Source organism: Paramisgurnus dabryanus, chromosome 5 (assembly GCF_030506205.2).
Source record: "Paramisgurnus dabryanus chromosome 5, PD_genome_1.1, whole genome shotgun sequence".
NCBI classification, from domain to species: Eukaryota; Metazoa; Chordata; class Actinopteri; order Cypriniformes; family Cobitidae; genus Paramisgurnus; species Paramisgurnus dabryanus.
Genome location: NC_133341.1, coordinates 39,714,709 through 39,774,259, shown reverse-complemented (window position 1 = coordinate 39,774,259; position 59,551 = coordinate 39,714,709). Strand labels below are relative to the sequence as shown.

Genomic DNA, 59,551 nt, shown 5'->3' with positions numbered 1-59,551 from the left:
CCCAAACCATCACTGCCTGTGGAAACTTTAAACCGGACCTCAAGCAAAGTGGATTGTGTGCCTCTCCTCTCTTCCTCCAGACTCTGGGACCCTGATTTCCAAATGAAATGCAAAATTTACTTTCATCAGAGAACATAACTTTGGACCACTCAGAAGTAAAACGTTCAAGAGTTGCTTGACACACAGCTGAAACCCAGGTCTTGCATACGTGTGTGTGCGTTGTGGTTCTTGAAGCACTGACTCCAGCTGCAGTCCACTCTTTGTGAATCTCTTCCACATTTTTGAATGGGTTTTGTTTCACAATCCTCTCCAGGGTGCGGTTATCCCTATATTGCTTGTACACTTTTTTCTACCACGTCTTTTCCTTCCCTTCGCCTCTCTATAAATGTGCTTCGACACAGAGCTCTGTGAACAGCCAGCCTCTTTTGTGTCTTGCTCTCCTTGTGCCAGGTGTCAATGGTCGTCTTTTTGGACAACAGTCAAGTCTTCCCCATGATTGTGTAGCCTAGAGCACCAGACTGAGAGACCATTTTGAGTTATTTAGCTGATTAGAGTATGGCACCAGGGGTCTTCAATACTCACAATTTTTACAATATTCTAATTTTCTGAGACACTGAATTTGGGATTTTCCTTAATTGTCAGTTATAATCATCTAAATTAAAAGAAATAAACCTTTAAATATGTTAAATAAACAAAAAATATAGAAATTGTTTCTTTAAAAAACTAAATTCAAGAAAAATGTACTTACCCCATTGGCAGATTTTTTTGCTTGTTTTATGCACAAAATCACTTAAATTTGATATTTTTGGTCTAAAAATTAGACTTCTTTTCTTGGGTCATTTTGTCCATCAATTAAAAGCATCTTAATTTAAGAATTTTTTTAGATATTTTTAATAAAAACAAAACAAAAATACTAAGAAAAATACTTTTCTTTTTGCAGTCTATAGCACTTAAAATGGTTCTCCTATGAATATGAGCTAGGGAATATTTAGCACCATGTTTTATATATATATATGTGAAACAGTCCTCTGCTGGAGGTTTGCATGAGCGAGTAGTGCGTTGTACTGATGCCGCCAGGAGCCAAAGCTGTGAAAGAGTTTGTGCAAGCTGGCAGTAGATCCTCCAGCTCTGTGCATGCACACACACATCAGCAGCAGGGTTGCGTAAAGCTCTGATCACATCAGTGTGTTTCTCCATACACTTTTATTGCCCTGGAAGGAAGATAATAACAGCAGATCTTATTGATCATGTCAAGACTTGAGTTAGGATTCTGTTCCTGAATACCTGGAATTCAGTGTGTCGCAGTATAATGCAGCATTCGGCTCAATGTTAAAGCTTCGGCATTTTGTTTATAGCAAAGATTTCTCTTCAGATGCCTCATGAACTCACTATTACTGTCACACATTGATGTCAGGCACAATATAAGTTTGAAAATGTGGTTAGATTTTTTGATAACCTTCATGCATTATTCAGCTAAGAGAGTGAAATCATAATTTTTCAACACAATTCACCAACCTCCAAGCTTTCTTTTGCTTATAAATAGCAGTCTTTAGGACCCCATCTAATGATTTTTTCTACGTTGACATATTTATACTAAGGTGTTTAACAGTTTTTTTTTATTTAACCAATACACTGCAAGAAAAGATTTTCAAGAAAACATTTTCTTAGTATTTTTGTCTTGTTTTCAGGAAAAATATCTAAACATTCTTAAATTAAGATGTATTTTCTTGATGAGAAAAATGACCCAAGAAAATAAGTCTAGTTTTTAAACCAAAAATATCAAATGTAAGTGATTTTGTGCATAAAACAAGCAAACAAATAATAATCTGCCAATGGGGTAAGCTAATTTTTATTGAATTTTTCTTTAATTTAGTGATTTTTTTTTGCTTGTTTTATGCACAAAATCACTTAAATTTGATATTTTTGGTGTACACTGCAAAAATGATTTTCAAGAAAAGAAATTATTTTTATTTTTGTCTTGTTTTAGTAAAAATATCTACAAATTCTTAAATTACGATGCTTTTTCTTGATGAGCAAAATGACCCAAGAAAATAAGTCTAGTTTTTGAAGCAAAAAAATCTAATTTAAGTGATTTTGTGCATAAACAAGCAAATAAATCTGCCAATGGGGTAAGCAAAAAAATCTTGAACAATTTTCAAGAAAAATTCAATACAAATTTGCTTACCCCATTGGCAGATTTTTTTGGCTTGTGTTACGTCCCGTATGATTTTAACAGGGTATGAGAGGGAATAACATATTAGAGTAAAATATTATTAAAAGATTGAAAACAGATGTAATAACCAGGTTCAAAATATTGTTGGAATAGTGTGATGGAATGAAATAGTCAGAGTCAGATATTATGATTTCGTTGTCTTTAGTGAAATATAAGATATATATATTCTTGAAATAGTAGTAAACACCATACAATGGTGTGAAAATTTGACATTTACAACGTTTGACAAATAAACAAAAATAATAGAACACTGGAGAGAGAGAAACGAAAGCGGAGCCAAAGCAATAAAACAATCAAAACATAACACACTCTAACTTATACTCTTAATAAATCTTATCTAACAAAATAAACCATAAATAAAAATCGAGTATTAATCTACACTGACTACCAAACATAAATACAATAATAGCATCCGCTTCTTACCTGGTGTTTCTAACAGAAATAAACTAGGTGATGCAAAATGTATGTCACGTGACAATGTAACCTTTTCCCTTCTCTCCGTGCCCAGGAAGAACCAGTCGAATCACTCTTTACACAAGTAGAAACACTTCATTACTTTTGCGATCAAAACATTCACTCAGACAATCACTAACGAGCGAGATAAACAAGATGTAGCGTAAGGGGGTGAACTCAGAGCGTGAGCTGTTGTCCTTACGCGACTTCCGGGTTTTTATAAAGGACAGGTGAGCATTGATTGGCTGTAACGGTGAAGTGATGATGATGATTGACATGATGGATAGCCAATCACAGACCTAAGAATGAGATAGAAGTGAGACATCAAGAATGGGGAGAAAAACATTTCAAAATAAAAGTCGGCCGTACTATATGACTATAAACGGCCGTAACACCCTCACCCTTAAGAACAAACATACACTTAACAAAGTTTGACACCTCACAAAATTCACAAATAACATTGATCACTTTAGACTCGAGATAAAGCATCTGCCACGACATTATCCACACCTTTCTTGTACTTAATCTCCAAGTTGTAATTCTGGATGATGAGAGCCCATCTCATCAATCTCTGGTTTTGATTGTACATTCTCATGAGAAAAGTCAATGGATTATGGTCCGTGTAGACCACTACAGGAAGAGACGAAGAACCAACATATACCTCGAAATGTTGAAGTGCCAACAATAGAGCTAGAGCCTCTTTCTCTATTGTGGAGTAGTTATATTGACTCTTACTAAATTTTTTTGAGAAGTAACAAATAGGATGTTTAATACCCTCTTTGTCCTCCTGCAAAAGTACTGCACCTGCTCCCATCTCACTGGCGTCGACTTCTAACTGAAACACAGTGGAAAAATCTGGGGCAGACAGCACTGGCTCACTACATAACAAAGTCTTGATGCTATCAAATGCAACTTGACATTCGAAAGACCATTCAAAAGCCTTCGAAGGGCTGAGTAAAGCAGTCAATGGAACAGCTACAGAAGAAAAATTACGGCAGAAACACCGGTAATACCCGGCCATACCTAGAAAACGACGCAACTCGCGCCGAGTTCTTGGAACTGGGAATTCACTTATTGCAGCAATTTTTGCTGTAACTGGTCGAACTTCTCCTTGTCCTACCCGTTTACCCAAATAGGTTACTGTAGCCTTACCAATATCACATTTCGCAAGGTTTAAGGTCAGTGATGCTCTTTCGAGACGCTTAAACACAGTTTCCAATAAAGAAATATGATCTGTCCAACTCTGAGAATACACAATCACGTCATCAAGGTAGGCCCTACAGTTAGGAACATCTGCTAGTACTATATTGACTAATCTCTGAAAAGTAGCTGCAGCATTTCTCAAGCCGAAAGCCATTACTTTGTACTGCAGAAAACAGTCTGGTGTCACGAAAGCGGAGATCTCCGAAGCCTCAGGAGTCAAAGGAACTTGCCAGTAACCTTTAAGAAGATCCAGTTTGCTGACAAATTTAGCTGAACCTATGCTGTCAACACAGTCTTCCATTCTGGGCATAGGAAAACAGTCAGGAACAGTCACTGCATTAACTCTACGATAATCAGTACAGAAACGTTTAGTGTTATCAGGTTTCTGCACTAACAAACAAGGAGAGCTCCAAGGGCTAATACTAGGCTTTGCCAACCCTTTCTCCAGTAAATATTCAGTTTCTTGTTTCATAATAGCCCGTTTTGTAGCATTCACTCTATAAGGGTGTTGTTTGATAGGCTGAGCCTTGCTTAGTTTAATATCATGACACAACACGTTGGTTAACGTAGGAGCGTCGCCTAAGATAGAAGTAAACTTCCCAAGTAGTTCAACCACATCCTGCCTTTGCTTAGCACTAAGATGAGCTAGGAAATTTTGCAAATTTGCAAGCAATTCAGAGTTCGATAACCTAGCAGATAATGGTGCAGTATCAGATTCAGCCTCCAAAAGACCATCACCCTTAGTATCTTGTTGTTCTTCTACAGTACTCACATCACACGCCACTCCTACTGGTAAAACGCCATCACCAGCCTTTTCTGCCACAAGAGAATTTGTGCTTTCCCTAGAGTAATAAGCTTTCAGCATATTAATATGGCACAAACGTCTTTGACGTTTCCTGTCTGGAGTTTTCACAATGTAATCAGTTTCACTTTTCCTTTCTAGGATCTCATAAGGTCCAGAAAATCGTGCAGATAATGTAGACCCTGGAATAGGAAGTAAGACCAATACTCGATCACCAACTGCAAAACATCTGCTCACAGCTTTCTTGTCGTAACGTAGTTTCATTTCACCCTGAACTTTAGACAACGATTCACGAGCTTGTGAACAGGCGTTGTACAGTCGTTCTCTGAACTTACTTACATAATCAAGCACATTTACTTTCCCAGAATTCTCAACTCCTAGCATCCTTTCTTTTAGGGCTTTTAAAGGACCTCTTACTGTGTGACCAAAAACCAGCTCTGTAGGGCTGAATTTCAGAGATTCCTGTACAGTTTCACGAATGGAAAATAAGAGCCATGGCACTCCTTCATCCCACTCGTTCCCTGTCTCAGTACAGTATTTCCTCAACATTGCCTTTAATGTCTGGTGAAATCTTTCTAACATTCCCTGACTCTGGGGATGATAAGCACTAGAAATTCGGTGTGTAATATTGAATGACGCAAAAACCTGTGAACACAATTTGGAGAGGAAATTGGTTCCTTGATCTGTTTGTACCACCTTAGGTAAGCCAAAAGTAGAGAAGAACTTTGTCAAAGTTTTAACAACCACTTTGGCTGTAACCTTACGCAGCGGAAAAGCTTCAGGGTATCTAGTCGCTGTACACATAACCGTTAGCAAAAATTGATTGCCAGATTTAGTCTTGGGTAAGGGACCCACGCAATCCACGATCACATGCTCGAAAGGTTCTCCCAGCACCGGGATTGGCACTAAAGGTGCCGGTGGAATACCCTGGTTAGGTTTTCCTGTGAACTGACAAATATGACAGGTTTTACAATATTGTGCTACATCCCGCTTAAGACCGTACCAAAAGAAATGCTGTAAAATGCGATTATATGTCTTAGTTATCCCTAAATGTCCTGACAGTAGGTGGTCATGAGCCAATGACAGCACCTGAGAACGAAAAACAGTGGGCACTACAATCTGAAAAACCTCATTCCACTCATTTTCACCTGAATTACTTTTACGCCACTTTCGTACAAGTAAACCATCAATAATTAAGAATTTAGCATTCTCAGATTTCTCATTACTCACTGCTCTGAAACATTTAATTAACGAGGGATCGTCTTTCTGGGCCTCTATGAGTTTTTCACGAGTAACAGTTAATGTTAACGGGTCACTCACTATGAACTCCTTTACCTTGCCTTTGTCATCAGATTTTGTCTCTACGACTTCCTCAGACACCTCATCTGCACACAAGAAAGAATCAGATAAAGAAATTTCCTCTACTTTCTTAGCTTGAGACCGTGTGACAACACAGGCAGGAAAAGCACTCGGATATTTCTCAAATAGTTCATCAGATTTAGATTGACTTAGTGGAGTGTCTACCACTTCCAGTAAGGGAATTACCCTTCCCCCAGCTAAGTCATTACCCAAAATGAAGGAAACTCCCTTCACTGGTAATATTGGTCGTACCCCTACCTCTACAAAATCAGTCACCAAGTCTGACTGGAGATGAACACGATGCAAGGGTACCTTCATGATTTCCATGTTGAAACTTTGCACTAATCTGCTTGATCCCACTGATGATTGATCTGAAAAAGATAGTACATCAGCACATACAAAAGATTGTGCAGCACCTGTGTCCCGCAACATCTGGATTTCCACCTGATCTTCCTTCTTACCCGTAAAAGAAATAAACCCTTTAAGTAGGAAAGGCAAAAAGCTAGGGTCTGGAATGTCGTCCTCCTCAGAAAGTAAATCTGAATCCACAGATTTCACAAATGCGACCTCTTTCTTCTGACCCTTCTGTTTGTGTTTCAAAGCTAGACAATCTGCTATTACATGTCCCCTTTTATGACAATAAAAACAGTCTCGAGTTTCTTTAAACTTCTCACCCTCTGGTTTAGCTATATGCGTAGTTACTGGAGATTTCAGTATGGAACTCTTTTCAGTATTAGTCACATGAAAAACATTTTTGTGCGTAAGCACGAACTCATCTGCCAACACAGAAGCCTCTGAAAGTGTTGACACCTTCTGCTCATTTAAGTATAGCACTATCCGTTCAGAAAGGCACTGTTTAAAGTCTTCAAGGAGCAAAAGTTCTCTAAGAGAAATAAAGTCATCAGCTTTACTAGAAACACACCACCGGTCAAAGAGAACTGCTTTTTCTCGTGCAAATTCTACAAACGTTTGTGTAGCATTCTTCTTGCGATTACGAAACTGTTGTCTGTAAGCTTCTGGCACTAGTTCATATGATCTAAGAATGGCTGTCTTCACTACATCATACTTAAGACCATCTTCTAAAGATAAAGAGGCATATACCTCCAATGCTTTGCCAGACAATTTACATTGAAGCAATATTGACCAAACATCTTTCGGCCACCCCAAGGATGTAGCTATCCTTTCGAAAGCATTAAAATAGCTATCCACCTCTGATTCCCTAAAATTAGGCACTAAAGCAATATGCTTTCCAACATCAAATGTGTTTGGACTCGAATTAGAAGCATTGGTATTAGCTGATGAGAAGTCTTGATACACAGTGGGTCTCGGAGCAACAGAAGCTGCTTCGATCTCCAGCCTGCGTAGCTGAACTTCTTTATCAGCTTCAATTTCTAACCTGCGGACTTCTAGACGTAGATCTATTTCAGCACGGCGAGCTTGTGCTCGATCCTCCATTTCCATACGAAGCCGTGCAATCCGTACTTTAGTCTGTGTCTCTGCTCTTGGGCTAGGAGTACCAGGTGAAAAGGGCTCAAAGGGAGGCAAAACAACCCCGACATTAGCCTCCGCCTCAGTCGTGGCCATCTCTACCCCGTCTTTCCCTATTTCGGTCACGTCCTTAGCCTTATCATAAAGATCAGTCTCTTTGTCCCCAACAGGTAAAATTTTCAAATCAATAAGCCGGTTTACTACTTCAGCTATAATATGCTTCTTCAAAGATTGTTTTGGGATAGGAATTTGGAAGTGGGTAGCTATTGACAACAATTCATCCTTTCTACACTTTTTAATTATGTCCAAGGAAGGATTAGCAATGAAGTTTTGCAAATTGAATGCCATGACTAAGGTGAGTAATACACAAATTTGTAACAAACCTCATACAAGAATTCTATCATTACCATCACACAGATTCACAATTAATAGTAACTAATTGACAAGATCAAAATTAATTACCTTTGACAATACGTATGGACGAGCCCCCAATTATGTTACGTCCCGTATGATTTTAACAGGGTATGAGAGGGAATAACATATTAGAGTAAAATATTATTAAAAGATTGAAAACAGATGTAATAACCAGGTTCAAAATATTGTTGGAATAGTGTGATGGAATGAAATAGTCAGAGTCAGATATTATGATTTCGTTGTCTTTAGTGAAATATAAGATATATATATTCTTGAAATAGTAGTAAACACCATACAATGGTGTGAAAATTTGACATTTACAACGTTTGACAAATAAACAAAAATAATAGAACACTGGAGAGAGAGAAACGAAAGCGGAGCCAAAGCAATAAAACAATCAAAACATAACACACTCTAACTTATACTCTTAATAAATCTTATCTAACAAAATAAACCATAAATAAAAATCGAGTATTAATCTACACTGACTACCAAACATAAATACAATAATAGCATCCGCTTCTTACCTGGTGTTTCTAACAGAAATAAACTAGGTGATGCAAAATGTATGTCACGTGACAATGTAACCTTTTCCCTTCTCTCCGTGCCCAGGAAGAACCAGTCGAATCACTCTTTACACAAGTAGAAACACTTCATTACTTTTGCGATCAAAACATTCACTCAGACAATCACTAACGAGCGAGATAAACAAGATGTAGCGTAAGGGGGTGAACTCAGAGCGTGAGCTGTTGTCCTTACGCGACTTCCGGGTTTTTATAAAGGACAGGTGAGCATTGATTGGCTGTAACGGTGAAGTGATGATGATGATTGACATGATGGATAGCCAATCACAGACCTAAGAATGAGATAGAAGTGAGACATCAAGAATGGGGAGAAAAACATTTCAAAATAAAAGTCGGCCGTACTATATGACTATAAACGGCCGTAACAGCTTGTTTTATGCACAAAATCACTTAAATTTTATGTTCTTGGTCTGAAAACTAGACTTATTTATTGGATTGTTTGTTTGTCAAGAAAAAGCATCTTAATTTAAGAATTTTTAGATTGTTTTACTGAAAACAAGACAAAAATACTAAGAATTTTTTCTACTAATTTTAAATACTATTAATTTTTTGCAGTGTAGCTTAAAACATTAAAGGTGACATAGAATGATTTAACGGGGTATTTATCCTTGTTCTGTGATGTGACATGCAGACAAAACATTTTTTGTTTGGGTCTCTAATGCCTTAGAAGCTTCCTAAAAACCTCTCTCAGATAGCTCTATTAGGGTGGGGGATTTTAAACAAGTGGTTTTGCACCTATTTGGCTCCCCCTACTGGCTTAACTTGCAATCTCATTACTGATTGGCTGACTTTGCTGCCACTCAAAAAATGTAGCCAATTATTTTAAAGTGGAGGAGCAGTGAGATGCCTGTGATGTCATAAGCATCAGTTTTTCAGATTGGGCCGTTTTCTGGCTGACATTTCTAAAAGAGGAATTTCTATGAGACTGAGATGTTTAGCATGTCTAGCACTTTTTGTATGTTCGTGAATGCGGGTAGACTACCATTATTCAACAAAGACAAGGTATAAATGCTTTTTCATTCTCTGTCCCCTTTAAGGGGTGTTTTCCCAGACAGGGATTAGACTAATCCTAGACTAAAATAAATGTAAGAGCTGTCCATGCTGAAAACAACTTATCTTAAAACACATCCGTGCCCTTTGTTTTGCCTTAAAATTCACACAAGTAATGTTTTTAATAAGGCATATTTGTTTAAACTAGTTATATTATCCAATTAAACTAAAGCCTATTCTGGCTTAAGCTAATCCCTGTGCAGGAAACCAACCCTAAAAGTCAGCTTGACAAAAATACTACAGGACATACTGTACACTACGTAGTATTCTTAATAGTATGTGACTTTTTGAAACAGAACACATATTGCTATGATAAATAAAAACTTTTGAAATAAATCAGATTTTTTTGAGTTTGTTTGTTTCAACATCAGGAAAACCATCCCTTGTCTAGTGCTACTCAACCAGGTTGAGCTACACAGACAGGTTTCTTTTAAAGTACATGATAAAAGATCGTTTTGCTATGACAAAAAGTATCAACTGAAAAACCTGCAAACAAATGTTGCTAGACAAAGTAAGTTTTACTGAGCTATTTTGTTGTTTCAATCAAATGGTCCCATGTCAGTTTAAGAGGATTTGCATAAAGTCAGTTTCCTTGAAGTTCCCACAGGTGTCCTAGAAGAGGAACCACAGGTGTTTCTATTGTATAGTCATGTTTCAACTACAAGAAAAATTTACACTGATCCAACAAACACGTCTGTTGTAGTCTGTTGGCAGTTGTTGGATCAAAGTAAATGAAACTTTTTAGAATGTATAGTAAAATTTAATAAAATAAATTAATTTATCCTAAATTCTGTGCAATTAAATGTCAGAAAAATAAGGCTACATTGAAAAATGGATTATGTTTTGTTTCATTCAAATTTTAAGTTTTGGAATTATTTATGTCATAAATTTTCTATGGGGGGCCTCGAAGGCAGGGCTCCAGACTAACTTTTTTCACTAGGAGCACAGTAGCCCCCAACTGAAAATTTTAGGGGCGCAACCAGAAAATTTAGGTGCACACACTGTAAATCAACATGCTAACCAAATATTCACATTTCTACTAAGTAATAAACTGTATTACTAATAAATACTTTGATGATAGATGCAGAAAGTACAATGTGCTGTTTTAAATTCAGTATTACATCACAAAAAAAGGCAAATTTACTGGTCGCACATATCAACTGGATGTATAATTTAGTGGCACACTCTAAAATTTTGGTGGCAGTCTGGAGCCCTGTAGTCCCTGTAGTCTGGAGTTTTAAAAATAAACAAATATTGTTATTATTGATGAAAAAAATTATAAGTACGATTTAGGTCACATGAGGAAATTAATACGGTTAATTTTGCCAATTTTTTATTCAGTCTTGGGGTAGTGAAACAAAACCTCTTTATTTGGCATCCTATAAAAATGAGGGTGTATACAATTATATCGATGAGGGTCAGAAACAAGTGTGTACTACACATTCATGAGATTAATACAGTTATTTTTTCAGAAGGTTTTTGAGTGTTTCACACTTATGGTTAGGCTGATGTTTCTTCATCACATAAAAGCCAAGTAAAATAAATCTCAGAGATGCTTTCCGCATCAGTTGTCTTGTTGAAGATTATCCAGAAGCAATGAATTGTTTGGTTACTTCAGGGAGCTGAGTGACATTGCTTTGCACACAATGAGTACTTGGTTAACTTCATGGTCCCGTGTTTCTGCTGTAATCTGTCAATCAAACACATGCTATAAAAGAGTGTTAAATTCAGTGAAGTGTTCATGGTTTTTAATACTTTGTTCACCTTCAAATATAAGACCGCACAGAACCTCAACATGCACACACTAAAAATAGCTGGGTTGTTTTTAACCCATGCTGTTTAAATATTAAACAAAACACACCGCTGGGTTAAAAATTGTCCAATGCTGGGTTATTGTTACCCACACTGTAAAAAATAAGCAGCATTTTTGTCAAATCCGCATATATTTTTATGTTACTTCAACTTAAAAAATTAAGTTACACAATTTCAACTTGATTTTATAAGTTATGTCCACTTTTCACAAGCCAAAACTTAAAATAGTAGGGTGAAATGACTTGCAAAACCAAGTTGTTTTAACTGCATTTTTTATACAGTGCAACCATGGGTTATAAATATGATAACCCAGCAGTTGGGTTAAAACCCAGCATGTGTTCAGCCCTCGAGTATTAGCTGTAAATGCATTAACCCTTGTATTGTGATAAATTTTTGAGATGATTTTGATGGAGCGGGTCAAATTGACCCTAACTGCATTCAATGCAATTCTTTAAAAATTACTTTATGAAAAACAAGAAGGAATTAGGTATGAACAGGATCATTTTAGTATCAGTATTTGTCACACATTACAAACACACTGTAAAAAATATTTGCTTAAACATTACCTTAAAAGTTTTTGTTAAATCAACACAGATTTACAAGTCAGATTTTCAACTTACTATTTTTATCTTGACTAGAAATGAGTTTTTATAACTACTGATGAGTTATAAAATATAATTGAAAAAAGTCAACTTCATTTTAAAAAATTGTAGCAACTCATCTCTTGTCAAGATAAATAATAATAGTAAGTTGACATGACTTGTAAATCTGAATAGATTCAACAAAAGAATTAAGGCAGCAAAGATTTTTACAGCGCACACTTGATGGCAAAAGTTGTTGAATGCTTGTTATCAGTTGACATTTGTCTCCATCTTGTGGTAGACAGAGCAATGTGTCAGATCCTTTGAAGCTTTTACATAGAAAGACATTTGGGAATCGTTATCCTTTATAAAGTAATTTATACTTGTTGAATAAGCAAGGAGAACGTTGTTAAGTTTGACAAACATTTTGCAAGATCTTTATACTTTTTGTATTTTACAATAATGCGTTATATTATCATTCGTTTTTGCGAGATAGAATGTAAAAGCTTTAGTTTAAAAATTGAAAAAAAAAAACTAGTGCTGGGCAAATATTAATTGCGATTAATCACATACAAAATAAAAGTGCATTTCTGCATAAATACTGTATGTAATTATTATGTATATTTAAACACACACACACATACATATATACATTTCAGAACATTTAAAATTATATATCCATTTTTATATATAATAGAAATATATATAAATACAAATAAATATATATACACATGTAAATACATAGATGAATGTGTGTGTATGTACATACATTCATAATAATTTCACACAGCAAACACTCATATATTATGCAAAAATACACTTTTATATTGCACGCGATTAATCGCGATTAATCCCAGCACACAAAAAAAACCCGCGCATTACACAGCATTTCCATGTTTTGTTTCTCTGTTGCACAGATAAACGATTACCAGATTATGTTTGATAGGGAATTTGCGTTTTGGGGTACTTAATGCTGTCAAACCGCACCTCACAAAAGTAAAGAAATAACATCATATTTTAAAGTTCTTTTCATCTCACCAGTGATGGCTCTCGTGATGGTGTTGCCATGGTTACCACTCCAACAACATTTTGTATCGATAAATATGTCCTTCTTTATTTCCTCATTGTGTAATTAGAAGAAATAACTATGTACAAAAATATAATCTTTAAAATTTGCAGACGTATCACTCCATATTATTTCGTGGGAGGCTTTCCATCACGGCGCCGCTGGTGTAGTGGTATCATGCAAGATTCCCATTCTTGCGACCCGGGTTCGATTCCCGGGCGGCGCACTTACTTTTCCTCCTGTTCTAACTGTAAATATTTTAGATCATTTATTTCTTATTATAACATAAATCTTAAAAGAGCCGTTCACAAACACAAACACAAACGATCACTTTAGCATCCGTAACTAAACTTAAACGCCTCATCAGTGCTTGATTTTTGTGTCCTTTGTAGTTCCTTCCTATGCGCATGCGCACACGCATTTCCGGTCCGGTTCCTCCGCCATCTTATGTCGCCTTTCCATTGTTCATAACCGAAGCCAGCCGAGGCGGCATTTCACATTTACTCTCATAATAACCCGAAATAAGAGGGCAGCGACACTGGAAAGACGGAGATACGGGTGGAACTTGGGATCATCTCATAAAACACACAACAGGATTTCCTCTCAGGGTTGTCTTAATTTGATCAGGAAAATATGATGGACGACGAGCAGCCCAAGACCCTGTATGTATATTTTCCCACTAACGTATACGCAAAAGAGACCGATAACATTAGCTCAAGTCCTGCATCTTTAATTAATGTTTTCAATCTTTTCACCAAAACTATTTCCATTGTGGTCGATTTGAGTTAATAAAAGCCTCACGTGAGAAGCTAACTAACGTTAAAGCAGACGTGTACCTTCTGCTTCTCAAACAAAAGCTCTGCTGGCTTGAATAAGAGATTCACGTTGTATTTGCCTCTCAACACCATCACAGAAAAACTCTATTTGTGCTTTAAAAAAAGCATAACGTAAACTATGTGTTTTTGCAGGGTTATTTTTTGGGTAATTTTATCAAGTCTGAAAGGCCGGAGCAGGGCCGCTCTCACGCGCACTGCAGAGTGTGTGAAGTTGCCTTGCACTTACTGAAGCTCATTGTCGTCAGATAGAGACAAAGAGCCAGCACTGACGTCTTATTAACGCGTTTTTATTCATATAAAATAGACACACATTTGACAAACCGACAATTTGTATTTATTTATACATTTGTGTAGATTATAAAGATGTTATGTTATCTTGACTGTTGGCATCTAAATTTAAACGAGCTTTTGTTGCTGGTTACCTCACTGGCTGTGCGCTTGTGCAAGAGCTGTTTTGTCATCTCTTTGTTTGAAACTTGTGTACGCGATTATTACAGGCAGCTCATTAATCAATGCATGTTAACAGGTTTTATTCATATGTAACTTATTTAAAAAAGGTTACTCTATCCATCCCATTTTTTAATAGTTTTTATTAGACCAATCACGTGATTTCAATACTAAAGTCGGCACAGGCCTCACGTGTAGACGCCTACAATCCACAAATAATTTTGTATTCAACGGGTAATTTGCTGTGTTTGCTCATATTTTCACAGGTATGTTGGAAACTTGTCACGTGATGTGACAGAAGCCCTTATTATGCAGCTCTTTGGTCAGATTGGCCCCTGCAAGAGCTGTAAAATGATTGTGGATGTGAGTACATCTTCCATTACTATCGCACAATTTTTTCACACAGAGTTAGTCGAGATTTGCACCAGATTGGCTGGTTAACTTATCCAGTTTGACCTTTTCCAACCCTTTAAAGTAATGAGGCAAATTTATGCTACTGTACCTTTAAGGATCTTGTTAAAGGGATAGTTCACAGAAAAATGAAAATTATGTCATCATTTCGTCGCTCTAATGTTGTTAAAAACCTGTATAAATTTATTTGTTCTGATGAACATGAAGGAAGATATTTTGAGGAAAGTTGTAACCAACCCCTTTGTGAGCCCCATTCACTTCTATAGTATTTTTCCTACTATGAAAGCGAATGGGGCTCACGAATGGTTTGGTTACAAACATTCCTTAAAAAAAATCTTCCGTTATACATCAGCGTAGAACAGGCATATTGTTAAATTTTTGCCGATGTGCACGTCAGGCTACGAACAGCCTACGATGTAGAACTTGCGCACGATTATAAATTACACTTTAATCTCTTGAAATGAGTAGCAGTGCCTATTTTGGGGATGTGGATTTTGTGGTCTGATCCAGTGAGGTTGGCGCTGCCCCAATGTCCAAAAACAGCATCTCTTTGCAAAGCCTGCATTACTGGACCGAATCGGACAAGAGTCCACTGTAAAACAAGCCACACAATTTATTATAGCTGACTGTATTGTTCAGGGATCTTGGTAAAAAATAAACCCAAACCACACTGTCTTTAAACTCCTAATACCTGGTGTGTCCACATACGTTACCTTTTTTTGCACCATAATACTTAATTCGGTTTAACTGGAACTTGTTGTACACAAATATGGAAAACTACTGCTTCATGTTCAAAGATAAATATTTGGTTATTATATTTAATGGTTCTTTCTAACCCCAAAAAGATGGAAGAAATCTAAAATGCAAGCCAAACCAAAGCTCGGGTCTTAGGAGGTTAAAGGGCACCTATTGTTTCCGTTTTCACAAGATGTAATACAAGTCTCAGGTGTGCACAGAATATATCTCAGAATTTTTAGCTCAAAATACCCCATCGATCATTTATTATAGCATGTCCAAATAGTCCCTTTTTGGATGTGGGCACAAAATGGATATGATTCCTTTGAAAACAGTCTGATAACATAAAACTGGGTGGGGCCTTATCAGTGTGACATCACATTGATAAAAGAATGAAAACATCATGTCTAATGAGATTAAAAGGAAGAGTGTGTGGATTTTTTTATTGTAGGGTTGTTGTATTTACACACTACCAACACACATTTATGTTCAACCAATTTGTAAAGTGGATTTTGCATAAAGTTGCTTTTGTTATATTGCTCTCATTTACCTTCAGACGGCAGGTAACGATCCATACTGCTTCGTGGAGTTCTTTGAGCATAGGCACGCAGCGGCCTCCCTCGCAGCCATGAATGGGCGTAAAATAATGGGTAAGGTAAGCTATCGTATCTACAGGGTGAGTTGGGATGGGATTGGATGGGAGGGAGGAAATGTTAACATATTTTATGGAAGTTGCATTGTTAAAACCTGTGTTATGCTGAGCTTAACATCAGCTTGCATCCTTTATGTGCAATATGAACTGAGAGGGAGATTTGACAAAGTTACATACTCCACTTTCATAAAAATAAAATCCCAATCATTTACTCACCCTCATGTCAACCAAGTTATTTGTCTTTATTTGTTTAGTCGAGAAGAAGTTTTTTTGAGATAAACATTCCAGGATTTTTCTTATTTTAATAAACTTTTTTTTTTTTTATTAGATCCCAACTAGGGATGCTAAACAATTAATCGCGATTAATCGTTAGCAGAATATAAGTTTTTGTTTACATCACATATGTGTAAACTGTGTATAACATTCATGTATAATTTTAAGAAAAAAAGTATATATTAAGTATTTATATTTATATATAATATAAATTATACATAATAGGGATGTGAATTTTTGTCATTTTTTCATTTCGATTAATCCATAGGTCTGAGAGACGAGTACTCGATTAATCGGGGGCGGGGCTTTCAAGGGGGCGGGGCGTAGCCATCATGGTGAAAATTTTAATATTTTTATTAAAAAATTATTTTTATTAAAAACAAATTAACAAAAAATAATTTTAAAGAAACTATGACGATGAAATTATTATTATTTTGATTATTTTTAAATGTTTCAGCAAAAACCTCTAACAGGAAGAATAGCTGCATAAAGTGAAACTAAATGGTTAATAAACACAGTAAACGGACGCACATCTTATTAACACTGTAAGACTATTAAAACTCACCGTTAATGTTTTTGAAAACAAAACATCTTAAATAAATATAAGCGTTAGGTGAGGCTGAAGACTAAACGGACACTGGTAAAATGAAGCGCTTTCTGTATGACACATTCCGTATGAAATTAATCACATACCTACAAAATGCAATTTTAATTAAACATTATTAAAATAAATATAATTGTATTTTGTGTAGATAAATAAAAAAATTACATGTAAACTTGAAAGTGCTAACTGTTAACCAGAAAGTATAACTTACTGTTGGATGCGCTCTTCAGCAACAACGCAGTTTAAAACATGACGCATAAAAAAATCACACATTTTTATTACAGCACTTTATATTTTATGTATTATTGTGTTCGATTAATATTTTGTAGTTTCTTATGAACGAAAATGATTTTTATAGCCTATTGAATTGTTATTTTAGTCTAAGAACAGCACGTAGTAAATGACAAACGAATAAAGAAATTAATATTTCTTTAAAAGATAAAATGTGACCTCTATATCCAGTGGTTTTTTTTGTGTTTTAAATGTATTTTTTGAACCCAATGCTTTGATTTTGCATTTGCATTTGTGGGTAGAAGTAAAGACATTGCACATTCCATTATATATTATTTTTATTCAACAAATAACAAATTAAAAGAACAGGAAAAAGAGTATCTTGAGAATTTTGTTATTACATTCAACTGTTATTTTTAACAAAATGTTTATTCAGTATTACTTTAGCAGCATCACATTTGCTGTGGATAAACAGTGCTTTTCAACCAAATGACTGTTAAAATAAAATTGAGCTGTCATAATTTAACAGGGCTGCTTAAACTTAAAACAAAAACATCCTTTAGCTATATTTTTAACCATAGCTAATAAAACTTAACATTAAATACTACATATTCTTATTCAAAAAGATCAGTCGATCTACGTGCTCAGGTGAAAGCCGAGTGCGGAGTCTATTCACAATTAGACCGGCGGTGGAAAAAACGCGCTCTGCTGGCACGGATGTTGCAGGAATAGCCAGGTACCACTGAGCAAGGATACTTAGCTTTGCATAACGAGACTCGTTGACTTTCCACCACAGCAAAGGATCCTGGTTTACAGAGATGCATGGCTCCCTGAAGTAGTTTTCGATTTCGGTGTCATGTGGACAAACATCATTCGTGCTGTAATCCTCTCCGAAAAGAGTGTCGAGTGCCGTTGCTGATTCTGGACTTTGTATGGGTCTGACAGGATTTGGGATTGTTTCACAAAGCTGTTTTAGATTTCCTTTTACTCTCTCCCGAAGCTCTGTTTCAAGAAACTTGAGATGTTTGTGTCTTGGATCCAAAGCTGCTGCAATGAGAGGCAAACACACTTTCTCAGCATCCTCATCAGCAGCTGCGACTATGCGCCGTTTCAGAGATTCGGCAATGGCTGTCTTAAATTCAGACACTTTCGGAGACTCACCACTCTGCGTGTTAAGGTGTCTGGTGATGAGGCTGTGTGTGATCGGATGGACCATTGAAATGCAAACATGTGTCTCACTGCACATTGTAGTTGTGGCAGACTTCAGAGACTTGAGAACAGGTGTTAGCTCTTCTAGAATTTGCCAGTGTTCTTCTTTTAGGTCAAGTGTCCTAGCATCTGCAAGTTTTGTAACATTGCGATCGGACAGAACAGCACACACAGCCCATCGCTGTTCCAAAAGGCGTTCAAACATGTCGCAAACCGAATTCCACCGCGTTCGACAGTACTGAATAAGCTTGTGGTCGGGTATGCTTTGCTGTTGCTGTTTCTGCCTAAGAGCGGCCGTCGCAACTGTGCTGTGATGAAAATGTGACACTAAACGGCTACTTGCAGCTATTACAGTTTTTAAAATTGCAACATTAAAGCCCTCATTGATTGCAAGCTGCAGCGTGTGTGCGAAACAGGGCAATGATTCCCAAACACTTTGAGAATTTGCTAGAACCATGTTAGCAGCGTTGTCGTGCACGCATGCGATTACTTTTTCGGAGCTTGACAGCCACCTTTCTGTGGCATCTTTTAGGTAGCTGGCAATGTTCACAGCTGTGTGCCTTTCATCGAAACTTCGTGTCTCTAGTACTGCGCTCTGCATTTCCCATTCAGATATGTAATGACAGGTTACCGTTATATATGAATCTGTTGTTAGCGAGGTCCATCCGTCTGTAGTTATAGCAACTCGCGCTGGTTTCGACAGGTTTTCCTTCAGTGAACAAGCACGATTTTCGTACAAAGCATCCATCCTTGCAGTGATTGTTTTTCGCGACGGAACAGTATATCCGGGCTCAACGTAACCCATTACATTTTTGAAACCTTCACCTTCAACAAAACTTATAGGCAGTAAATCTTTAGCTGACATTTCTGTGATAAGCTGCGTCAACTTCTCTGCCCTGCCTGTGTCGCATTTCTGTCTGACGGCAAAATCTTTAATTGTTGTCTGACTTTTCTGTCCGGCGTCACCTGAAATTTTGTGTTTAAATGTAAGATGGTAGCGCATCGTACTAGTTGTCGATTGGAATTTGAGTTTGGCGCTGCACATCTTGCACTTGACCGTATTTTCGTCAAGTTTTTCAAAGTGAGACCACACATCGCTGCGTCTGTTCGAAGCCATTTTCCGCTGTGCTCTGGTCTTGACTGGACCGCAACCTCTGGCAATGCTAACCAATCAAATCTCAGGTTCCTGTCCGAAATGCCAGCATAACCAATCAGAAGCAAAGAAAGAATTTTCTTAAAAAAATATATTTTTAGATTCAAACGATCGTCGTTATCATGACCGATCATCGGTGTTGCGTTCGAGTACTCGAGTACTCGTGCCCATCCCTAATACATAAATATACAAATGTATATACATGTAAAATTTTCTAAAACATACATGCATGTGTGTACATTTATTTATACAAAGTTATTATACACAGTTCACACACATATATGATGTAAACAAAAACTTTTATTCTGCTAACGATTAATCGCGATTAATCGTTAAGCATCCCTAATTCCAACAGTTGACTGTTTCAATGCAGTTTAAAATTGCATTTCAACACAGCTTCAAAGGGCTCTAAATGATCGTAAACAAGGCATAAGGGTCTTAAATAGCGAAACGATTGTCATTTTTGTCAAGAAAAATACAAAATAAGCAAAATATGAACTTCTGGACGTTCACATACGTCAAGCACATGGCTAGTGCAAGACGAGAAGTTGTAGTTTAAAACTGCATATTTTCTATTTTCCTTGTCGAAAATGACAATTGTTTTGCTAGATAAGACCCTTATGCCTCGGATGACATGGGGGTGAGTAAAGTATCGTGATTTTTTTTAGTTATAAAAGTTGAGTAATCCTTTAACACTGTTTTATTTATTGTCTCTTTTCTCAGTCCATATGCATATCATGGTTGTTGTTTTGTGACTTTATCTACCAAAGATCCATCAGTTTTTGTGAACAGATGAAGTGCTTCTTTGGTGTGAATGTAAAATAGGCAGAAAATGCTTTAGTAATGTAACCAAACTAAGCAGTGTTTTTATGGTATTTAGAAAACTGAGACTTTTCTGAGACAAGTATGAAAGATAAGGTGCATTTAATGTTTTTTTATGCATCATGTTTTTTCCATAAATGTTCCACATGACCCCCATAGATATCTAGAATATTTAAGTCCTTTTTAAAGTATAGAGGCATTTTCTTTAGCTTATGCCCATTCAGTTTCAAATATTTTATCCTCAACAGGTAATGAAGGACCATTTGAGGAGTAATACAAGTTGGTAATTTCACTTGTTTTGTAAGTCCCTTGTTATTTGGACCTTTTTTTCTACCAAGATTTTTTGGCTATTCACATAAGTTAGTAGGACAGTAAAGTGTGAATTGTGAGTATGGTCAGGTCTCCCTCGTCTCAACTGATCAATCAGACAGCCATTGTGTGTAAGGAGTGAACTATTGACACTTTAGTGGAAATCAGCAACATGAGTGGATCTGTATCATTTCTAACCTTTGCCCCAATGTTTCTGTCTGGCCTAGGAGGTAAAGGTCAACTGGGCTACCTCACCAAGCAGCCAGAAGAAAGACACAAGCAGTAAGTTTCTGACCATCTTTAGTTTTTATCTATGAAATAAAAATGGGAGGCGTAATCATACTTTCTAGTGGATTATCAGGTAAATGATAATGTATAGGCAGCTGGTTGTTATCGCAGAAATAAGCACCGACATTGTGATCAGGAACCGATGCAAAGTGGAGGTTCTTGTATAACACTAAAGGGGCTTATTTGGCAATAACAACCTGCTTCCTATACATTATTACACGGCTGTAAGGAATATTACATATTGATTTGAAATATTTAATTTGCTAATTTTAACCAATGCAGACCTTCCCTGAGGAAAACGCGTTTACTGTCGGTTTTAAGATAAGATGTCACAAACACTATTTAGTTTAATTATTTGTAAATAAAATGCAGGATATGTTATTAAAAGACATAGATTTCATTTTGTGTAATATTAAACTGTACCTGTCCGAATGATTTGCAACACCTGGGTTACCGTGTAATATTAGTTTTAAAGCGGTAGTATCTGAAAAGAACGAACCATGGAAAGTCGCTACTGGCCAATCAGAATCTAGCATTTAGAAAGACATTTATTAACTCTTTTTTTTCGCCATTGACGAGTTAGCTCATCAATTAAGAGAAAACACTTTCTTGTCAATGACGAGTTTTTATGGCAATCCATATTTCAGCTATTTTCCACCAGGTGGCGCTTTTACCCAACTTCTAAAAACCTGGAAGTATCTCCCTAGAGCAAACAGTTCAAACTCTGTGTATGTTTTGAGGATCGTTCTGATTCTGATTTCTATCAAATGTCCTTCACAAAAGTGCAATTATTTCAGCCTTTTGCTCAAAATTTGGTATTTTTGAAGAAACCTACCCATATTTGAGAGGTGATAAAAGAGAACAAATAAAAATAGAATGAAACTGCATTTTAATTAGAAAACAGACAGTCTGTTCATTCATCTGATTTATTGTATGTTTATATATTAAAAGGAGAATTCTTTTTGGATGGAATTAAACTTTTGTGAAAATTATAAAAAATGCCTGCGCTGACAGACAACTTTTTTCTATATTGGTAGAAAATAGTGTCATTAATTTATGACACTTAAGAAAAGCAATACTTAATTTGGTTTTAGTTTGGTGTAATTTGTAATTTAAGTGAGTCTTTGGTATCTTTAGATCACTTCCATGTCTTTGTCGGAGACCTCAGCCCAGAAATCACCACTGATGACATCAGAGCTGCCTTTGCACCCTTTGGGAGGATATCGTAAGTGAACAAGCATGACACTTTTTCAATTTTTTTTTTTTAAATTTAACCTCATTGAGCAATGCATCATCTGTTTCCATGCTGTTTTGAGTCATAACGGTTTATTATGTAAAGTCTTTATACACCTCTGATAATATAGTTAAGTATATCACATTGCATGTCTGTCAGTTGATCCTCCTTAATTGTACACATTGCATCTTTAAACGTCTTTAAGTTTACGTAAAGACCTTTTGTTGCATTGTCTGCAGGACTAAATTGATTCACACATGTACCACAAAAACATTTGACACTGTGATATATTTATTTTTGCTTACTGTTATTCACACCTAAATTATTTGCTCTCTTTTTTCTAAAGGGACGCTCGTGTTGTGAAAGACATGGCAACAGGAAAGTCTAAAGGCTATGGATTTGTTTCATTCTTCAACAAATGGGTGAGTCCTAATCCCAATATCAGGAAGTGCAGGTTTTTAACTAATAGGCAGGGTGCGTTCAATTTTTATGCTTTACTTTTACATTTCAGAATCCTCTGTTATAGTCATGTGCTGATGTTCCTGTTGCACTTGTTTTTGGCAGGATGCAGAAAATGCTATTCAACAGATGGGAAACCAGTGGTTGGGCGGCAGACAGATCAGGACAAACTGGGCCACAAGAAAACCTCCAGCACCAAAAGCCACCTATGAAAGTGAGTTTGTTTTTTCATGCAAAGTCGAATATTTTAATTATTTATTGTTTTTAGCTGAAGCATACTGTATAGTGTTTCTAGCTGCTATTATATTTGTGCTCAACCTTTTTCTGTGAGGACTTGAAATATTGTTAATTTCTAGTAGTAGCTGAGTCAATCTCGAATCTCAGATCTCATTGAATTTAAATATGTGGAGTAATAATGTGTCATGCCAGGTTTACATTAATCACACAAAAGACAATGGCACAGGTTTTTATGTACAAACTTATTGCTGCTTTTTATACCTTGACAACCCCATCCATCATATATTTTTCATTGCATGAGAATATACAAAATAATTTTTGCAAAACAGCATTTTTTTTTGTTTCAGCAAAAAATTGTGTCACCATTTACTCAAACCTTGTTTAACTTTCTAACTAATGAACCCTTTTTTTTTGTGTGATTTGTTATAGCACCAAACACAAAGCACTTGTCGTTTGATGAGGTCGTGAACCAATCCAGTCCCAGCAACTGCACTGTCTACTGTGGTGGGGTCAGTACAGGCCTCACAGGTGAGAAGTTTATTTGTCTCAAAGTTAGGTATGGGATGATAAATGCCGATATTATGCACGTTCTACAGCTTTTGATCAGTAGGAAGTCCTTTTCAACCTGAAATCACTGTTAGTTTGAGTCATTTATAACATGCATTTAAAAATTCATAAAAAGGTTTGATGAACAGCAATGCCCTGTCCCAATTGGCACACTTCATGTGGACTGTCGATCACGTGGCCTTAAAGGCACATGCTCGCTTAGTTTACGAGTCCGTAGGTTGTCCCATCTGTCATTTTTAAAGCCTTATTTATAGTCATGTGTAAGTTCTACGGCGTAGGCTGTGCGTAGCCTGACGTGCACCTCACAAAATTTTTAACAGCGTGTCGGTTCTATGCGGACCCCAAGCGCTGTGATTGGTCCACCAGAACCCCTCCTGCAGGTTACGACGTGGACGACGATGCAAAAGTAAAAATGAAAACTGACGCGGAACCTACGCCGTCGCGGCTATGTCGTAGGACCTACGCATGACTATAATGAGCCATTAATATATGCTTGAGCCATTTCCTGGAGATGCATGTGTAAATTGCTCTTCTTCTGCAGCCTGTATTAAGTTTCTGCACGAGAGCGCCCTCTGGCTTTTGGATGTAGTGACATTTTACCATAATTATCAGCCCATCCCTACTGAAAATAATAGTGGAATTCAAATTTAAGCAAATTATAATGACGAAACTAACTTATGTGCTCCTCCTTTTTTGCCAAAGAACAACTCATGAGACAGACCTTCTCTCCCTTTGGCCAAATCATGGAAGTTCGAGTTTTCCCAGACAAAGGCTACTCATTTGTAAGGTATGATCATATCTCCGTCATTACAACGTCAAGTTAAGACATGATGGTGGTTACAGCGTGTAATGGCGAACGCTGACTGAGAAACTCTTTATCTCCGCAGGTTCGGCACTCATGAAAATGCGGCTCATGCGATCGTATCCGTTAACGGCACATCCGTAGAGGGTCACATGGTGAAATGTTACTGGGGTAAAGAGACCACGGAAATGGTGACCCCCATGCAACAGGTTCAGGTACCCCAGGTGAGCAATATATAATATTTTTCATCCAGTGTTCAGCTCTGTGAAATAATCACTTGTTTAAATACTAAATGTAATGGGAGATATATTGAGATTTTTTTGGTGATTTTTCCTGTCAAATGTTTTACATGATGTGGTTTGAATTTTAAAGCAGAACAAAGTTGGCTTCGCTGCACAGCCGTATGGTCAGTGGGGACAGTGGTACGGCAATGCTCAACAAATTAGCCAGTATGTCCCTAACGGCTGGCAGGTACCTACTTACGGCGTGTACGGACAAGCCTGGAACCAACAGGGCTTCAAGTAAGTTACCTTGCATGCTTCAGCTCTCTTTTCATCCTTGGTTATTCTTTTAAGCACATGCCTGAAAATTAGATGTTAAAAGGGTTAAAGTTCTTAAACTCCTTGGCCTATAGACAGCTTTTGTTTTATAAGTTGGGTTACTCTGGTGGCATACCTGACACTCGTCTTGTTTGTAGTCATTTACAGGCTGGTGCGGGGTGGACCGGTGTTAGCGCAGTGAGTAACGGAGGTGTTGTGGAGCAGGCACAGGGAGTCAATGGAGCTGTGCTAGCCAATCAGTCCAGCATGGGCACCGCAGGATACCACACACACTGATGCCACAATGGACAACTCTAGCACTCCACCGCAGTTTCAGCAGGGATTTACACACAACCTCCCCTATTAAGATGCCTGGTTTGGGGAAGGGATGTGCCATTTCTGACCCTCCCCACCTTCCACCTGTAAACTTGCTCAAATTTCGGTGGACAGTGAGGCTGAGCGTGTCATTTGTGGTGGGGTCTTGAGTCGGAATAAACACACTCTGATACACAAACATATATTCAGACACATTAATCCACACAAATCCATAAGCTGTGTCGGCCTGGTGTCCGACCGGCTTGATTGGAAAGGACAATGCCATTTTTAACACGAAAGTACTATAAATGAATAAAATCAACAATAACTGCAACTTTTCCATTTTGCTTTTTTGGTTTGTTAGAGCGATTTCAGCTGCTGATTTTGTAATATATTAAGCTTTGCCATTTTCTTTTTTGGACTTGCCATTTTAAATGCAAAACTGTTTGTTTGTTTTTTTGTTCGTTTTTTGAGGAGCGATGACACCATCGAGTTGTGTGAAATGTCAACCTTTTTTTGTTTTGTTTATAAAATGAATAAAATGGATGTCAACTGTTGTATTTTTTTAATTAGACATTCAAACTAAACCAATTGCAGGGATGACTGCCACATTTTTTTCTGAAAGGCAGACGAATATTGCACAATATTAATACGTTTTCACAAAAATTTGATGTTACGCAAATTTTAGGCAATTTTAATTGTTTTGCATTCCACTTTTTGAGGGCTTCTAAATACAATATACCGTTCTGTGTGTAAATAACCAAACAACTGTGTTCAACTGTTGGGCCGCTATATAAAGGACACTCATACGTTGATTATGGTTGCTTGCTTGCTTGCTTCTTTTGTAGGTGGGAGGGTGGGATGGGGTATCTGAACTATAATTTGGCATTTGCAGCTCTGTTAAATGCTGGTCCAGAAATATGCTGCATTGAAATGCAGTGCAAAGATCAAGTCTGAACTTTCTGTTAGATTTACAACATTTTCGTGTATAAAATCTAAATGTCAACTTTTTGCAGTGTTTAGTATTAAGATGAGCTGGAATGGATCAGAATTTTGCACTGTTGCCCATTGGAGTTGTAATAGGTGAGATCAGTTGTGTTGCCTTATTTTGAGTTGATTTCATTTTTGAGTAAACTGATGCTCATGAAACATAGGCAGTGCCTAATAATACGTTGAGAGACATTTTGTTTTGAGGATTTCTTAAAAATAATGTTCATCCTACTACAATGTGTTCTTGCTTTGTCCCATTAAAATGCAAATGCGAAACAACATTCCTGTCTCTTCTGCTATCCTATTTGTAATGAGATCATGCACACATACATTGAGTTTACTGTAACACCAGCAAAACTATTGTAAATTTAAGTTGGTAAGCCGAATCAAAACAATGTGCTAATTTAAGATATAAATTAGTAAAAAAATCCAACAAACTTTGAGGATATTTGACTCAAAAATGTGTATACTGCAAAAAATCTGATTTTCAAGAAAAAATCTTTGTCTTGTTATCTAAAAATTCTTAAATTAAGATGCTTTTTCTTGATGAGTAAAACGACTCAATAAAATAAGTCTAGTTTTCATTCCAAAAATATCAAATGTAAGTGATTTTGTGCATAAAACAAGCAAAAAATCTGCCAATGGGGTAAGCAAAAAAAAACTAAATTCAAGATTTTTTTGCTTGTTTTATGCACAAAATCACTTACATTTAATATTTTTGGTCTAAAAACTAGGCTTATTTTCTTGGGTTGTTTTGCTCATCAAGAAAAAGCATCTTAATTAAAGAATTTTTAGATATGTTTACTGAAAACAAGACAAAAATACTAAGAATTTTTTTTCTTGAAAATAATTTTTGCGGTGTAGTCCTCGCCCTGTTTTCCCAGGTACAGATGTATTTTATATTTATTTGTTTTACATATTTATTTGTCTGAGGATTAGGACAGAAAGAAAAATATGAGCCAGCGATAGCACGGAGGAAAATTTACCACAGTGTTAATAGCCTGTAATTAGATTAAAGTCGCTGTTGACTTCAATTCCCAGAATGCATTTGATTGAGCTCCGTCTGGCCAATCAGGAGGCTCGTTACAGTCGCAACAGCGAGTCTGTTTGTAAGGAGCAATGGCGACGGCTGCTGAAGATCTTCAGTGAGCGCGCGCGTGTAATCCGCCGCTCCAGAGGTTGGCGCGTCATTATGCAGTAAACTTATGATCGATACAAGTCTCCAGGTGATTTGAATGCTTTGTTAATCATACAGTATATTACTGTAAAATGGCAACCATATTTCACGGCATGTTTTACAGCATTGGTCTTAAGTAGTGTCTTGTCAAGAATTTTTGTTTAAAGAAATTTAGTTTTTTTACCTTTGTTATTAACATGTACGTTTTTGAAGTACGAAAGCAGTATCAATATTTTCTATTAACTTAAGATTTTTTATAATTAATTATTAATTCGTTCATTTATGTTATATGTTTAAGAAATTGGGTTAGCTAAGCTTTACAGTCAGAGATTACAGTAACAAAACAAGTACTGTGGTCATACTATAGTTTGTTGGTCACTGTCTGTACTACCATGCCAGTACCTATTTTGGAGTACAGAGTAATGGGGCGTACACACCAAACGCGAATTCAGCAATTTGCAAAAGTAGAACATACAAAGTATATGCAAATAGATGCAAACTCGCATTTGACAATGCGAGTAACGCAAATTGGGCAGTGCAATTGCCGTGAAAACATACGCTATTCGCCTTAAACGTGTCTTTGCGCAAATTGAAAATATTAGACGTTTAAGCGCAAAATGTATATGACTCAAAGTTAAATCCTGATAGACGTACACACCAAACACGAATTCAATGATTTGTGTGAATAGATTGCATACAAAGTCCCGAATAAACACAAACTCATGCTGGGCGAGATTAATGACGCGAATTGGGCAGGGCGATCGGTGCAAAAACAAACACTATTTTTCCTTAAACGCATCTTCGCGCAAGTTGAAAATATTTAACTTAAGCGGAAAAAATTGCATGACACAAAGTAAAATCTCACAAGTAATTTAGGCTTCGTCCGAAAACTATAAATCGCTGCCTTCTGCGACAGCATTTCAAGGCAGGAAGGCTTTAAGGCATATGCGAATTCCAATGTTAGGTTTACTTCTTGACTCCTGAGATCTTGTCCCACAATTCTATTTGGTGCGAGCATGGGGAATGTGATTGGTCGAGTTTGAAAAAATAAAATGGCGCCCAAGAAAGCGGCTGGAGCACAAATTTAGTGTAAATAAATGTATATTTTCACTTTTAATTGCATTTCTAGCGAGAAATTAGTATTGTAGTTTTCAAATATTTGATTAGTTATCACAAAGGCGCTCTCTGTTTATATTTCAAACACGCTGCTTTTGATGTGTGTCCGAAAGCGTTTCTCTTAGTTGCCTTCATGCCTCCGAAGTCATTGCCTCATGAGGCAGCGAGGCAACAAGTCAGCTTTCAGGTGTGTATGCAGCATAATAAGCCGTACACACCAAACACGAATTTAGTGATTTGCGCAAGTAGATTGGATACAAAGTCAAGGCAAAGACATGAATAAACATGAACTCACACTGGGCGAGCTGAATGACGTGGGCGGTGCGATTGCAGCTAAAACATGCACTATTCGCTTCAAACGCGTCTTCATGCATGTAGAAAATAGAGCGAGAAAGTTAAATCCCCCGAGTGATCTAAACAGAGAAATACGAGGCTTTGCGCTTGGTGTGTACGCTGCATAATTTTTACCGGGATAGTTGGTCACTGCCTTAGTAAATACCATGGCATTACCATCCAGTAGCATTTCTGTACTGCCTTTTTTAAGGGTAAACAACATCTATTGTTTACAACAAACAAGAAGTATAAACAACAACAAAAAATTGTCAATTTCCATCATAGTGTCCATGTCATAAAAGACAAATGGATGGCCCTCTGGTAAACTCCGGAATACCGCTGGCGACTCAGACAGTGGTTTCTCCTGTCACCCAAATCCCCAGTAACTTGTCCAGTAATAAACGGAAGACTCCTACTTTCCTGTCTAACTTGGGCAAGGCTACCTTAAGAGGCATCCGCAAGTGTCCTCAGTGTGGTGTTTACAATGGCACCCGTGGACTCAGCTGCAAAAACAAAGCTTGTGGAACCGTCTTCAGGGGGGGAGTCCACGGGACGGGGCGTTTGAAGAAAGGGAAGGCTGAAGTAGTTCAAGTTGTGATGGACGGTGGAGGTGGCAGGACAGGGGGGACTCAGGTGTTCTCTGTACATCAGCGGGGTCGTGGCTCTGAACAGCGAGGCTTCGTTGAATTAGTTTTCACAGATACGGCCATCACTACCGCTGATGGAACCATGTTGACCCGTGTCAGTCTGGGCCGCTGTTACATGCCCTCATGCCAGCAGAACGAAAGCGAGTCAACAGTTGAAAGTGTCCAACACAGAGTGTCACAATCACCCAGAAGTCCCTGCACCCACGTGAAGCAAGCAATGGAGTGTCAAACCCAAGCGACACCGCTGCCACTCAAGAGCTCTGTGCTGGAGTCTCTAGTGGCCACTGCCCAGGCCAAAGAGGAGTTGTGGAGGCTGGCAACTGAGACAACTGGGCCCCTAGTGCAGCGGGTCTCCAAAGGGACCCTAATAGTGAAATGCCAAGCAGGAGATGCCCATCCTCTGGGACTGCTGCATCTGATGGTGGGCTCACCTGCAGTTAAAGAGAAGAATCAGGGTTCGGTTCCTTTTCGCTGCGGATGTCACGCTCGCTGTGGTAAAGGGAGAAAAGAAGGAGAGAATTCCTATCAGCACAGTTTACCCGAACGCTGCCTGCACTTCTATGCTTGCGTTTGTGCCTTCACAAGTGATGAGAAGCTGGCCACTGAGTTTTCAGCCTTTCTGAACTACAACTTGAATGGTAAGATCAGCATTAAAGTTGTCTACATCTTACATTAACAACATAGGCAGCATAATGACATCTAAGTAGCCACTAGATGGACCATCAGTGTACTGTTCTGTATTCCCTGTCACATCTATAGCATTATAGAAAAAAAATTTGTGTGTGTTTGTTCAGAAGTGCAGGAGAGGACAGATGCAACAGCGCTAAGTATATCTGAATCTCAGCAGCACATTGAGCCCTCCATCCATCAACGTTCCAAGAGACTCAAACTTATGGAGTCCACTATTGGTAAGCCTTAGCTAATGGGAACATAGGACTGTGAACCTGTCATTCAAAAGATTTAACATATCCACCTCGAAAAATGTTAAAAGGTTTGCAGATTCCGTTTGGGGCTGGTAATGGAATCTGTAGACTTTAGGGATGCATGATATGATCGGCCGGTAGTGGCTTATAAATTAAGTGGCCAGATAAGGAAAATTATGCAGATATGATGATGTTGTTTATGCACGTCCACTCATCCAATTGTAAGGACTGCTATAGAAATCATGTCAGCTAAGGTGTAGACCAGGGTTCCCCAAATCTTACCCTGGAGGGCCGGAGCACTGAAGAGTTTAGCTCCTGAGCAAGCTAATCAAGGTCTTCATGATCACTAGAAAATCACAGGTGTGTAAGTTTGATTAGGGTTGGACCTAAACTCAGTAGTGCTCCGGCCCTTCAGGGTAAGATTTGGGGAACCCTGGTGTAGACTATTAAGCCTGATATATACTTCTACTTCATACCTGCGTCGTGTCCTCTACGCCGTATCCTTTAAGCCGTATCCTCTATGATTTAAATCGATTTGTTCTATTGAACGGTTAAAACAATTCAGGCTGCATCCCAATTTAGGGGGTAGATCCTTCTAAGGCACGGGTGTCCACTCCTGCTCCTGGAGGGCCGGTGTCTCTGCAGAGTTTTATTCCAACCCTAATCAAACACACCTGATCCAGCTAATCAAGGTCTTACTAGGCAGACTAGACACTTTGAGGCAGGTGTGTTGAGGGAAGTTATAGCTAAACCCTGCAGGACACCGGCCCTCCAGAACCGACTTTGGACACCCCTGTTCTAAGGCCTCGGACTTTGTATTTGAAGGCTGCAGCTTCTGAAGTCCACGAAGCCTACGGTGGGAGTTGCGTCACTTGCTGTTCCCGCCCACCACGCTTGTCAGCAGGTCGGGACACAACAGCATAGACGTATTTATGTTGTGTTCAATTAATTAAATGTTTTATAAATAAATAAATAAAAATCTTTAATAATTTAATTATTAAACACTAATGCTACGTACACACCAAACGCGTGTCATCGCATTACTCGCTCTAGACTACTCGCGGGATTACAACTTCATGTAATGCGAAATTTTCGCTAGAGTTGAATATTTTCAACTTGGGCTAAGACGCGTTTGAGGCAAATAGCGCGTGTTTTCGCGACAAACGCGCTGCCCATATCACGTCATTCGCATTGCCCTATGCGAGGACGCATCTGATCGCATCTTTGCATTGACTTTGTATGCAAATCGTTGAACTCGCATCTGGTGTGAACCCAGAGTAAGAATATGTGTGTTGTTGAGCCACGGTACACACATGCATGTGTGCATCACAATAGCACAACCTCCACCTCATTTTGAGCCAGGAAAAACCCTGTAAAAATCTCTGGAACTCTAAAAACAAAAAAGGTTACACTTTTTGCTCAGTCTTTGCTGGCTTATATTAGTATCTGCATCGTTTGTTGGCTAAAATGTGTTGATAATGATCGGATATCAGCAAAAATCTAATATTGTCCATCTCTAGTAGACTTTTGGGGAAGGGAAAGATGGACTTAAACATGGTAAGATATGTGGTGAAATATTTAATGCCTCATCACACAAGAGGTGAGGAATATGCAAAGTTTTCCATGTCTGTTGTTTCTGCTGTAATGTTCTGAAGATGCTGAGCACCTCCACTGTAAACTATTTTCACATATTTTATATTTGTCTTTCCAAACCTCCCACAGCTTCCTCTGTCTCGTCTTCATCTCCTCTGGCTGTCAAAGACCCTTCTGTACCCACCCTTATCCAACGCAAGCCCACTTACAGAAAAAACTCCAGCGCTACTGGGTTTAAAAACCCAGGTGCTGCCAGATACTTCCTCTTTCCTTCTTCTCCTCCTTATTTCTGCTTTTTTCATCCTCATGCTCTTTCATTCTCCTGTGGTTCCTTGTGTTGTTACATGCTTTACAGAAATTAAGCACTTATTTATTTATATAAATTAAGGGCACCTATTATGCCCAAGGTGTAATATAAGTGTCAGGTGTGCCTAGAATGTGAAATTTTAGCTAAAAAAAACCCACAGATCATTTATTATATCATGTCCAAAATGCCCCTTTATCAGTGTGACATCACATTAACAAGAGAATCAGAACAACATGTCTAATAAGACTGCTTTGGTTTAATGGGGATTAAAAAAGAAGGAGTGGGTATATATATATATAATGATTTTACACTTCTAAGTTATGTAATAGCTTTTTGGTGGTGTGTTTTACGTGATTGGGTGATTTATACAGGAAGTAGCCAATCAGTGGATGAGACTCACGTGTCACTGGGTTTCCAGCAGTGGTTGGTCAGCGTCACTGAGAGGATCCATCAGACGATGCACTTTCAGTTTGATGGTAAGACAATTTTGGAGTAAATGAATGTGTGCGGATCATATGTGACCCTGTCTGTGAAATCCAGGCTAAAGTCTCATAATATAATAATATTTGGAGCATTAAAGTTTGATCATTTATGTAGAAAATCACAGACTGTGTCACATACTTCACCCTATTATCAAAAGTAAAAACAATTATACTTTCAATCAGTCTTTGAATTATGTCAAGGGCCCCCCATTTCATCATAGGGTCGCCGTGATTGTACAAACTGGATCAACATTTTTTGTTGGTCTTGGATCAATGTTTTAATCAAAGAAATCCCAAATTACCCCTAAATCAAAGCCTAACCATTTTTACCCTTCAAATTAGTGTGAAATAATAGCTTGAGAAGAGTTTTTTTAAAGCCCCAATCCTAAATCTAACAATCTGTCAATTCCTCCAGAAAACAGCGTGAGGTGCACTTGAGAGTAAATTTTTTTCAGACAAAAATCTTTTAAATCATTTTATTGTAAATTGGGACAAATAATGGACAGTATCGCTTTGTGGCAAGCCAAGCACGAGAATTTAAAATTAATGTAGCATTTTAATTTTAATAAAAACCAGGGGACCCCTCTTATTAATATTTTGTGCTTTATTAGGGGGCCCCTTAATGCCTATAGGAGGTCCTGGACCACCCCAGCCACCCTCAATTCAAACAATGCTTTCAATAAAAAATAAAAAACATGTAACAAGGATAAATTGCTGAAACGAGACATTTTAACCCTTATATTATGTTCCGGTTCAATTTGACACGTTTTGATTTTAAGCTGTCGGAAAAACCAGTTAACCTGTGATTTTATTCTTGAAATTTTGTGGCTTTTTCTCATTTATGGCTATGAACATGCATGCAAAGTTTGGACACGCTGATATGTTTCGAAGTGTACCTAACTCATTTTGTAACGATTTTTATGTTCGCGGGTCAATTTGACCCACATTTTTTTGTTCCAAAGCAACTGTACTGACCCAAATTAAATATCATTTCATTTCACAGCAATATTAAATTGTTTATTTAGGATGTTTTAAACATAGGTATGTTGAATTTAATACATTTATGTAAACAAACGCTACAACAGTTTATTTTCAACATTTGTTAAAACAAACATGTTAAAAATTGTGGTTAAATGCGTTTTTAAAAATCATACTTTTTAATATTAAGTGTTTTTTTAATATGTGACAAATATTGATACTAAAATGGTCCTGTTCATACCTAATTCCTTTTTGTTTTTCATGATGTGATATTTAGAGAATTGCATTGAATCCAATGCGGGTCAATTTGACTCGCTCCATCAAAATCGTCACAAAAATTGAAGGGTTAAACCAAAAATGTTGCCTGTTCAGCAGTTTTAAGTAGATTTGTTTAACAAGGTAAAATTGAAATTTTTGGGAATTGAGTTTCCCTATGTTTTTTAAGTTAAATCAACTGGTCTGGGTTTACAGTGTATGTGTTTGACTTTTTAAGCTCTTCTCACATCAATTTAAGATTGTGTCAAATGAAATGTTGAATTGATGCTGATGTTGATATCACACGAGCAGGAAAACCGGATCCACTGGTGTTTCATATCCCACAAGCTTTCTTTAATGCCCTACAGCAGCGTTTGTCATTGGGCTCGAAGAAGAGAAGACTGCCCAACTTTACCACCAGTGAGTCAGTTTTCATTCAGATCTTTAATACTGCATATGTTATATGGTTATAAAGCACATACTTCTGGTTTTGGGTGCTGATTGGTCAATGCAGAACTCCAGCCTGGCTAAAATCCAAAATACAGTTGCACTTAACCTTACATGTATTATGTTATTTATGTTTATTTAGTACAAAAATATATTGAAAAGTCCACTACTATCTACTTTTCTTTTGTAATTTCTGTATTCTCAGCATTTGTGCGTAGGGATGCTTTGCCTCTTGGCTCTTTTTCTAAATACACCTGGCACATCACTAACTTGACACATGTCAAGCGCATCTTTGATACACCACAGGTGGGTTGGGTAGTCATTTTCTACCTAATTCCTAACTAGCGATGTAATTACCATCTCATGATGATCTCTCATTTTGTTTGATCAGTTACCTCTGGAACTTACTCACAGTTTTGTGAAGAACAGCGATGGCTCCTATTCACCATACAGATGTCGGGAGAACCTTTCTGATCCTGGATCAGATGCCTGCAATCAGTTAAGCTCTAACAAGCCTTTGTCCATTAGACCACTGGAGCACCGCACATTTCTCAGAGTGGGTGAGTTTGATCCATAGACTGTAAAAAATATGGACGTAGTGTCCATGACGTCACCCATAGGTTTGTGAAGAGCTTTTTGAAGGCAATAGGCTTGTTTGAGAGCTTTGCGTGAAATTTAGGAGAAGTGATAAAAAGATCTTTTAAGTCGGACACTCCACCGATCAAACGTCAGCAGAGACAGGACTAATACGTTACATTTTTAAATATTAACAGCTTTACAGACGTACAGATTTGTATGTATTCCTATTCATAAATATTAAAATTGCGGGCATTGCCATTTTTTTACTCATAATAATTTATTATGAGTAATGTTTTTAGTCGTATTTAACGATAAAAAATCCACCTGCTCCTTGTTTTTTAATCCTCATTAAACCAAAGCAGTTTCATTAGACATGCCGTTTTGAGTCTCTTAACAATGTGAGGTCACACTGATAAAGCCCCGCCCACTTACAGTCCTGCATTACCATAGTTCACATCCTCAGTGAGTTGTACTCTGTCCACTAGATACTATTGTCTCAGACTGTATTAATCAGATCTATTTGAACTGAAAGCGCTCACTGTCTGTTTGTAAGGAAGTGAGGAGCTGTAGCTCATTTGCATTTAAAGGTACAGACATTAAAACAGGGCACTTTTGCTCCACCCAAATAGGGGTGTTTTAGAGATGCTATAATAAATGATCTGTGGGGAATTTTAAGCTGAAACTTCACAGACAAACCTGAGACTTATATTACATCTTGACAAAAATGCCAATAATTACACCAAAACATGACATAAATTCATAAAATATGTTAATTTTATTAATCCGCTGTAATCCACATCTTTAAAATTCATACAATTGTGAGGAACAGATCCAAATTCAGCTCTTATTTTTTAGCAATCTTGATCCCAGCTCTCATCAATGACCGTTAACGTCAAATTTCGCGTTTGTTATGAATAAAAATTCAAATCTTGTGCCTAAAGAAGGTTTGTGACAGATTGCTCCCTTTTTTATTTTGAATTTTGTAGACACATTGCTTTCTGACAGTGATATAAAACACTAATTGCGTCTTCAGTGCAATGTCACAGATTTGCAACATTTCTGTTTTCAGTCGATGTACTTTTACATTTTTTAAATGCGTGCCTTGACAGAGTGAAGCTGGATTAACTTTCTGGTGGATTAATGACTTTCTCTGTACTTCATAATCTCCAGAGAGGACCATGAGTGCAGCACATTGGCATTTTAACTACTTTTGGTACTGCTTTTGAAAATTCGTAATAAATAAAGCAGTGCTATTTAAGTGACATACTGCTGTGTTATATCTCAGGTACATGTTCAGCAGAGCAGACGGACCCGGTGCCTTTTGTGATCGAGTGGATCCCGGACATCCTTCCACACTCACAAGTGGGAGAACTGAGAATCCGGTTTGAGTACGGCCATCAGCTGGGGGGTAATCCTGAATGTAACAAGAGCTCTGCTGGAACGGACCGAACTAAACAAACACTGGCAGATACCAACCCAAACCAATAAAGACCCTCTGTATCAGGCCACGAGATCATTAAACTATTTTAACAATTACAATTTGACTCCAGTTGCAGTCTAGCACCTCCAATAGAGGAGTGTCCTTATCAAGGACATTTCAAACTTAATGTTATGTTAATTACAATGGAATTAAGTTTAAAATGTGTACTGATGTTTTAAAAAGTAGTTTAAAATGCTAAGAAAACTGTAAGCTGCTACTCATCTCACATGACATGATGTGAACTATTGTTTTCTTTTGATGTTGTAGTCCAGATGATAAGGTTAGAATCACTGACATGTGAATTACAAGACACACAGAAGTGTAAAAAAAGAATAGTGATAATATATGTTTATATGCTGTACTGTACAATAATAATAATAATAATAATAATAAAGTTACGAGTTCTGTGGTTCATATTGCAGTCAACTATTTTATTTCTTAATAGAATTTCAATAAAGCCCTATTCTTACATATTTTTATTGATTATTGTTTGCAGTGATAAGGGGACTTTTCCATGTTTAAATGCTATAATTGGTTCCCCAGTGCTTCTATCAACCTAGAAAATGTGAAAAAGATCAACCCATTAATTTAGTTTTTGTAAACCATTCTCTGCAAGCTTGTAAAAAAATAGGTGATTGAAATTTGGCTCCCCTTGTGGAAATATTATGCATTGGAATCTAATGTAGTTAAAGTTTGCCCAAGGAAAACACTTTGATAAAATACAGATAGGCCTACTTGAGAAGTGAGTAAAAATACTTCACAACTTTACACCTCTGGAAGGGAAAAGAAGCCCAGAACACCTGTATGCCCACTGCCTGTACCGACACTCCTGTCCAACAGACGGCGCTATTGACACTTCTACCGCTTTCTGCATCACTATGACGCTGACACAACAGGAAGAAGACAGGCTGAAAATAAACAAAAGACGAGCTTTAATAAATGTTTTTAACGTTCCGCGACACATATTAACTCTTCTTTTACAGTCTTCGGGTTGATTTATCAACAAAGGCTGTGCGATCGCCATGAATCCCGACCTGTCGCTGCGCGTGAGCGTATTCTCCGAACAAGGAGGAAGGAAATACATGGAAGATTTAACCGAGGTGATCGTGGAGCTGGAGCCCAGCGACGACGAGCTGCGAGCGGCGGGACACACCGACCCAAAGCCGGATCAGGAGCTTGAATGCGACCCGCCGGACTGCATAAACAAGCCGTCACCTGTCACGGTAACGTGGAGAAACACACTGCCGGCTGATGCGAGTGACGGTACGGAGGAGTCCGGGAATGAAGCGGCGCCATCAGATAGCAGGAGATCGGTCGGGTTCTTCGCTGTGTTTGACGGACACGGCGGCCGAGAAGCCGCGCTGTTCGCTCGGGATCACTTGTGGGATTTTCTTAAGAAGCAACGGGGCTTTTGGTCTAAGGACTATCGTAAAGTTTGCACTGCAATTCGCAAGGGTTTCATCGCGTGCCATCATGCTATGTGGAAAAAGCTGCGTAAGTACCAGTCAAGTGTATTTTACCCATGCAAAGTGCGTTTGAATCTATGGCTATGCTATCCAGGCTTTTTCGAATGTGTGGTGTTTTTGGGAGCATAAAGATAAACACTGTGGCTGAGATGATGCTATATTACTGGTGGGTTAGTACGTTTTGAAAGTGGGCGCCACTCTTTCTGTTTACAGTTAACGTCCCATAATAGAACTGGAAGACTAGCAGTGCGCATGTGCAGAAAGTTTGGACAGGCGTGTGTGCGCAATGCAAACCTTCTAATAAATTAAATTAATCTCAACCGGTTTGCATGGTTGAGTAGAAATGTCTCCATGGACTTTCAGGGTTGAGTACAGGGATGGATTTCAGACCGGGCCAGTGCCCAGGGTTCCTTGACTACCATGAGCCCGGGATGCATTGGGTTTTAATGTTACACATGTTTACATTTCTGATGTTATTACTTTAAAAGTCTTTAAAGCATCTTATGTGTCAGCTGCAAATTCTCTTCCTATATTAGGAAACGGGTTTCTCAAACACTCCCCTGTGTGCCTTTGCTCAGTAAACAGATAATCCTGGCCCAAACACACACCGAGTGATGATTTCAGAGTGTTTTAGCGAGGAAAAAATGACATCATCTTTAAATACTTTCAAGGGGAAGAAGCAAAGGCATTAAATGGATTGGTTAAAATGAGTTTTTGCTAAACCCTGTCTCTGTTCTTCAGCTGAGTGGCCCAAGACATTAACTGGCCTCCCCAGCACCTCGGGCACTACAGCCAGCGTGGTAATCATCAGAGGAGACCGTATGTTTGTGGCTCATGTTGGGGACTCGTCTGTCGTGCTGGGCGTGAGGGAAGATCCATCCGATAAAGTCATCAAAGCCGTGGAGGTCACGCAGGACCACAAGCCAGAGCTCCCAAAAGAAAAGCAGAGAATTGAGGGATTGGGAGGCAGGCAAGAACTGCTCCGCATCACAGACACACATATTGACTACATGTCACCAGAACAATCATTCAGTGGGATAACGTGCAGTCCTAAAACCTACCCATGTATATGCATATGGGTGATTCTCACGAAAACTTGGTTTTAAAAATGTCAAGCATGAAAATGTAAAAATTGCTTAGATTTACTTTTTTCCCACCAGACATTGAAAAACAAAGTCTGGAGTAAATGTGAGCATTAATTTAAACACTTTTACTTATCATTTAACACTTTTTGTAACATAATTAAAAAAATTAGTCCTAAAAAATCTCATTACCGCAACAGTCAGAAAACATCAACACTGACATATTTTCATTTTCATGACATGACAAACCTAAAAGAACATAATTTGGAGATTCTGCACATGCATTTCAAATCAAAGTATTATGCTTCTATAAATTAAATTAACATTTAATAAGCATCTGTTGCGGTAATGATAATCAAAATGTCGTGTAAGCATTCTGACAAGACAATATTTCAAATTAACTGTAAAAAAATGATCTTACCTGGTAGCCATCTTGAAGTAACTGGTCCATGTGCTTGGTCACTCAAAATCAAACTTTATTAAAATTCTGTATGTGTGCTTAAACTCTTCTCAAAAAGTGTTGCGGAGGATGAGAACATCAGGCATGGACACATGGACATTTTCCTAATTTTTCTTCATTATTATTATACATGAATATTCAGTAAATATTTTTTCTGTCATCTAAAGTAGTCTTGCAAAACATCCATTTATTTTTTTTCTAAATATTTTTGTGTTAATTTGATTAAATTACAACATAACGCATGTTCAAACACAGCCGGACACATTGCGGTAATGAGAATTTCAGCAGAAAATGAGATAAAATTGACAAATTATAAATTCTTATGTTGAAATCACACATTGTGCAAGGTAGAACACAGTATTGTGTTAATTCTGATGCTTTTTAATATTACTATATTACACATTTTATAGCTAAAATCATTAGTGCCGTGGTGTTTCAATGGTTTCGTGAGAATCACCCATATAAATAGCACAAAGTGTGAAAAGTCGTGCAATAAGCATTACATATGCAAAATTTTGTGTGCATATGATATGCCAGTCCTTCCTGCACTGCAAACAAATATTTTTGTCTTTTTTTTCAGGAAAAATATCTAAAAATTCTTAAATTAAGATGCTTTTCTTTCCAAAAGCAAAAAAGTCTGCTAATGGGGTAAGCCAAAAAATGTTACACTAAATTCAAGAAAATGTTCCTTACACCATATGCAGATTTTTTTGCTTGTTTTATGCACAAAATCACTTAAATTTGATATTTTTGGTCTTAAAACGAAACATATTTTCCTAGGTCATTTTGCTCATCAAGAAAAAGCATCTTAATTTAAGAATTTTTAAATATTTTTACTGAAAACAAGACAAAAATACTAAGAACATTTTTTCTTGAAAATCATTTTTTGCAGTGTATATTGGTTGTCTCATTTTTTTTCTTTTTTACTATTTTCAATTGGGTTTGGGGTTAGATTTGAGATTTGCTTTAGGGTGTTATTTAATATATATTCTCCACACTGCAAAAAATCATTTTTAAGAAATAAATTTCTTAGTATGTTTGTCTTGTTTTCAGTAAAAATATCAAAAAAAAATCTTAAATTAAGATGCTTTTTCTTGATGAGCAAAACGACCCAAGAAAATAAGTTTAGTTTTTAGACCAAAAATATCAAATTTAAGTAAATAAGTGCTTAAAACAAGCAAAAAATTCTGCCAATGGAATAAGAAAAAATGTCTTGAAATAAGTTTACTTTTTTTAAGTCAACTTAATTTAAGAAATTTTTCCTATTACATTCCCGATTTTTTTGCTTGTTTTAAGCACAAATTCGCTTAAATTTTATATTTTTTGTCTATTTTTTTCTATTTTTAAGCCATGGTCGCTTGGAGTTGGGGTTAGGATTGCACTGTAAAAATGACCCAAGAAAATAAGTTTTGTAGACCAAAAATATCAAATTTAAGTGATTTTGTGCATAAAACAAGCAAAAAAATCTGCCAATGGGGAAAGCAAAATTTTCCTGAATTTTTCTTGAATGTAGTGTTTAAATTCAGATTTTTTGGCTTACCCCATTGACAGATTTTTTTGCTTGTTTTACGCACAAAATCACTTAAATTTGACATTTTTGGTCTAAAAACTAGACTTATTTTTAATAAAATAAAATTATATTTTAATAAATAAAATATTTAAGAATTCTTTATATTTCTACTGAAAACAAGAGAAAAATACTAAGAAATTTTTTCTTGAAAATAATTTTTTGCAGGGTAGGATGTCATTTTATGTAACCAAAAGTTTTTCTAACCCCAAACCCAAGCGACAATGGTAAAATCATTTTTTAATAAAACCACAAAAAAAGATGTGCCGTATTAAGAGAACGGGAAGAACTGGCGTATCATATGCATGCAAAATTGGAATTTTGTGTATGTATTGTATGACTTTTCACACTTTGTGCTATTTCTACGCATCTAATGTGACTGGGCTGCCTAAAACATACAACTATAAACAAAAAAATCTCATTTTAGTCTACTTTTCTTCCATTGTGTGTTTGTGTAGCGTGGTGAAGAAGTCTGGAGTGAATCGAGTGGTGTGGAAGAGACCTCGATTAACTCACAACGGCCCTGTAAGAAGGAGCACGCCGATCGACCAGATCCCCTTTCTTGCTGTCGCCAGAGCTCTGGGTAAATAGTTCAATACTTACTTAGTTTTTAGACTTAATAACTTCTCAGTGGCAGTGTCAAAATCATTTGATTGTTTAGCCGTTTTTCCCTGGATAGTTTTAGTCCTGTTGTGATATAAAAAATTGCTTTAAATATGTCTCTGCAGGTGATCTATGGAGTTATGACTTCTACAGTGGAGAATTTGTGGTATCCCCAGAGCCTGACACCAGTGTGGTGACCCTTGACCCCAAACGGCATCGTTACATCATCGTCGGCAGTGATGGACTGTGGAACATGGTCCCTCCACAGGAGGCGGTGACGGTGTGCCAGAGCCACGACGAAGCTGTGGTATGAATAACTTCACCAGAGGTTCATATAAATGTTTGTTATAGACAGAAATAGCTTTGGTTTTTCGTACAGGCACCTTTTGGCATGTCTGTTGCGAGACGGTTAGGCTGTCACGCGTTGATGCGGTGGCGTCAGCGGATGCTCCGTGCGGACAACACCAGCGTCATAGTCATCGCTTTGCCTGAGCCTGGCAAGCCCCAACTACCTATGCACAGAGACGAGGTCATCCTCAACCTGACGGAGGGTCCGCACTGTGACCTGGCAACAGGGTCTCGATCCAATACGCCGCTCATCAAGGTAAATGCAGAAAATGAGCCGAATCAGTTTTGTATTTGTTTGCAAATACTGTAAGGAAAAACAAATAACAAAGAAATTATTTGCAATAGAATAAATAGTACGTGTTCCTGTTGCAACTAGTAGAGCATTAGGGTTAGCAGTGCAAAATGATGTAAATCAATACAGTTTGTTGATATTAAATAAATCACAAAATCTCTTACTGTGCGTTCACACCAGATGCGATTAAAGCGAATAAATCATGTTATTCGCGCGTAGTTGAAAGCTTAAAAATTCGCACATGAAATTTTCGTCATAATCGCGCAAAATTCAGATTGAATTCACTCAATTTGCCAGCTTTAGCTAGCTTGTAGTTTCAATATGTCACTTTCTTGCAAGCAAGATCCCTTTTTTATTCCTGTTTCTATAAAGTGCGAAAATTTCTTGTACAGCTCCGGTTGTCCACATAAAGACGGAATGATTTTGTCCTCCATTGTTGTTTCGTATTTCTGCCTCCGCTCACGATGTCATACTAGAACAAGCTCCTGATTGGTTAACACGGCGCTAGGGATGCAACAATTTATAAATTTAGTTGGTACGATTATAGTCTGATAAATAATCACGATTTTACGATTAATATGGATTCGTTAATTTTACCACATTAATATATTAAATCACATGACACACTTTTAAACAATCGTTAAATTCTTTTGCATTTTTAGTTTGTGTCTTTTTTCTACAATTCTTGTTTAAAAAAAAAAAAGCTTCCTTTTGACTTAAACAGTATAGCTGCCTTTTGAAACCTATATTCATTTTAATGATTTGTTTTAATAAACGTAATTTTACATTTAAATATGGCTTTGTTGAAAACACAGGGTCATCCTGCACCAGGTAGTGCGAGTTATTTTGACAGGTGTAGCTTAATGAAATATAATTATTAGGGCTATCAGTGTTAACATGTAAACTCATGCTATTAATTAATTAATCATTAATTCAACGCAATTAATTGCAGTGAACTAAATTGACTTTTTTTGCATCAAACGCCCAAAACGTTTAATTCGTGCCACGTCATTCATATTTATTGCATCAAGGCGAGTAGCGTGTGCTTTTATAGCAATCCACCACACAATTTGCGTCATTTGCATGGCTGCGCACGAGTTTGCGTCTATTTGCATCTTTGCATTGACTTAACATGTAAATTGCTTGCGCTTAACACTACATTCGCGTCTGGTGTGAACGCACCATTATTAGGCGTACACACCAAAGGCGAATTTGCGTAAGTAGATTACATACAAAGCCAATGCAAATATGCAAATGACGCAAATTGTGTGGCGCGATTGCCGTGAAAGCATGCGCTACTCGCCTTGATGCAATAAAAGCGAATTAAGCGTTTGACGCAAAAAAGTAAATTTAGTTGACTGCAATAAATTGCGTTAAATTAATAAATTAATAGCATTCATCAATGGCCGTTACGATTGCTGTGAAACACATGCTATTCGCCTCAAACACGTCTTTGCGCAAGTTGAAAATATTTGCATGACACAAAGTTAAATCCTGCATGTAATCTAGAGCAAGGAACGCAATGTTTCGCGTTTGGTGTGTACGCACATTTAAACGGCAAGGTTTGCACAGGGATACACGTTGCAGACAAAACAGGAGTTCACGAAAAGCTTGATCTTCAAGAGATGCCTTTACACTGTCCAGACTCACAGATCAAAACCTTACAGATAAGACCTTTCACAAAGTTCCTCTTTATGTTAGACACACTTTGGCGCCAGGCCCACATAAAGTCTCCTCAGCCCTGCTGACTTTCCTCAGAGAGTCTTTATCATATTCGCTCTCTCTCTCACACACACTTCGTCCCATCGGAGGCCTTCATTGTCAGAGCGGTTTCGATGGAAGCCATGTCTCCGGCCCCTGTGCGTTTGAAGCAGGGCTCCTCCGGCTGCTTTCGGCTGGTTTGCTTTGGGTCGTGGAGCTGGAGAGTGGACAGATGTTTGTGTTTTAATCCTTTTAAGTGGAGTGGATTTGAGGTTTAGCGAAGCAGCTTTGATCTTTTTTTTCCTGTTTGCCCTGCTGGTGCTATTATGATTTTGATAGAGAGGAAATGAAAAATAAAGAACAGGGCAAGAGAATGCAAAAGAGCAGCCGCGCTACGTTTCCTCTATTGTAAAGCCGTGATGAAGTCCAGACGTTACACTCGGTTTATTTGTATTTGGTCTTAAGGCATGTCATAGAGTTGTTGTCATTTGTTTGCAGTTTAAATCTTTTCCATGTCTGTTACACTTTTCTTGAACGAGACATTTAGGATTGTTTACCAACCCTCATGTCACTCAAAATCTGAATGTTTTGTGGTACACACATTATTTTGGAGAATCTTTATTCATCACTTCTACAACATAAAAAAAAAATTAAGTTAAAAGTTATTTTAGTTTCATTTTTTTCTTACAAAAAGTTGTGATATTGTTTTACAAGACTTGAATATAGAGTACTACTTTTTACTACATTTAGTAAAGCTTTGACTATATTTATTGTCATTTTATAGTACTTAGATTTTTTGGTTTGACAGTCAGTGTATCAAAAAACTAGTATGAAAAATCTTGACAAAAATTTATGGGTGGTTTCACAGACGTTTGAGCTGTCTTATTGTAAAAAACACTGTGCACTGACGTATCTTACCATGTATCAGTTACTATAAACCATTGTTTTTTCTCAAGACACACCAGTATAGTCTTTTGTAAGGTTTGTTTGTAAATAAAAAACACTTAAATGTCCTAATACAACTAAAGCCTGGTCCTGGATTAATCTAAACCTTTCACAGAAGAAGGTCATACAGGTTAGAAACAACATATGTATGAAATGTATATTTGTGTGACTTTTCCTTTTAAAACTTCATTCTTTTTTTAATATAATGTAGATATTCTGTAATGTGATTTCTATAAATGGAGATTTGGGGTAGAAATTGGCCGGTACACTGCAAAAAATGATTTTCAAGAAAATATTTTCTTAATATTTTTGTCTTGTTTTCAGTAAAAATATCTAAAGAAATTCTGAAATTAAGATGCTTTTTCTTGATGAGCAAAACAACACAAGAAAATAAGTCAAAAATATCAAATTTAAGTGATTTTGTGCATAAAACAAGCAAAAAAATCAAATCTGCCAATGGGGTAAGCAAAAGAATCTTGAACATTTTGAGAAAAATTAGCTTACCCCATTGGCAGATTTTTTTTCTTGTTTTATGCACAAAATCACTTAAATGTGATACTTTGGGTCTAAAAACTAGCCTTATTTTCTTGGGTCGTTTTGCTCATCAGGAAAAAGCATCTTAATTTAAGAATCTTTAGATATTTTTACGGAAAACAAGCCATTTTTTTTCTGTGTACAGATTTTTGGCGATATGCCTTAAGCAAAAATACGTTGCGGTATTGCCATTGCAACTAAAATATATCATTTTCAAATGTCTGCGTATACAAACAACAACTTTTTAACTGGACACAACACATTTTTTTACTCATTCCCGGCCAGCCTTTTAAAAAAGTTGCCCGCCAGCATTTTTGTGATTTTCAGAAAAGTTTCACAAAATGCCTTTCAGGAAATATTCTTATATAAATAAACATACAAATAGATCAAATAAAAGAACAGACCGTCTGCTTTCAAACAAAAACACAAACCAAACGAGAATTTTTTTTCATCCTATCTTCATTTGTTCTCTTTTTATTACCTCTTAAATATGTGTAGGTTTCTTCAAAAATACAAAATTTTGATCAAAAAGCTGAAATAATTGCATTTTTGTAAAGTAATTTTGTTAGAGATCAGATTCAGAACGATTATCAAAACATACACAAGAGTTTAAAATGTTGTTGAATTAGTTTTTGTTTCAGTTTTTTATAAATTGGATAAAAGCGCCATCTAGTGAATAATAGCGGAATTACAGATTACTGTAAAAACTCATCAGGAAAGTGTCATTGGCAGGGAAATGTTTTCTCTTACTTAACGAGATAACTCGTCAGTGTCGGCGAAAGAGTTGAGCAACATAAGTAAAAAAAGTCTTTAAATTATAGTTTTCTTAATTTTTTATATATATTTTTTTAATATAAATATTTTTTATATAATAAATAAATAAATATATTATATTTAAAAATTATAATTATAAAAAATATTAAGAATAAATAAATATAATGTAAACATCTAATCAATTGCATGACTTAATGATTGTATTAATTTTGTGTGAACACAGCTCATACCTTAGAAATGATATTTAGTGGTTTTAAAACCTTAACTCTTTAAAACCTTGGTATACCTTGACACCGGTAACCGGCCTATGCCTAATTGGGTGATTATAAAATTGCAGGTATATTTGGTGTCCAAAAGTCATTTTTTCAGCTATTTAAAAATCTATTATATTTTTAATTATTTTAATCATTTGGTATGCATTGTCATTGACCACAAGATGTTACAGGCCATAACAATCTAATATTTTCTGTAGAAAGTGTCTTATATAGCTGAAAATCTTGTTTTCCTATTGTCTGAATTAGTCTGTGTCAATTCTGTTACCGTCAAACTGTGTTACCAAGGTAGAGTAACAGTACTGACTGTATTTAACAGAACTGACAGTCATATAAAAAGAAATGCATACATGACTGTCAACACTGTTGAACTGACCACATGAAATTATGACGTTTAGCTATATAATACAAACTTGTTATGGCATGTAACATCTTGTGATCCAGGACAATGAGTAAGTTATTAAAATCATTAAAATATAACAATTTGAGTTAAAAAAGCAGAACAAAATAATGATTTTGGACTCCAAGGGGCGGTTTCCCGGACAGGGATTAGACTAGTCCTAGACTTAAAATAAATGTAAGAGCTGTCCAAACTGAAAACAGCTTGCACTGACATTTCTTAAAATACATCAGGACCCTTTGTTTTGCCTCAAAATGCACACAAGTAATATTTTTTAGTAAGGTATGTTTGTTAAAACTAGTTATATTTCCTAATTCAACTAAGGCCTAGTCCTGGCTTAAGCTAATCTCTGTCCGGGAAAGCACTCCCAAGGGTCAGTTTCCCAGACAGGGTTTAGGTTAATCTAGGACTAGGCCTTAGTTATATTAGGACATTTAAGGAGTTTTTACAAACAAACTTTACAAAAGAACATTACTGCTGTGCAAGATGTTTTTAAATAAAGGCACCTCAAAAATGCATTTTAGTCTTGGACTAGGATTAAACCCTAACCCGGGAAACCGCCCCAATGTGATATCTGTCATATCTAAAATAAATTTGTTACTCTCTACAGAGCCCTGATCCAGACCTGTCGTCAGCCAGCAGCGAGTCTTTGCCGGCACTGGAAAGAAGAAACGGTCTGTCAGGAGTCAGTCTAAGTTGCGAACCTCCTTTTGATCAAAACCTCCCTTACATTGAACTTCTGGACCGAGCTGCCTTGACTTTGTGCCCGAGCGAGGACAACCGGACACTGGAGACGTCCGATGTGTCAAGTCCGGTTGGAAAAAGGCCCAGACGCAACCCTCTCGCTCTCAGCAGCTCTCGGCGGAGGACTGGCGAACGCTCCGTACCGAAACGCAACGGCACCAAGAGTGCCAAACGCACACCGAGCGTTCCTATATTACACCATCGCAAAACAACTCTCTGCGTTTGCTGAACTCTTCATCGAGGCCGCACAGATGAACTTGGACATAGAGAGGTCTTTATTACTCTGCATGGTCACAATAATAAATAACTTTGATTTTATTGTTTAGTCCTGTCATTTAATTGTTGCTTTTTACTTTTAAAAGAGTTGAAAAAAAGTATTCAAAGTTATTTTAAGAAAAGGAAAATCCAAGATTCAAGTCCCTTTAAATAAAAGAGCAGCATCGTTCGAGTCGTTCACATTTGAGATGTGCAGATTATTGAAAATGACCAAATAGTTGGATGTACTATATACTATATTTTTTTACTTAATATTTTTAACATTTTTAAGATGCTTAGTTTATTTTCTTGGACATTGATGCTTGTGTGCACCTTCTCCTATGCCAATACATTCTTTGTGTGTTATGTATCTGTAGTAGTATTCGTTTATCATTGTCATGTTAAATAGTTTTTCTTATAGTTTGAGTTTCTCCATTTCTCATATTTTAGACGGCATGATGAAACATGATAATGACCTAATCAGAGGCAAGTCTCAGATTACAGAGCAAATGTATTTTTTGCTAAAGTGGTGATGATGGCATGTTCGGTCCTATCCTTTAAAACGCTTTTTATTGAGGAGTGTTTTGTTTGTTGACTATGATGCAATTCAACTTTTTCTATGTATTTCGATATTGTAACTTATTTAATATCCTTTTATAGCAGTAATGTCAATGTAATGCAGATAACATCTTCCAACACCAGTTACAGAGCTAAATGTGTGACTATGTCATTTCTGTACAGCACAATTTAGCAAGACGTTTGTTTTTCATGTATAAGATGACATTAAGAGAGTTTTCCAGTAAGCTGTCCAGGTGGGTGGCGGGTATGAAATAAATGGTATTAAGGCTTTGTGTAATATCTCTAAATGTGAACCTATTCACAATTTTATAAGGTTTTAAGTCATTATTTTGGTGTTGCCTTGAGTGGCATTGGTAAATTGTATTTACATTGGGAGCTTTTACAAAATTGAAAAGCTTTTTATAAATCCCTTAAATGACTAAAACTTTTTGAAGAAAAAACAGAGAGACAATATATTTCAGATCATGCATTGTAAATCTTGTCACTGTGTGATTTTTCTTTTTATACTCTGTTAAAAACGATTGGAAAATGAAAATTTTCATTGTAATATCCTGAGAAATAGGGGCGATCGTATGTCTGGTGGTGGCTTTCACTGTGGTCTTGTGAAATGTGTGGTCAGTCGTAATGTGGGACGGCATTTCTCTTTGGAGTAGGATTAAATATCAGTGCTTTGGATGCTGTCTTGTTCAGGGTTTAATATTTTTCCTGGATTTGCAAGAAAGAGAAATCATATAGGCTAGTTTTGTGTTTAAATCTTCAAGCTTAGTGCTGATCTTTCTAATAGAGCCAAATCTTCTGATCTTTTTTCAACATTTTTGACCTAAAATAACCACGGCACAATATTAGTGGAGTCATAAACGTCTAAGCCACCTAGTAAACCAAATAAAGTATCAATAAAGTAAGTGACATTGGCAAATAAATTATACTAAACGTTTTCCTTTTACTTTGTCTTTGCAAATGCATCTAATAGGTTTAGTAGATTTATAAATTCACACAGGTGTCCTACAGGGGTTCTCAAACTGGGGTCTGAGTTTAATGACATTTTATAAAATATCATAAATTCTATTTATCATAAATTAAACCTCAGAAAAGACTAACCAACAGCACTTTTTTTATTTATAAGTTTTGTTTATTTTGAAGTTTTATGAATGTTTTATGTCATAGATTTTCATTTGGGGGGCAATGAAGAGATGCACCGTACCCAAGGGGGGCCACGCGCCGAAAAAGTTTGAGAAACACTGCTATAGTAGAGTAACCACATGTGTAGTTTATCACATTAATTGTGGACATGTTTTGCATTTGACAAGAAAGTTTTCAAATATTTTAGTTTTAAAATGTAATATACTGTATGGTTCAAATCTGAATCAGATTTTTAATAATTTATTTCTGTTAAATGTTTGCATGAAAAGTGTACTAATGCCACTTGGATTACACTGCAAAAAATTACTTTCTTAGTATTTTTGTCTTGTTTTCAGTAGAAATATCTAAAATTTCTTAAATTAAGATGCTTTCTCTTGATGAGCAAAATGACCCAAGAAAATAAGTCTAGTTTATAGACAAAAAATATACTTAAAAAACAAACAAAAATATCTGCCAATGGGGTGAGAAAAAAATATTAAAAATAATAAGTTTTCCTTTTTCTTAAATATTTAATTTAAGCAAAATTTTCTCACCCCATTAGCAGATAATTTTGCTTGAGTAAGCACAAATTCACTTAAATTGTATATTTTTTGTCTAAAAACTAGACTTATTTTCTTAGGTCATTTGCTCATCAAGAAATACATCTTAATTTAAGGATTTTTAGATTAAAGACAAAAATACTTCATAAGAAAGACATTTTTTGCAGTATGTTGTAATCTGCAATGCCATAAATTTTAAATCTTTATAATTAATACTTTAGGGCCATTGTAGTGTTTATTAAAATGTGTATTTTAGGTTTTAATGGCTCTGTCTTGATCAGCCACGAGGTGGCAGTGAATACTAGTGAGTAGCTTGAAAAGTGTTTTAAACATTAGATTCAGCTAAATAAAAAGCAAAGAAAAAATGTCTAAAAAAGGAAATCATCAATAACAATAAAAACATATCTTGGGGCACGTTTATAAAAACAATATGTTCCTATTTAAGTATGCATGCATGAAAATAGCTAAATAAAATACAATAATTTTTTTGGAATCCTAGGCTAAGAAATAAAATATTTATAATTATATGCATATATTGATACAAACTGTATAAATTGTGTCTCTCTTTCTCTCTGTGTGTCATGAAAAACTCAACAGTGGTCTTTATATCTTACAAATGCTTCACATTACATCACCTCATGCTTGTCTCAGTGTCTAATGGTTATCAGATTTACGTCAACTGACCTGATGACAATGGTGCAAAGTGAAAGGATTAACCCAGAAAAACAATCCTGCATTGTGAAGCACTTTACATTACACGACCCCGGGGCCAGAGACCGGCTCCACACCTGTCACTTCTACACTCTCTCTATGTGTATTAGGAGGCTATAAGCCTTGCATTTCTTATCAGGCTTGCTATTAACTGCTGCCATCATTTAAGAGTCCAAGACTGAGATTGACAGATCTCAGATGTTGAGGGAATGCAGTTGCATGCGCTTAAAGAATTTGTAATGTATGATCAATTCAATACAGACTCAATGTGTAGTCTTGCTTTTAGTGGCCTTGGCTTATTAACTTGCCAAGCTTTTACAGGCATTAATCCAATATGAGTTTTTTTTTTTTTTTACAGATTTATGGATGCAGACCATCCTTAAATGCTTACAGGTAGTTCAGTATATGCAGTTTTTCCATTAATATTAATATTAGCCTCCAAAAGAGAATTTTCTTCAGCTGACTGTAATGACAAACAATCTAGTTAACAATCCACTTGTATTTTAAATAAGGCCTGAAGGAAAATAGTTAATGTGTTTCTAAGACAAAAAAACTTCATAAAATAAAAGCCGACTACACGAATAGCGGCCACAGATTGGTTGCTGCTGGTCCGTAATAGTGGAACATATTAGTTAAAAATGTAACTTGGATAAAATGACAATTGTCGACTTGGGTGAATAAGCTTTTATCACACATTTGTGAATCAATTCTATTAAATAAATGCCAAATAGACTATCTGTGCTGACAGGAAACATAAAGGTGATAACATTTGCTCTCACCCCATCTCATGATTGGAAAAAATACTATAAAATGTGAAAATAATGGCTTCTCATCTAAAATCTACTATTTTAGTTGCTAAGACCACAAAAACTTCAATTTTTAATGTACGAGGTACAAATCTAAAGCTGATTTATTGAATTGGGTTCGGTTCACATTTTGAAGCTGTTTTTACCCAGCAAACTGTGGCTAATACTTCAATGAATAAATGTTTTTTAATTTCCACAAGATCCAAAAAGCAGAATTGTAGTTTCACACTGAATTCAAAAAGGCTGAACTTTCTTCACAAAGAGTGAAAGTAAACTCATAAAACTTGAAGGGTGAAAAATAATATATCATCTTTTTAAAAGTTTCTATACATTCTCAGAAAAAAAGGGCACAAAAGCTGTCACTGGGGCAATTCCTTTTCAAAAAGTACACATTTATATGTAAAGAATGCATATTAGTACCTCAGAGGTACAAAAAAATTAATAAAATTAAATAAATTAAATAAATAAATCACAAAAAAGAAGAACTGTTGTATGTGGAATCATATTTGGTGGCAATAACGGATAAGGCTAAGTAATAAAATATTTATAATATACATATATTGATATAAAGTTTTCTTTCTCTTTCTCTCTCTCTCTCTCTCTCTCTCTCTCTGTGTGTAAAAACTTTTTAAAACTTAAATCTACATTCTCAGAAAAAAGGCCACAAAAAGCTGTCACTAGGGCAATACGTTTCCAACAAGTATACATTAATACTTAAAGAATGCATCTTAGTTTCTATTAATAATTAATAATTTTAATTGTAAATTAAAAAAGTATGACTTATTTCAAGAAAATGTTTCTTATTCCATTGGCATTTTTTTGCTTGTTTTAAGCACTAATTTACTTAAAGCTTATATTTTTTGTCTAAAAATAGACTTATTTTCTTAGGACATTTTGCTCATCAAGAAAATACATCTTAATTTAGGAATTTTTAGATATTTTTACTAAGTAAAAAAGTTTTTTTGCAGTGTATAACTATCAATAAAAATTATTCAAATAACATACATGAAAAAATAAATATGTACCACAGAAGTATAAATTAGGACCTCTTTAAAGGGTAAGTGACAGCTTTTGTACCTTTTCTGAGATTGTGAAGAGCTCAGGTGCAAAAGCGCTAAACACCATCTTCAAAAATTAGATAATGAACCGAATGTTTATTAAATACTTTTGCTTCGAATCCTTTTGCTTTGTTGGCAAAAACTGCCACGTCAGCGTCCCCAAGTGCACGAAATAGTTTTTTTGTGTGAGTACTTATACATAAAAACAGCCTGAACTTGGCACCCAAATGCATCACAGCTCCCCCTAATGTATGCTTCACTTTCTTCATTTTTTACCTTTTGAATTATGACTTTCATCATTTCCAATGTTTCTAGTTGCATTTTTAGTGATTTTGAAACAGTTTTCTCCCCCCCCAAAAATCTTTCATACACTTAGAGGGCTTTGGCGAAAGAGCGTCACATTTTTTAAATACCAATGAAATTACTGAAGTGACATTTTGTGAAAATAAGGCATTTCAGTAACTGACTAATAACCTTTTCATTATTACTGAACCTAAAGATAACCTAAACATAAAAGCTTTTCTACAACACACTTGGAGGGTTTTGCATCTGAACTCTTTATATACAAACATGCCATTCAATACAAACTAAAGTTTAATTCATGTTGCAGCACTAAAATGTCTTAGATCTTTTGATTTGACATCATCTACGAAAAACACAAGCTTTGCCTAAGGCCAGTGTTAAACTAAAATAGCCTGAAACAGGAATCCCAAGAGTCGCCGTCTGGCCCCGAGTTGATACTCTATTGATATATTTGTCTTTACCGGCACCCCCCATCTAATTCAATAACGTCCCTATACTGTAGCATCTGCTTTGATCCTCAGTCAATGGGGAATCACATCCAATGTAACTGATACATTAATATAATGCAATCAGCAGTGGGGACATAAACAGGATCTAAGAGGAGAACTCGGTTACACCTCCTGTGCACTGACATTTTTAAATGTGATTCATGATAATGGGCCTCATTTAAAGCCATGACTTTGGTTGTCAGCTGGTGGAAATGTATAATGTCGGCTGGAACAAAGAGATCTGTTGGGGGGAAGTAAATTATGATTTTTAAACAGCGGCCGAACGCTGTCTCATACCTAAGGCCATACATGGATTCTGTCGTCCCCTTGATTTGGTTAAAAATTGTTTAAGGAGGGCATGAATTTGTTATTTAATTGAACCAAAAAAGGGCATGTGTGGACTGAAAGACACCTGTGAGACAGAACGGTACGCTTTGTTCTTCCACAACAACAGAAACAAACAGGAAAAGGGCAAAAGTGCATTGTTTGGCATCTGTATAAGCCCAGAGCAGAGATATTTATCAGTCTTAAAAATTATAATGTAGACCTCAAAAAGATTGATTGTGTTGGTTAAAAAATATGAAATTACAAAATAATACAAACGAATGATTTAGTAGGGATATTAAATTGCCGTCATGTTATCTTCTGAAATTGACGCCAACTCTTAAAAGAAGATACATTCCATCCATCCATCAATAAAATAATCGAAATGACTCCAGTGGGTTAATTAAAATCTTCTAAAGTCACAATCCATGTCACCCTGTAGCCCAAGACTGGTTGCCCACTGATGCTTAGTGTGCACGCAAATTATCCAAAACCAACCAAACCGCACCTAAGCGCGACTGCCCCCCCCTCCTACTCCCCCACTCTCTTGTACTCATACTGTACTTTAACCGATCCGAGCCCGGGCACAGTTTCATCATCAGGATGCCATTGTTTTGAAGAAAACAGGAAGTCGATGAATGACACACAGCCCCCCTCTCACATGCCTATCATATCGCTTGGTTGATCTGTCAGACATTCACATAACCCTGCTGTGTCATCAGAAGGCAGATGAACGTGAGTGTCCGTGCAATTGAAGTCTCTTCTTTTGAACCATGCTCTGGCATGATTTGCAATCACGCTGCACATTCTGCACCTGAGCCCAAGTGAACCGTGCTCGAGCCCACCTCTGCAATCTGGCCTGGGGGCACGATTGACCAAACCGCACCCGGACATACGGAGCGATCACACTTGTCAAACGAACCAGGTTTTGGGGTCAAACGCAGATAGTGTGAGTGCGCCCTATAGGGTTAAGCGTGGCAGGGCCGTGCACAGACATTTTGAGGGGCAGTGGCCCAAACCAAAAAGGGGGCACGGGAGGCACAATTTATATGGTTTTAACAATATGATGTGTTATAGATTAGTATCAAATAATATAAGTGGTTATAATGGAAAATAGACTTTATAACAAGATTTAGAGTGTGACAAAACTTCTTAATATTCTATATGATTTACATGCTGAAGCTTTGAATCCATGTTTGCAATTTTGAACAGCTTTTGCAGCCTCCCTTACAACTCTGACTTAAAAAAAAAAACATTTTATTTTTATTTTTTGTCGACAAAGTGTGCCAACAACAGCAAATTTGGTGTTATTTATATTAGATCTCATCGGGTACATTACTCATTAGACAATCACTGTAATTCTAAAAATGTTTGCTAAGTTGTTAGCACTTTAAGAAGACAGAGAGCAAATCATCCACAGAAATACAAAAACATCGGAAAGCCGAGAGAGGTCATCCATATTTTTATTTTTGCTGCTTGTTTTCTCATGATCTCGAGATAACAAAAGTTGTTTTCTCGCTATCCAGACATAATAATCCAAATGCCATAATGTAATTTCCTGTCCATAATATTTCATTTATTTTGAAGTGGACTGCTGATGCATAAGTCTTCGCCGTTACCACGCGTAGCTAATTGTCGAAAGAATAAATAAACTTTGATGTACACGTTTCTATCTTCAATAGTATTTAACAGTTTATTTGAATAAATATAAAACATCTGAAAAAGTGTGCATTATAGTTGACAACCACGAACACTTTACAGTTGGTTTTGTGACTGTTTGTTGACTTTAAGTTATTCCATTTTAATGCTGTTTAAAGTAGAAACGTATATAGAGTACTTTAAAGACGGTTCCTAAATTCACCGCAAATATAGACCAATTTAGAGTAGACGTCACAGTTACGTCACTGCAAGCTGCGCGCGCAATGCGGTTGCAGAAAAACAGTGGAAATGAATTAGACACGAGTGAAAAGAGCAAGATAACTCACTGGAAAATGTCCGGTTGTGCTGTTAAGTGTCAGAATAAGAATGCCAAAAAAGATGGATTTCATTTTTATAGAATACCATCGTCAAAGACATCATTTGAAGATAAACGTAGGTGTTTATGATTACAATAAGCCCTTAAACGGACAGAATGGAGTGAGGAAATCATCTGGAAATCTTTTAATAATTAGAATAGAAAATAAGTAGAGCAGATGTCCGGTGTTCTGTCGAAGTCTGTTCCCTCCATGTGTTTCTTATAGCGTTTTTATCACGTTACAATTATAATTTATTAAGGAAGAAATAATAAAAAACAGGAAAATTATGAAATATTTAATAAACGCTATTATATATAATACATGATAGTATTGCTTTTACATGTACTTTAGCGATTCAGACTGTAAAAATATTTGATTTAGCAAAAAAGAACAATAAATATACATTATACATGCATATCAGTAGCCAAGCCATTTAAACTTTTTATCTATCTAAAAAAATAAACGTAATGTGATTAAAACGCTATAAGAAACATAAGGGAAACATATAGGAATCAGACTTCGACAGAACACCGGATCCATAAAAATCACGGTTTAATGCTAAAACACTTCACAACCCTACTGCGGAGCAGTCACTTTCTGCAACCAGTTTGGCTCCGCCCACAAAAAACGTCATCTCTGTTTGCAAACACGAAATTGGTCTATTGGCAAATCTGTTTCATCTTGAGCGAATCCCTGATCTAAGTAAAATCTCATTTGTTCATCCATGCTAATTTGCTAAATATGCTTTTGCTGTCTAAAAATTATGTTCTATTGAGTACACGTATGCTTTAATCACATCACAAGAATACAACTTTTGTTATGTCGAGATCACGAGAAAACAAGCTGCTGTTATCTCGAGATAACGAGAAAATTAGTGATCACTAGAACACAAGCAAGCAAAATTAAATATAGAACACGACCTCTCTCGGCTTCAAACTACCAAATTACTAATTGAGCAGCTCAACAACTAAGGTAATGTAATGAATCTACCTGTTAATACAACAAACTGTCATCTTCGCCCTTCAAAGAGTGGACACAGAATGTGAGAGATGCTGCGGAGCGGGCGGGAAATCACGAAGTGGATTACCAGAAACAGTGGATCTTTAGACGAGCGGTAACAGAACACTTTGACCCGGGTTGGCGAGAGGGGCACCTCAGCCGATTAGGGCAGAAGGGCAGTTGCTCTAGCCACCGGGCCACCCCCCTGTGCACGGCCCTGAAGCGTGGTCAGTACTTGGATGGGAGACCTCTTGGGTCATAACATGATGCGGACACTATACTGTCAAAAAGGATCATCCTTCGGATAGGGCTGTGCAAAAAATCGACTGCGATTATCATGCGCGTGTCATCAGTAAAGCCGGTTCGGTGATAGACCTTTCTCACAGTAACCGGAAATACGTAATCGTCGTGTAAGCGGAGTTCCTGTCAAGCGTCAACACACTAGAAAAACATAAACCTGGGCAAGTTTAAAATGGATCAAAGAGTCTACAAAACTTCGTTAACGGATTTGCCAAATATTACATTTGCTGATGTGACAACTTTTTCCATGAAGAATTTGTCCATAAATTTCTAGGTAAGTAGAGAGCGAGTCTAACTGTTACTGAACTGTTAACTAAAACGACACATTATAAGTATGCCGCCCTTAGTCACATTGCGAAGGCTGAGGTTCTTTTTCACAGATGTTTAATGCATTCATCGACATAGACACCAATACAGACATCAACTTCTACACCAACACCGTAGAACTGAATAAAAAAGACGAAATACACAACATATCACCAGTTACACATTCAGTTACATGGAAAACAAACAAATCACATTAAACTCTTAAATAAACAGAAAATATATCCACATACCACTTTTGCCTGCTTGTGAGCTAAGAGAGGGGGTTATATCTTGAATTTTCTTGGTTGGATGGCATATGATATAGATAGAAACACTCTTAAGTTAGCAATGCTTACATTGCTCCATCTCTTCATGTGGTTAACAAAACAGGAAGTGACAAACCAGGAAGTGACATATAAAGGCATGATGGGAGTAAAATAAAATAACCAATAATCTCTTAGAAAAAATAAATCTTGCTCAAATAAACATCAATTCAGTATAGAAACACAATAAACATTAGAAAATAATCAAAATATCAAAATACACAAAATTAAATTAACCAAAAGTTACTTGTGTAAATGAGTGCTAAGGTACACAAATGCCATCTAGTGGAAAATAAACATTAAACATAGAAAACTTTGTGACAGCAAATACAATAAGTCTCGCCGGATAGCCTGAATCCACTTCTGTATACCTTCACCATCAACAGGGAATTGATGGAACAGATACAGCTTTTTACATTGCCTTGACTGCGGAGGAAGTAGATTTCCGCGACGATTGCGTATTTCCGGTCATAAATACGGAAGTTGTGAGAAAGGTCTATTAGTATTAAATCGCCATCAGCTGCTCTCAGATGGAGCGGCATTTATTACACAGACCCGTAGTTCACCGAGAAGCTACACTGTAAAAAAAATCCGTAGAAATTACAATGTTATTGCAGCTGGGTTGCCGGTAATTTACCGTAGATTTACATTTATGTTATTTACTAGCAATAGTTGGCTCAAAGTTAAATAAATTTTAAATATTAAAAAGTCTTTATCTTTACATAATAAAACTATACAATAACAGCCTCATGCAAAGCATTCTGGGAACCAGAAATCATCATCAACCTTTTTCTGTTTTTTGCTTCAGATTTTGTCTCCCAGAATGTTTTGCTTGATGCTGTTTTTTCAGTTTTACTCTGTAAAGACAAAGACTTGTAAATGTTTAATTTTCATTTAACTTTGAACAAAATGTTGCCAGTAAAAAACATAAATTTAAATCTACGGTAAGTTACCGGCAACCCAGCTGCAATTTCTATGGAATTTTTTTACAGTGTAGGCAAAATCGGGTTCATAATCGAGGAAAATCGATTCCGATTTTCTATGCGATTTTGCCTAGCTTCTCGGTGAACTACGGGTCTGTGTAATAAATGCCGCTCCATCTGAAAGCAGCTGATGGCGATTTACTTCTAATCACGGAACCGGCTTTACTGATGACACGCGCATGATAATCGCAGTCGATTTTTTTGCACAGTCCTACCTTCGGATGAGATGTTAAAGCGAGGTCCTTACTCTCTGTGGCCGTTAAAAATCCCTGGTGTTCCCCGGCATCCTGGGCAAAATTTGTTTAAATTTTTTATTGATAAAACGTTACGTATTATTGTAAACAATATAAAACATGGCGGCGCATCGATAACGTCAAATCTCATTGGATCTTGTGTGTCTTGTTTCATCATGAGAAACACAAGAACCAATAAGATTCAACGTTATCAGCGTATAGCCATATTTGAATTGACATATTTAATCGCTAAATAAACTCAATGTGAATCCATTTCTCTCATTACATCAGAAGCCCTACTGGAGCCAACTACTGGACACAATATCATTGTACTTCCACTATAAGAATATAATCCTAGAAACACTTCAAATACATCAACACGTGTGAATATAAGAATTTTGACTGACTTGTTTCCCCTTACAAGTTTTCATGAGACATCCCCTCTTCATCACAAACAACCGCAATCGGCTAATCAGGTCGATACTAAAACCAAACCCTCAACAGACTAAACAAAGAAATTTCCCCA

At 36.7% G+C, this 59,551-nt stretch overlaps 3 protein-coding genes and 1 non-coding gene across 8 annotated transcripts; all 4 read left to right on the top strand.

The window, feature by feature from the left end:
• The first annotated feature begins 13,200 nt into the window (after positions 1–13,200).
• Positions 13,201–13,271, top strand: trnag-ccc (transfer RNA glycine (anticodon CCC)). The gene has a single exon. It is a non-coding gene; the product is annotated as a tRNA-Gly (tRNA).
• Positions 13,272–13,477: 206 nt separating this feature from the next.
• Positions 13,478–26,439, top strand: tia1 (TIA1 cytotoxic granule-associated RNA binding protein). 2 transcript variants are annotated; one of them, XM_065284101.1, is made up of 12 exons: positions 13,478–13,707; positions 14,595–14,691; positions 16,031–16,129; positions 20,955–21,009; positions 22,153–22,240; positions 22,596–22,671; positions 22,814–22,922; positions 23,375–23,473; positions 24,215–24,299; positions 24,400–24,538; positions 24,690–24,835; positions 25,012–26,439. In XM_065284101.1, exons 1-12 carry the CDS (start codon positions 13,679–13,681, stop codon positions 25,148–25,150), a joined length of 1,161 nt encoding a protein of 386 aa, XP_065140173.1. In that variant the 5' UTR covers positions 13,478–13,678; the 3' UTR covers positions 25,151–26,439. The 2 variants fall into 2 exon arrangements, with proteins under 2 accessions (XP_065140173.1, XP_065140172.1); XM_065284100.1 differs by having other exon boundaries at positions 24,687–24,835.
• An 807-nt stretch (positions 26,440–27,246) lies between these two features.
• On the top strand, positions 27,247–36,944 carry c5h2orf42 (chromosome 5 C2orf42 homolog). 4 transcript variants are annotated; one of them, XM_065284097.1, is made up of 9 exons: positions 27,247–27,384; positions 29,070–30,069; positions 30,226–30,339; positions 32,077–32,193; positions 32,626–32,730; positions 34,282–34,389; positions 34,622–34,722; positions 34,808–34,976; positions 36,281–36,944. In XM_065284097.1, the coding sequence occupies exons 1-9, from the start codon at positions 27,364–27,366 to the stop codon at positions 36,481–36,483; spliced, it is 1,938 nt and encodes a 645-aa protein (XP_065140169.1). In that variant the 5' UTR covers positions 27,247–27,363; the 3' UTR covers positions 36,484–36,944. The 4 variants fall into 4 exon arrangements, with proteins under 4 accessions (XP_065140169.1, XP_065140168.1, XP_065140171.1 ...); XM_065284096.1 differs by having other exon boundaries at positions 34,279–34,389; XM_065284099.1 differs by lacking the exon at positions 32,077–32,193.
• A 388-nt stretch (positions 36,945–37,332) lies between these two features.
• Positions 37,333–49,414, top strand: ppm1db (protein phosphatase, Mg2+/Mn2+ dependent, 1Db). Its single transcript, XM_065284095.1, has 6 exons — positions 37,333–37,969; positions 38,683–38,911; positions 41,509–41,633; positions 41,779–41,960; positions 42,033–42,257; positions 47,530–49,414. Exons 1-6 carry the CDS (start codon positions 37,498–37,500, stop codon positions 47,890–47,892), a joined length of 1,596 nt encoding a protein of 531 aa, XP_065140167.1. The 5' UTR covers positions 37,333–37,497; the 3' UTR covers positions 47,893–49,414.
• Positions 49,415–59,551: the final 10,137 nt, after the last annotated feature.

Excerpts from the sequence above, each read along its gene's own strand:
- tia1 (XM_065284100.1), top strand. The coding sequence starts at position 13,679 with ATGATGGACGACGAGCAGCCCAAGACCCT. Across the intron at positions 23,474-24,214 it reads GGTCAGTACAGGCCTCACAG|AACAACTCATGAGACAGACC; the intron begins GTGAGAAGTTTA and ends TTTTTGCCAAAG. Across the intron at positions 24,300-24,399 it reads AAAGGCTACTCATTTGTAAG|GTTCGGCACTCATGAAAATG; the intron begins GTATGATCATAT and ends TTATCTCCGCAG.
- c5h2orf42 (XM_065284096.1), top strand. The coding sequence starts at position 27,364 with ATGATCGATACAAGTCTCCAG. Across the intron at positions 32,194-32,625 it reads TACTGGGTTTAAAAACCCAG|GAAGTAGCCAATCAGTGGAT; the intron begins GTGCTGCCAGAT and ends TGATTTATACAG. Across the intron at positions 32,731-34,278 it reads GATGCACTTTCAGTTTGATG|CAGGAAAACCGGATCCACTG; the intron begins GTAAGACAATTT and ends ATATCACACGAG.
- ppm1db (XM_065284095.1), top strand. The coding sequence starts at position 37,498 with ATGAATCCCGACCTGTCGCTGCGCGTGAGCGTATTCTCCGAACAAGGA. Across the intron at positions 37,970-38,682 it reads TGCTATGTGGAAAAAGCTGC|CTGAGTGGCCCAAGACATTA; the intron begins GTAAGTACCAGT and ends TCTGTTCTTCAG. Across the intron at positions 41,634-41,778 it reads TGCTGTCGCCAGAGCTCTGG|GTGATCTATGGAGTTATGAC; the intron begins GTAAATAGTTCA and ends ATGTCTCTGCAG.